The sequence below is a fragment of the Vipera ursinii genome (genome assembly GCF_947247035.1).
Source record: "Vipera ursinii genome assembly, chromosome: 1".
Classification (NCBI taxonomy): Eukaryota; Metazoa; Chordata; class Lepidosauria; order Squamata; family Viperidae; genus Vipera; species Vipera ursinii.
Genome location: NC_139512.1, coordinates 79320654 through 79392742, shown reverse-complemented (window position 1 = coordinate 79392742; position 72089 = coordinate 79320654).

Sequence of the window (72089 nt, the reverse complement as noted above, 5' to 3'; positions counted from 1 at the left end):
GTTGCTGCCAGCATCCTAGGTATCAACCAGGTAAATTATTATTATTATTATTATTATTATTATTATTATTATTATTATTATTATTATTATTATTATTATTATTATTATTATTATTATTATTATTATGGCCCATCCAAGCAATTGACATGTGACAGTATTCTTATGAGATATACCTTTACATGCTGGCTTTTGGGTAACCATATTCTATCACCAGATGCTTTTTTTTTCAAAAGGGGCTTTGTGCTTTGTTGCTTCAAAAAATTAATAGATGAGGCAAGAGCAGGACTTCGGGTCAGAAGAGGTTTGAGGGCAAGGCAAGGTTTCAGTTGAAATTGTGTTAGATTGTCTACAAACTAGAAATATCCTTTCCATGGGAATAACCAGGTTTGTTCTTTGGTGACATCCATAGATGTGCGGTTTTCTGTTGAATTGTTTCATTTGAATGTTCAGTACTTTGAGATTTCAGCTAATTCTGTACTGAAACCTGTTTTGCAATTTTTCAATTTTTTTCTTTTCCTGCAAAAGAGGGGGGTTTTTTTCTGTCTCAAGATGCTTCAGATATTTTCTTTCCAATTTCTTTTGCTGTAGTCCAAATAAGAAGTAAGCAAGGCACAAATGCTTGTGAGTAGTGCACTTACACTCCAGGAAAGGTTGTACTGGGCACATAAGATTAAGATTTACAAAGTTCTTTGTAAAATGCCGTTTGCTTCTTGTGTAGAAGTTGTAAGTCAAGAACCCCAAGATTATAGACTAATTTAGAATAGAGTTGGAAGGGACCTTGGCGGTCTTCTAGTCCAAGCCCTTGCTCAAGCAGGAGAAAGTGGCTATCCAGTGTTTTCTTAAAAACCTCCAGTGATGAAGCACCTACAATTTCTGAAGGCAAGTTGTTTTGTATTTGTGTTATACTACAGATCCAGAAGTTTGCTCCTATTCTGTACTATGGGGGTATTTTGACAAGTACACTTGTTTCCTTTCATGCCAGACTTTATTCTATTTTCTTACGCTAGCTGGATTTATAAAGGTTTTATCTTCCTGTTCTAGGATACTATTGGTATAGCAAATAAATTAGTTTTTTAACGTTTACAGATCTTTGGTAAATTATTTATGGTGAGGATTTAGTGTAAGACTAAGGTTTTTAAAGGAATAATTATTGTTTACCTTAAGGAAATATATCTTCAATTTCTCTAATTGTTACATAAGTCACACTTCATAGGCTTTTAAGTTGAAATCAATGGTAAGTCATAATAAAAAAGATAACAGTATTAACATAATGTAACACTATCACATAAGGCTTGAAAACAAAACAAAACTCATTGAACTGTCCAGAATGCCATGAGCTACTGCAAGGAGGGTGAGTGAAGAAGGATAAGCTATTAAATGAAAAAGACATGGATTCCACAATGAGCTTCATAATCGTAACTTCAATTTTTAATAGAATAATGGCATTAAAGGGAGTGCAATGGCTCAGCAGTTAAAGATGCTGAGCTTGTCAGCTGGAAAGCTGACAGCTCAGATTCGAGACCCAAGTGCTGCATGATGGGGTGAGCTCCTGTTATTTGCCCCAGCTCCTTCCAACCTAGCAGTTTGAAAGCCTGAAAATGTGAGAAGATAAATAGGTACCACTTTGGTAAGTTCTGTGCACCCCAGTGTATGGCCATGCTGGCCACACTACCATGGAAATGTCTTCAGACAAGACTGATTCCTCAACAAGGAAATGTGGATAGAGTCAGACATGACTGGACAGAAGAAACACTTACCTTTATCATTACCATTAAAATATATCTCATTGATGCTCTCCTTTAGTTTATTTATTTATTTATTTATTTTATTACATTTATATACCGCCCTTTCCCTGAGGACTCAGGGCGGTTTACAGGGAGTTAAAAATCACCATACAAAAGTTAAAACCCAATTTAAAAAATATTAAATCAACCCTGTACTATTAAAAACCCCAATTAAAATGAATGTCTCCTCAGCCTGGGCCCGAGAGCTCAAAGAGCCAGGTCTTCAGGCCCCGGCGGAATGATCGGAGGTCGGGAGCAGTCCTCAGCTCCACCGGCAGCTGGTTCCAGAGGGCAGGCGCCCCCACTGAGAAGGCCCTATCCCTGGGTGTCACCCGCCGGCAATCTCTTACCGGCGGGACCCTGAGCAGACCCTCCCTGTGGGAGCGCACTGGGCGAAGGGCGTTTGATGCCGGCAGCAGGTGTTCCCTCAAATACCCCGGACCCAGGCCATGTAGGGCTTTATAGGTGATAACCAGCACCTTGAATTTCACCCGGAGGGCAACCGGAAGCCAATGCAGCTCGCGGAGTAGAGGTGTTACATGGGAGTATCGGGAGACCCCCATTACAACTCGCGCGGCCGCATTCTGCACCAGTTGAAGCCTCCGAGTGGTCTTCAAGGGCAGCCCCATGTAGAGAGCGTTACAGTAGTCCAAACGGGAGGTCACAAGCGCATGAGTAACTGTGCGTAGGGAGTCTCGGTCCAGATAGGGACGCAACTGGCGCACCAGGCGAACCTGTGCAAAAGCCCCCCTGGTCACGGCTCCTATGTGATCTTCAAAATTGAGCCGTGAATCCAGGAGGATGCCCAAGTTGCGAGCCCTATCAACGGGAGGTAACACCTCAGCCCCATCGTTAGAGGTGGAATAACTTGGTTAACCCGAGATGCCGATATGCACAGCCACTCAGTCTTGGCGGGATTGAGACGAAGCCTGTTTCTCCCCATCCAGACCTGAACCGCCTCCAGGCACCGGAACATCACGGAGAGGGCATCACTGGGTTGGTTCGGGGTGGAAAGAAAAAGTTGGGTATCATCAGCGTACTGGTGATACCCCACCCCGAAGCCACGAATGATCTCGCCCAGCGGCTTCATATAGATGTTGAACAGGAGAGGCGAGAGAACCGACCCCTGAGGGACTCCACAAATGAGAGACCTCGGGGCGGATCTCTGCCCTCCTGTCAACACCGACTGCGAGCGGCCCTGGAGGTAGGAGGAAAACCACCGTAAAATGGTGCCTCCCACTCCCAACCCCCTGAGACGCCGCAGCAGGATACCATGGTCGATGGTATCGAAAGCTGCTGAGAGATCTAATAGGACCAGGACAGAGGAGCAACCCCTGTCCCTTGCCCTCCAGAGATCATTCACCAGCACGACCAATGCCGTCTCCGTGCTGTGTCCGGGCCTGAAACCCGATTGGTACGGGTCCAGATAATCAGTTTCCTCCAGGAACAGAGGGAGCTGATGCGCCACCACACTCTCAACAACCTTCGCCAAAAAGCGAAGGTTGGAGACTGGACGGTAGTTGTCTAAAGCAGCCGGGTCCAAAGCAGGCTTCTTGAGAAGGGGTCTCACCACCGCCTCCTTCAAGGCGGCAGGGAAGACACCCTCCTTCAAAGAAGCAGTTATTACTGCATGGAACCAGCCTCGTGTTCCCTCCCGAGCCGCATAAGCTAGCCAGGAGGGGCACGGATCCAACAAACAGGTGGTGGTGCTCAGTCTCCCCATGATCCTGTCCACATCATCAGGGGAAACAGGGTCGAACTCAGTCCAGATAAAGTGCTCAAGTTTCCTAAGAAAAGATTATAAATTGTGTCTCAAAGGTGCTTTTCAAAAGGCAACTTTATTTATTTATTTATTTATTTATTTATTTATTTATTTATTTATTTAAGATTTTTTGCTTTTAATCCAAGAAGTTTCTTCAGTTTTCAATGAAAACTGAAGAAACTTCTTGGATGAGAAGCAAAACATCTTCAAGGGGGGGGGGGGAAAACCAGAAAGTCCAGTTGCCTTTTCAAAAGCACCTTTAGGACAACCATGACCTGGATGATTGGAAATCTCTATAGATATTATGAATTGTGATTATTAGACTAAGCCGGTAAAACATCATTCCTATCCATTGCCAACGTATAATTTTGCATGGCCAACATCAACTGAAGAATTCCTAAACTGTGCTGTTTGATCTTTCTACTGTATGTGCTTTTAGGCTACATGTCATTCTATCTATCTCTCATCTAGATTAAACTATTTCCTAGTCACTAGAATTCTTCCACCTGATTTTGATTGTCTTTGTTTTCATTAATCAATCCATCCATCAATGTTATCTAATGACCAAAAGGCCCAAAAGAAAGTTAAAAATATAATCTAAACTTGGCATTCGATACAAATATTAACAAATGATATATAGCACACTTAGAACTAAAACTCATCAATTTGTTATTAAAAAATCTTGTCTTTATAGTCATTGTTTAAAATCTGGCTATTGGCAATATAATTTAGGGTTTTGATCAACAAGCAATTTTTTACATACTCAGAAGTATCTCTTCTGGACTTGGATTTTAAATAGGTGAGATGGCCTCCTGCTGAAGAGACTTATAAAATGCACAATACAATATTATTTTCACCTATCCTAACATACTTTTCCAGTGACTGAATGTTAAATTTCCCTAAAAAGAATATTCTAAAGTGAAAGCAACTATTTTCATTTTGATGTCACTTCAACCCAAAGTTTTGAATGGCTTTTCCAGGAGGTTTCCTGGAGATATCAGAAAGCAAAGGTCATAGGCCCCAACAAAACTTTCTGATATTGCTCCTCCAGGAACTATTTTAACATTTGCCTTTCCAAATAAATGATCTAGAAAAACTTCATTGAATGCCCATGTAACCATATAAGTATCATGTGATCACATGACTAGCCAAGGAGTCCTGTAAAAGATTATGTTTAAGTAACCTCCTACTACAGCTATGGAACAAAGATTCTTTCATTTATCCTCATAATATATATCCCTAGCAAGAGAAAAAGATAAAGATTTCCTCCAGATCATTACATCTTCTGGAATGGTGTGGGACTGAACATTAGATGTTGCAATGAATGTCTGATGTCTTCTTGCATTAGGAAGTGACTTTTCTACTTGTGCAATACATTATATTTTACAAATAAAAGGACATATCCCAGGATTTAAAAACATGTACACAAAATCATATTTTGACTCCCATTTGACAATAAAGTTGCACTTTCATGCTGCTAATGTGTACTAAGATAGCTCTCTCTTATTTGAATTGCTAGCATATTTAGCCTCAACAGGCACCATCCACTTTTCATCAATCGTCAAAAATAAAAAATTCTTGCTGGTTTGTTTTGTGATTCTAAACACTCTACCCCACTTTTCATTCCATTACAAAGATTTGTTTTAAAAGATTTTATTCCTTTGTACAATTTTCATACCTTTGCTGAGCAGACAGGCTGTAAAAAGTGTTGCACGTGGCACAATATTAAGAAAGTCAGAATCAGGAGAGAAACAGCAGACATGCTACACTCAAACTACAAAGACCAGTAACACACTTAATAATAATTTACTTTATTATTCCTACTTGGAATAAAGGGATGGCTAAGGCATTGGATCGGATTGTAATTGTGTCACTCAGGCCCTGCTCAACTCCCAGTTGAATTATTAAAATGTACTCTATATGGGGTAGCCCAGTGGTGGGATTCAAATATGTGAACAACTGGTTCTCTGTGTGGATGCCGCTTCCGGAAGTCCATTCTGGGCCTGGGCAACAAAAAAATAGCTACCAATTCTGCGGAACTGGTGCGAACTGGCTGAATCCCACCACTGGGGTAGCCCTTAAAGAGTATCCAGATTTTTGAGCTGGTGCAAAATGCTGCTTCATTATCTGTGGTTCTGGTAGAACCAGTACATCTGTGCTATATGAGTTCCATTGGTTACCAGTTTGTTCCAGGTCCAATTCAAAATGTAGTTTTTGCCCTTTAAAGCCCCACATGGCATGGGACTGGATTATTTGAGGGACTGCCTTTTGTGATTTTATCCCACCAAATCCAACAAAATGGGCATGCTATAGGTTCTGTTGTCTAGGAAGCTACATGTGGTAGATCCTGTTGTTGTGCCTGCATTGTACATTTTTCCCCCTCCAGAGATGTTGATATCCCCATCACTCCTGAGTTCAAAGAAAGACCTGGTTATGTCAGCAGGTGTGCAGACCTCAGGGAACAAGTGAACTCATGAGGTAGTTCTATTATTAACATCCTTCTGTCTATTATTTTCTTTTTCTGCTTTTACAGTTTCTAATGTTTTTTTAAAAAATAATTATTATATACCACTTTTAGGTAATAGTTGTTTTATATAGAATAGAATAGAATAGAATAGAATAGAATAGAATAGAATAGAATAGAATAGAATAGAATAGAATAGAATAGAATAGAATAGAATAGAATAGAATAGAATAGAATAGAATAGAATAGATGGCACTTGCCACCAGAAAATTAGCAAAAAGCTTTAAAAATATGTCAGATATATGTCAGAAATGTAAACATAAGTCAGGTACTTATTACCACATATGGTGGACATGTGTTAAAGCAAAAAGATATTGGACAAAAATACATACTTTGCTAGAAAAGATGTTGGGAAAACATGTTAATTTTAAACCTGAATTTTTTAATTAGGTATAATGCCAGAAAAGCTTGATAAACAAAGTATATATTTTATTTTACATGTAATAATAGTAACAAGAATTATATATGCACAATACTGGGAAAATGAAGAAATATCACCAGAGGAAGAAATAACTTTAAAAAATACTAGACTGCAGAAATGGACATACTTACTTTGAGGTTGAAAGAAAAAGAAGAAACAGAATACTTTAAAACTTGGGACTTATTTTATCAATGGCTGGAGAAAAGAATAAAGGATTAGGAATCCAATTTGTATTAGTGAATGATAAACTCAGACAACACATTTGTTGAACAAGTACTTTTGAACTGTGTGAAAAAATCAATAAAAACTTTTAAAAACAGAACAGAACAGAATAGAATAGAATACTTTATTGGCCAAGTGTGATTGGGCACGCAAGGAATTTGTCTTATATGATGATGATGTTATTCATTCATGTCCAACTAGCCATGAAGAACAACAACCAAAAATCAGAGAGTGGGCTCCCTACTATAACCAAGAAATGTAAAGGTATTGACAGACCATGAAAGAACAGCAGAGAAACAGGATAGCCTGTTTTACTTTTGAAGTTAAAAAAAAAGTGAAATTTCAGGCCATCTCTATTCAAACCTTCTCAATGCAGTTGGAAAAGTGTTTTCCATCTGCAATTATTGAGTCATGCAGAATACCTCTATTATCTGATATCTAAAAAACAAATCAACCTCTGCTTATGCGTATGGAAAAAATAATTGGGACTTCCTGCAACCTTCCCTTAAAATTATCTGGAAGATCTCCTGATTCTCCAGAGAAGACTTAGGAGGCCCTTAGTTGCAGGGAGCAGCATAATTTTATTCATTTGCAAGTACGCACAACACTACATAGAGGGTAATACTAGTTACAACAGAATTCCATTTGTTGATTATAATATAAGAAATAAGATAGATAAGATAATCTTTATTGTCATTTTTTTTACAGAGAGACAAGCTGTACCTACTGATTGTTTTGGAAGCGGCTATTCAACTTTTTATCTGTCTGAAAACCCAGGCCTCACACTCCTTCCCTTTTGTCAGCTTTCATAACAATAACATATTAATGAGCTTCAGTAAAGTTTTGCCTTCGTGGCATGTTGCCAGTGACTTTGTATGAGCTTCCAGTCTTTACCTTTATTTATTCCTCTCTCTTTTTCTTCCATACAAATAGCTTTGATATAAACAACAAAAGAGAAACTGCAGAATGCTGCTGCCAAGGAGAGTCATTTATCCAGGACCAGAGAGACTCATTTACCTGTCACTATGGGAACATTGTAAGGAAGGCCATCGGAAGAGGAGAACGCCTAGAGATTTAATTATCCTTGTGTAATACTCTCTGGACTATTTAATTGATGTGCTGCTATAGATGCATGGAGCAGAAGAAAAGAAGAACCTATAGGTTTAAAATGAATCCCCTTGGGTAGTGTTGAAGCTATTTTTGCATGCATCCATGCACAAATGTGTAATATGACAGCGAACAACTTTAAAGCAGCATATTATTTAAAGCTGACTGGGGAGAAAATAGGGGTTTCTTAATAGATCTTTACCACAGATCACTAAGATTTTGTGACTTCTAATTGTTTAACAATAGCAATAACTTTTCTTCCTCTACTCTACAAAATAAATAGGCTTCAGAAAAAGCATATTCAGAGAGGAATTGCTTTTCTTCTTCCACTAAAACAAATTCCTCAGCTGAAGTTCTCTAGCTTTAAGTCTAAATATATATCTGTATCACTTGGTACTTTGTTTCAGCTGGTGGTTCCCAGGATTGTGGCAGATACACAAATTCATGAGAATGGAGGGTCGTTTTCTGAGCTTGTGGGTTGGTTTCCAAATGTTTCGTTACCAGGCTAGGTAACATCTTCAGCGGAATTTAGAGAATGTCACTGTTGATATTCTTCTGCTTATAAGAGCTTTGTGTGGTCAGTAGGTCTTGTGATGGGGCATGTCAGGTGAGGGTCTAGTGATGGGTCTTGTGATGGGGAAGTCACATCAGGTCAGGCTCATTGGGAGGTGAAGTGATGGTTGGGGGAGTTGTGGCTGGTTAAAGGTTGGTGCTGTCACTGATTGGATGTGCAGCTGATTTGAATTCTAAGGCTTTGTAGGCTGGTTTTAGGTTGATGTGTCTGTTGATGGAATTGCTTCTGGAGTGCCAGGCATCCCTAAATACTACTGAAGATGTTACCTAGCTTGGTCATGAAATGTTCGGAAATTGACCCACAAGCTTGGAGAAGAAACCTCCACTGTCATCCTACATCCGAGCTACAGATATTCACCACTATTACAAACACAAATTCATTTCAGAAGTTTGTAGCCCACCAGCCTTTACTTAAACTATCTGGCATTTTTTCTGCTAATCCTTTTTGAATTGTCTCTTTGCAGTTAAATTAAATGTAGCACTGAGCCCCCTAATAATTTATTATAGAAGCCCTTCCCATAACACTGAAAATTAGAAGAAAAGTGAAATAAAAAATTACACTAAATAGATAAATATTGCATTGCACAGTATAGTTAAGACTGAATTAACTTACATTGTACCTCATTTTGTATTTTCATTACTGTTGAAAAGATTCCCTCTTTTTACCAAGTTTTCAGGACTTGTTATTAACTTATTAATATATGTTCTTTCGGGCATTTCCCTTGTATTTCTTTGGTATCATCTGCCAAAAGTCTGAGTGTCAAGGTTCCAGTTGAAAAGCCCAACGAAGTAAATTTCACCAGAGATATTGCAATCTCTAATGTAAGACTTTATTAGGCATAGCATGCCGGCATGGTAAAAAGAAATCCAGCTCTGGCAATATGGTGGGAAAAAGATAATTAAAAGAGTAAAACCTTCCCTCACCTCTTTGACAGTTCAGGTCACATTGTTCAATTAATCTTCCAACCGTTGTTATGAGAAGAAAGTCTCTGTTTGCCAAAACATCTCTTCAGTGACCTCAACTCTCACACTGATAGAAACCACCTATGCATTCCAGATCCTTTCCCCCCCTCCCCCACCCTCGAAGCTGTAGGCAAGCTAGAAGCAGCATGGCAATTCTAATGCAAGGGGTCTTCCTAGTTTGACACCAAGAAGCCTTTTTTTTAAAAAAAAAACTTTATATACTATATATCACAATGTGCTCTTCCTAAACCTGGGTATCTTCAGAGATGTTGTTAGAAAGTTACTGGGTTAACTCTATCCTGGCTCTCCCGACCAAGGCAGGTCAAGATCTAAAGGTGATGCTATAACTCTAATTAGCACAGCCTTGCAATTCAAAGGTGTTTCACTGCCTTTTTTTCAGCCATGGGTTGTGACTACCTTGCTCTCATCTGAGCAGGTGGACAGTTTGCTTTTTCACCTTTATATTCTTAATAAAAACGATCTGGTCAACAATATTTGGGAGAACATAGAAAATGTTATATTTAGTTGTTTGGACAAACATCCCACAATAATTATAGGTGGGGATTTAAATGCTAGCATGGGACCAAATGATCATATTCTATTTAACCAATTTAAGATCCATTACAAAGAGGCAATACTAGGAGAACCCTTGTATTCTGGAGAATTGAAAGACCTAAATGAAGCAGCACAAACAAAATCTGCAATCATCTTTTTTCTACTACATTTTCATGAAGTTGCCTCCATTTTTCAGCCCATCGGTGAAACAGTCTTAAGAGTTTTTACCTCTGTGGAAAAACAGTGATTTCTCCTTAAGCTGACAACATTCAAGAGTACCAGCAAAGTATGTAAACAGAGCATTACCCACTTTGACACAGGCAAAGTCAGGTGACTAACAGAAGATGGGATCAGAATGGTGCTTATTTGCCATTTCTGACAAAAGTGAGCATCTCTCCTCCTCTCTGGTCTTAGGTCAGCCTCCTCTGTTGTCATTCTGCTGTACCCAATCACAGCAGTCTATCAGTATCCCTTAAAAGCTCTAGACTGCTTAAGTGGCAGTACTTAACAAAGAGTAAGCTTTAACTCTATGGTCCTGGTAGCTTAACACAAACTGAAATAAAGCAAACGATGAAATGACAGGACCAACTCTCCTTACTTTCCAAGAGAGCAAGGAAGAATAAAGGAAGCTGGCTTTGGCTGCCTATATAAAGAAAGGAAAGGTAGGGGAGAAAAATCCTATGTAGAAATTCTGCATGGGACTCAGGTTCCTCAGCATAGCTCAACTCTGATTTTTTTTCTTTAACAAAAGGCAGTGTAGAAAGAAGAGCATAGGAAAGTGCCTTAAAAGGATTGACACTCCTGCAGCCAAACCGGATTTAGCCCTGCTGGAGTGCCATGATTAGTGGATATTTATTGTTTAATTCTCTTTTAAATTTTTGACTCTATGTTTTTTTAATTTTTATTGTTGTGAGCCACCCTGAGTCCTCAGGGAGAAGGGCGGCATATAAATTTAATAAAATGAAATGAAATTTAATAAAATGAAAATGAAATATTTTTTTCCTGCAAAAGGAGAAGGGCAATAGGGCCAACAGAATCACTTGGTTTATCATATACTGCATGTATAAAATCCAGACAGCGCCATTTGGCAGAGAGTTAGAACAGAGGCAATAGAGCAGGAGGGGAAGTAAAATTTCATGCTAGTTTAGTTTTCTGCTGGCTCAAGGATGAATGGAGAGAACTCCAACCCAGCCACAGGGGAAACTCCTAAGCATCCAAAGTATTCACATGGCACATATTTTCTCAGGGTAGCCTGGGCTGGTCTGCCTCCTCAGCTTTGGTCAAAGTCACGCACCACTCAAACCCAATGAGGAGGCTCAAAAGCATCAAAAATAAATGTAACCTACCTTTTGCTGTGGTTGCTTTTCAACATAAATAGATTTTTAAACATGAGAACTAGCAGGAATAACCAAAGGTTGTACAGCCTGATAATGAAGTTTCTGATCACACCACTGGGATCAGCAAAAGAGAACAAGCCTGCACGGTCCCTGCCTTCCCACTGAGCTGCACTCACAAAGTGTGTAATTAATTGTTACTGTTCATTTATTTATACAAATCAATGCATTTACAACTGAGTATCACCTGGTGACAATCTAAGAATAGAAGAAAGATGAGACAAAGTACAACTAGTAATACAAATAGTTTTTCCTTCCTGTTCTTTCAACTCTGTCACAAAGAAATACTGACTGCCATCTTAGATGAATCTGCCAATTCATAAACCTGGATGTTCCTAAGAAAGCACAGCAAAAGAATGAAATCAATAACTGGCAATTTAACTTGTCATCTTTAAATAGATACACTTACTTAATCCCTGTTAGCTAGAACTGCAATACAAACATAACACATTTTCTATCGTGAAAAAACCTTGCTTACTTTCACTGATATTCACTCTTTATCAGATGCACATTATATTGATTTTAATGTCATCCCCAGACCAACTTGATAGACTCAATCTCTTCCTGTCACTTTTTTTCATGGCACCCCAAGAACATGGGAGGGGGTGGAGGTAGTTTAAGAATGTATGAAGAGAGATACTTGGGATGCTTGTAAGGTGATCCTGGAGAGGGCAAGATGTGGTACTGATAGATTTGGACAGGCATACATCTGTATGGGAATGGAAAATAGAAGGTATATGAAAACTAAATGAAGACTTACATACAGATTTCTGGGATGGAGCTGAGGAACCATCCAAAGCAAGAGAAAAGAGAGAAGATAGTAAAAGTGATAAGGAAAGGATAGAAGTTGAGAATCCAGTTTCCTTCATTTCTATAGCTACAGGAGATGAATTACCAGTGGAGTGGTCATCTTTACAGACTGGGTAAAGGAGTAGCTGGGAAGGAGAAGAAGGTTGGTGAAATAAGTGGCAAGGAAGACTTCCACGTTTAGCCAGGAGGTCTGGAAAATGTAGACCAGAAGACAGACTGGAGTTCGCAGTTAGCAGTTATAGGTTAGAAAGAGATCCATTGGACTAATTGAAGGGCATGTGTCTCTGTTGTCTGTTGTTGTGGCCAGAGCTTACCCAGGCCCCCGAGGCTGCACCCTAAGACTGCTTGGGAAACACATGTAGGCAACAGGTAGAGCAGGAGCCATCCACTAGTGTTAAAGCACAGTGCTAGGCTCCTTTGCAACCAAGGGTCCTAGAAACTATAATGTTTCTGAGAATAGAGATTGGATAGTAGGGATAAGTTAAGAAGGACATGTGAATGTAATAAGGTAACAACATCAATAATGATCCAAAATGGTATCCACTAGACCAGCTGCCCCCATCCTTTTGGGCACCAGAGATTGGTTCCATGGAAAAAGGTTTTTCTGCAGACTGGAGAGGATGTGGTTTTGCATGCTGCCTGCATCCAGTGAATGGAGCTTCGCTTGTTTGCGCAGCCTAGTTGCTGGCATGCCGTGGCCTGGTGCCAATCCACAAACCTGCACAATGTGGGATTATTGAATCTGAGACAATTTGGGAAGATCTGGAAAGCCTGAGGGGAACTATTAGGATATGAAGCAATGAATTCCCAGACTGATGAGCAGAGAAAGATTTAACAGGAGGCTTTGGGCTAGCTATTTCAGGAAAATGTGGTTAGCAATTTGACAGAGATCTCGACTTTTAGTCATTTGCCTCTCACTTGATTTCCTTGGCATCAAACTAATGTCACTGAATGTCAGGTCCATAACAATAAGAAGGCAAGCCCAAAGACATCAAATGGTAGGGTTGTAAGTGATTGCCTGAAGATCTATCCCATGAAAATGGTTAGTCCTTGTCCCCAGCCCTAAAAACAAAGAACAAAGGGAGACCCTCTGGTGGGCTATGCATTCTTATAAAGCAAGAGTTGCAATGGCAGGGAGAGAAATTATATAACGAAGATAAGTATCCGTACTTTCTAGCGGTCAAATTTGAATATGACCAGTTTGAGTTAATATTGGTAAATGTGTACATTCCTCCAAGCACATCCCAGCACTATAATTTGGAATATTGGATGGGCTTGGAAATTATCTTAGAAGATATATCTATACTGTACCCTCAGTCCATAGTGGTATTATTAGTGGTATTATTAGGAGATCTGAACGCTAGACTGGGTCCCTCTCTATATGAGCTTGCCCAGAAGAAGGGAAAACAGGGGAGTGCTTTGATAACCATCCTCAGTGGCTCTCGAGAGACTGTAAAAGTAATGCTGCTGGCCTGCTCCTAGTCTCCTTAATTTTTAAGGGTAATCTCCAAATTTTGGGAGGTAAGGACAAGAATTATACATACCCTTATACATACCACTCAGCCAATTCAAGTAGTGTACTGGATCTCTTTTGTGTTTCTAGAGATAAGGCTGACCTCTTCTCAGAGGTCACAGTACACCTTAGCGACAATAGCGACCATCAGCCTGTAAGTGTGACATTGCGAGGCCGCTCAGATTTAAGACCATATAACATGGCTGACAGATGGCTCACCAAAAAGGTAGAGATGACCCAAAATAAAAGGTTAATTTGGGCCAAAGTTGATACTAAGGCAATATTAGAATGCCTTAAAACAGAGAATGCTACTAAGTGGGCTAGAACAATACAGTCATCTACTACTGACTGGATGTCAGCCTTCAATGCATTCTCCAATCTTTGTAACATACTGAAAAAACACCTAACAGCTAAACCTACTACAAAAAGAGCCCAAGTGGGTAGACCTCGCTGGTTTAATCCTGATTGCCAGCGACAGAAAAAGAAATTGAAGGCAGCCATGAGGCTTGCCCAGAGGAATCCTACTGCCCATATACAAGCTAAGATGCTGCACACAAGAAAGGAATATAAAAAAAACCTATAACATTAAAGAAAAAATGTTTTGCCATTTCAATCTGGTCAGATCTTGAGTTGGCTGCCAGAAGTCATAATTCAGTATTATTTTGGCACTCTGTAGCAGGTATCCTGAAGGAATGGAGATTTGCATTTGACATACCAATCTCTGCTGCGGACTGGGAGAATTATTATCAGTGCTTGTTTGCCCCCACCGAACCGGTAAAGAAATTATTTTTAAACAGTGATTTGGTAAATCCTAGTACTCTCCCCCCTTGGCCACCAGTCTCAGAAAAGGAGATACAGTCCATCATTAAAAGCTTAAAGAGCAATAAAGCCCCAGGCGAGGATTTTTTACCAGCAGAATTATTTAAGAAATTTCCCAACTGGTGGGGCCCTGTATTAGCAGGTCTTTTTACACACATAAATAACACCTGCCATATACCAGATGGGTGGAAGATGGCAATAGTTGTCCCCATATATAAAAAAGGGAATAAAAAGGATCCTAGTAATTATAGGCCTATCAGCCTGATTGACATTGTAGCAAAAATATATGCTAGGTACCTTTTGAACAGAATTCAAATCTGGGTAGAGGAAAACAACATCCTCACAGAAGAACAAGCAGGATTTAGACAAAAACCTGCCCAGTACGTGCCCACAGAGAGGGCCTCCTCAGGGTGCCTCCGGTCAGGGAATGTCGACTGGTGGCCCCCAGGGGGAGGGCCTTCTCTGTGGGCGCTCCGGCATTATGGAACCAACTGCCGGTTGAGCTCCGGATGGCATCAGACCTCTGATCCTTCCGCCGCGGGCTGAAGACCCACTTATTTGAATTAGCTGGTCTGGCCTGATGGGGGAATGGGTTTTTAAATTGGTGTTTTTTAGTACTTTATTATTGTTGTTTTTTAACTGGGCACTGGTTTAATTTCCTTTTAACTTTTGTATCGTTATTTATATATGCCCTGTGAACCGCCCTGAGTCCCTAGGGAGAAGGGCGGTATAGAAATCAAATAAAACTAAACTAAACTAAACTAAAACAGATCTACTATTGATAACTGCTTTGTCTTGAACCATCTAATTGCCAAATATGCCTATAAGAGGAGACCCCTGTTTGTTGCTTTTATAGACCTTACAGCAGCATTTGATATGGTAAATAGAGACATACTATGGAGTAAATTGACATCTCTTAAAATAGAACCCAGACTCCTGGCCTTGATTAAAGCCCTTTACACAAGTACCTGTTTGAGGGTGCGGTATGGGGTTAATGGGGTCCTGACTAACAGGATTCACACAAATAAAGGGATAAGGCAAGGGTGTATCCTGGCCCCATTATTATTTAATTTATACATCAATAACTTGCCAGGGTTAATGAAGGATACCATGGTACACATGCCGATGATCCTAAACACTTACTGTAACAGCTTGCTTTATGCTGATGATATGATTTTATTATCATACTCACAAGTAGGATTACATAGGCTATTAAGAAGATTCAGCTCTTATTGCCAGGATAACTCCCTAATCATTAGCAAATCCAAATCGAAAATAATGGTGTTTGGAAGAAATCGTCAGAGACATAAGTGGCAATTAGATGGTGAACCAATTGAGCAGGTTAATACCTTTGTATATTTGGGAGTAACTTTTTCCAAGACTGGATCTTGGGCCTGCCATCATCAACGGAGTACATTTAGAGCAGACATGTCAAACACAAGGCCCGGGGGCCAGATCCGTCCCGTAAAGTGGTTTCATGTGGCCCACGAACCCATCCTGGAAACAGTGAGGGAACGGCCCCTGCTGCCTTGGCCCCGGCCCAAGCCGGCTGGGGACCAATGTACAATTTCGTGGTGGCCATCTATGCTGAAATACATTCAGTCTTAGCTCCACAAGGCCGTCTGGAAACAGCAAGGGACCGGCCCCTGCCGCATCAGCACTGCCCCCTGGGCGCATGCTAGGGAGGTATCACCCTTTGTGAGGAATGAAGAAATGCACCATTGCCTGGGAGTGGCCAGCACATGGCCCTGCCTACTTCAGGCAGGCTAGGGCCTGGGCAGTGTTGTGCTTCTCTTCAGATTCGTGCCACCTGGCTCAGCCTCTCGGCACTGTGTGGAGAGCGCCCCTCTGCCTGCCAAAATCAGGCAGGCTGGGAACTGGGCAGCATTACGCAGGTAACATCGACTCTCATGCTGTTCATGGCATCCCCTCCCCAAGAGCCCACCAAGCCAGATATGTGAAGTAGGCGAGGGCCATATGCTGGCCACTTCCAGGCAATGGTGCATTTCTTCATTCCTCACGAAGAATGACACTTCCCCAGCTGCGTTTCTTGCCTGTTTTTCTCCCTCCCTCATCTCAAATATTTTTCCACCACGGAAGGAAGGAAGGAAGGAAGGAAGGAAGGAAGGAAGGAAGGAAGGAAGGAGAGGGAAGGTGAAATGAAAGCCCTAATAAGCAGGCATATGCATAGAATGAAGGCTATTGCTAAGCACATTGATTTGTGCTTTAAATTGTAAGCCACCCTGAGTCTTCGGAGAAGGGCGGGATATAAATGGGATTAAAAAAAGAAAAGGTCTGAGGGAAGTCCTGCCTTAGACCTTCCCTGCTGCCCTTTCACCATCCCCTTGCCCCCTCCTCCTGGCCTATCTTGGGGGGTCTCCCATCCTATTGCTAAGGAAGCTTTGGATACAAAGCCAGTTCTCCTCACATGGAGAGGGAGTGGGCTTCCCTCTTGACTTTGCCCTCGTACCCATCATGAGCAACCTAGCTAAGGAGAGCAAGCACAGCAGCAGCAGCCTTGAGGAGGAGGTAAGTGCAGCTGGGCACCCCCCCTTGGGAAAGTGGGGCTGGGCTTAGTGCCGTGGGTGCTTGAGGGCTGGGCTGGGCATTTGACCTCTGTGCCACCATCCAGCCCCCACCACCACCACCCTGGCCTGAGAGGAACAGTGAGGCTCCTCCAGTGGACCATGCCTTGGAACTTGCCCTGGTCCTATCTCCTTCTTCCAGAGACCCTCAGATCTGTCCCACTCCTGCCCAGGCCCCCACAGGCACCCTTGACATGAACGATGTAGACCTGGCCATGCCCACCCAGTAGGCCGTGCCCACCCTGGCCACACCCACCCGGCCCCCCAAGGGCAACTGCAATGCTGATGTGGCCCTCAATGAAATTGAGTTTGACACCCGTGATTTAGAGCAAAAGCCCGTTTGAACTTATTGCTCAAACTAAAGAACCATAGTTACCCAGGGTCCCTAGCTCCATTACTCAAGGTTTATAAGGCTAAGGTTACGACAATGCTCTTGTATGGAGCAGAAATTTGGGGTCTTTATTCAACCACAGTTTTAGGACAAACACAGTCCCAGCATCTGAGATGTATTTTGGGTGTAGATCCAAGAACATCTGCTGCAGCAGTTAGAGCTGAATTGGGAATTCATACAATTCAGGCATTATCTAAAATTAGAGCTTATAACTACTGGTGCAAAGTTAATGAAATGGAGACTGATAGACTCCCCAAATTATGCCTACTAGAACAAATAAAACCACAATCACAAATCTCCTGCATCACCAAACTAACAAATTTTGTAAGAAGCTGTGGCCTTCCTGTTTCTTGCGTAACAGGAGAACAATCTAAAAAAAGAGTTGCCCAAAGAATTAAGTATATAGAAGCACAAACTGATATAGCTATCCTTAGTAAGGTGGGTAACTTGAAATGGCTGAGTAAATACAAATGTACTTTTCAAGTGGACAGTTATTTGAAGTTACAACTCCCAAAACATCTTAGGGAGATATTTACGAGAGCGAGATTCAAACAGCTTGATACAATGGTCAGATATGGGAGATTTCATGCTATACCGTACAATGAGCGTCTCTGCATTTGCGGAGCGGCAGAGGTAGAGGACCTGGCTCACATCCTATTTGACTGTTGTCTGTATAAGAGGGTGAGAGACAGGTATCTTGGTCTATATACCAAAACGAATGACCCATTGGGATCCCCATATCAAAATAACTTATCTTATGTCCGGTCAGAATTTGAAAATAACATTTAACGTAGCACAGTATTTAAACAAAATGATCCGGTTAAGATCTGCATATGTGGGACTGATTGGGGTAGATTGCAAGGGCAACTCTGAAATATAATGTTATCATATTTTATCTATATCTTAAATTTGTATTTTATTACTATTCATCTTAAATTGTATTTTATTTTAATTCCATTTTAAATTGTGTTTTATCAAATTCAATTTTGGATTGCTTTTATCAAGTTTTGGTGATGGTTTGTGGCTGGAACTTTGCACTTTGAACTTTGCACAAGGGCTAATCAATAAAGTTGTTGTTGTTGTTGGTTAGTCCTTGTCCTGAAGCAAGAAAGCTATGAGGATTTGCCCAAAGACAAATTTTGACTCACAAACTGGGAACAATCTGGATTCCAAAGCTACAACTGAAGATGAGAGGAAGCCATAGCAATGGGAAGTCTATGGCATATAAGGATCAATGAAGTTATTACTTTTGGAGGCATCAGTCAAAGGTCAGGAATCTAGAGACAAGGCAGATTTGCATACCCAAATATTTTTGGAGAACTAAAATGGCTTTATAAAGCAATGATAATAGTCTGAAATTTTTAGGTAGTGTGTTTTTATGGGATCAATTTTTAGAAAACTGCAACAAAAACAGATTAATCCACATACAATAAAATCTACTTATTCTTGAAAAGAAATATATAAAGGAAAAGAAATATATAAGGAAAAGATATACTTTATAGGAGGGCTTTTTTATAAGGGACAGAAAACATAAGCTATCTTCAGGAAGCTCCTTTAAGTTAATAGTATCAAGTAATTCAGGGACTTGTCTGAAAATCTGATGTAGGGGTTAGGTTTATCTATTGGAGAGTTTAAAGAGTTTTTCCTAAGTCAATAGAACTTTGGAATTCAATTTTATTTTTATTTATTTATCAAATTTATTGGCTGCCCACCTTACCACAGGGTAACTGTTTAATGGCTAATCATTATTAATTGAAAACAAATGCAACTGAAAGATTACAGACTGGGGAAACCTAATGTAAGCTGTGCCTCCACTGTTGTTAACCCATATACAGTATGTGCAAATAAACTCAAATATTCAACATTTACCTTTTTAAGTTTTCATTTCCAAAGGAAATCAGAATGGAGTAAGAATAGCAGCTGTCGTGTTTCTCACATTGAATTCCACTTGGACCACATTTCTGGCATTACAACCATAATAACTATCTATTGTAACCCTATACAAACTTGTAAATCACACTGAATGTAAGAATACCTACTTCAGAATAGATATTTACCATTGATTGAGTGAATGAATGAGAAAATGAGTGAGTGCTATCAAGTCATTGATTCTTAGCAGCCACATGGGCAGATTTTCTCCATTACTATCAGGCCCTAATCTGGCCCTTGAGATCTTTTAATGGCATCCATCACCACTGTAATTGAATCCATTTACCTGGCTATTGGTCATCCTCTTCACTTTCTTCCCAAGAAAGCTAAGTCTTCGCATAATGTGTTTGACAATTTGAACCTTGTCCTTTTTTCCTTGAGTGAGAACTCTGATTTCTTTTCATGATCCATTTGTTTGTTTCTTACTGTCCATTGTATTCTCATGAATCTTCTCCAACACCCAAATTCAAAGGCAACTCTGCCTATCCTGCTTCTTCAAAGCCCAACTTTTGCGTCCATAGACTTTTATTAGAAATACTGTTTCTTGCATGATTCTGATATTTGTAGATATAGACCCATTATACTATTTGAAGAGCTTTTCAAGGCCGCCTAGGGTGCTCTACCAAGTGCTAGTCTGTGGCATATTTTTTAGGGCTTGTTCCTTTATTATTGATGGTTGATCTTAAAAGCAGAAGCTTCATTGTCAATTCTAAGGGTGGTTCTTGTGCTTGTTGTCATTAAATTAGTTCCTCTCGTATTTCATTTTAGTCCCATTTTTTATTCTTCATCTTGACCTTTTTTCTTAGAGTTTGGAGATCATTTGTATTTTTGCCTACCAGAATAATGTCATCTGCATAGTGCAAGTTATTTATGTTTTTTCCTCCAGTTTTAAAACCACACTCATCTTCTTCCAATCCAGATTCCCTGAATATATTTTCAGCACATAGACTGAATAAATAAGGAGGGGGTATACAGCTTTTTGCACTGCTTTGTCAACTTAGAGCTGAAATTATTTATATCAACTAGAACCATTTATATCTTTGTGAAACAGTCACATTTTATAAAAAATGAAAAACAAAACATTTTGTTCCGTATGACAGTCCACTAAATGTTTCCTATATTTTGTTAAAACTTCAAATGTATAATTCAATTTAATGACATTTATTTATATTTGCTATTGGCTACATTTTATTCTTTTTACTTTAATTTTTTGTGTGTGTTTTTAAATAGTTCATTATACTCTTTTTTTCTTTTCTGTTTAGTCTTCATGACATTTATTGATATGATTTGCTGTCCTTAAGGTAGAGGTGAAATATTCAAGAGACTCTTAAACAGGAACTTTTTACATTCAACAGAGCTATTTTGCTTTTCCATTTTACAGTCTCGGCATTTTACATTCTTTCACATACTTGTCATGTTATTACTTGCTATGCAGAAGATAACTTAAAAAATATAGGGTCATTTTATTCCAAAATCTAAAAATAAACATTAGAGGAAACTTTTGGAGCTAGAATAAGGTAGTAATTGTGACATCAACATCCACAATTAAAAATTTATTCTGTGAAAATTAAACATGAACAAACAAGAATAGAATAGAATAGAATAGAATAGAATAGAATAGAATAGAATAGAATAGAATAGAATAGAATAGAATAGAATAGAATAGAATAGAATAGAATAGAATAGAATGCAATGCAATGCAATGCAATGCAATGCAATGCAATTTTTGCTTTTTGTTTTTTTTTAATGACCCTTTTAATGACCCTGTAATCCATCAGGGTGGAGTCGGGGCAACTGAATGGAGCTGAGTGTTTACTGGCTGGATGCCCTTCCTGATGCATACGTGGAGTTCACAGTTATTCATTGAACCCAGAGAGAGAAATATCTGCTGGTACCTAGGATTGAACTTGCAGCCTCCTGATTATGAGGCGAAAGCTCCACCTCTATGCACAATACAATACAATACATTCTCTTTATTCTTCTCATTCAGAGAAAAAGATAATTGCAATAATGTCAAAGAAATCAAGGCAGAGAAACCACAGAAGTATTTGGACTGAAATAGAAGTTGTTTTGGAATTTTGGAAGTGGATGAAAAGAACTGAGTAAGAATTCTTCATCGAAGTGAATGGAATTAAAAATAACATGATGACATGATTTGGGGTGAAACTGAAGTGAGGAAATAAGAAAGTCAGTGATATTTTAGCATGCAGAACTGAAATGAATGCTGTCAATATTAGTGTTCAAGAAAAAACGATGAAACGAACATCAGAAGTGTTTAAGAATATTAAGCTTCAAAAATACTTTGTATCAATAGAGCAACATTAATATCTTTATCTTTATCTTATCTTTATTAGACTTATATACCGCCCTTCTCCCGTAGGACTCAGGGCGGTTCACAAGGTTTTTAATGTTTTGCTTATGTATTTGGCTGTAAAACCTCTTTTGTGAAGACGGTTTTAAGAATGTCATTTGTAATGTCCTATACAAAGGTAAAAATAGGATAAGTGACTAAAAATACTACTGGGGGATTAGTTTAATTAATAGAAGAAAGGGTTTTGCAGAGTTTTGATAAAAAGAGTGGATTGATCAAAATCTGAAGTGTAGTGTGATTTATGATGGGTACATATGAACATATGAATGTCAGTTTATTATATCTGAGCTGTTTAAAGAAAATATACGATGAGGTGAATAGTACTGAATTATGGAATGCTACATGAGAATATGGACCTGAAGGTTAATTGCTAAATGTAGCAAGGGTAGTACAGGAAGGAAGCAAAGCATGAATGAACAAAAATTTAAATAATGAAGAACTGAAGAAGCTTCTTGGATGAGAAGCAAACCTAAAGAAAGAAAGAAAGAAAGAAAGAAAGAAAGAAAGAAAGAAAGAAAGAAAGAAAGAAAGAAAGAAAGAAAGAAAGAAAGAAAGACCAAGTGCCTTTTGAAAAGCATTTGGGGGACAATTTACAAATAATGGTTCAACATTGAACAGAGATTAAGATAAGAGCCTTGGTGGCACAGTGGGCTAATGCCTCCTTAAGTAACACCAGCTGCCTGCAATTAGTGCAGGTTCGCATCCCACCAGGCTCAAGGTTGACTCAGCCTTCCATCCTTCTGAGGTTGGTAAAATGAGGACACAGATTGTTGGGGGCAATTAAGCTGACTTTGTAATAATGCCGCTTGGGGGTGTGTGTGAAAGCCCTAATAAGCAGGCATATACATAGAATGAAGGCTACTGCTAAGCTTGTAAGCCGCCCTGAGTCTTCGGAGAAGGGCGGGATATAAATGGAATTAAAATAAAAAATAAAATAAATAAAAACATGAAATATCCCTTTGGTTTTTTAATTCAATCTATTGGGAATGCTTATGAAATCAGAGATCTGTTGGTTAGGAAACTGAATGTATATTAACTTTTGTATGGAGATAATGCCATGTTTTGGCTGAGAAGCTAAATAATTTGCAGCAAATCTGAGACTGTATGCTTGTAATGTAATATATGGATCTACAACTTATTGAAGAGCAAGATGATTGTATTTGATAATGAAGATGGGCTGAGCAACTATGTTATATATAAATGAACTAGGGGGAAATCTTAGAAGATGAATAGATACATTTGCTTCCCTTGGGAAAATATTTACTAAAAATGGAAAGTAGAGATTTTTTTAAAATATGCAAATGTTGCTAGAAAGATATTTTTTGTGATCTCTTGCAAGGAATGAACAAGGGGTAAACAGACAATCCAAATTATATGGAACTGATGAAACTCTTTAAAAAGACAGGTGAGGAATTTAAAAAAAACAAAATAGTATCTGAAGAAGTTTCTTGAATGATGAAAAGTATATGTACTTAATAGAAGCAAGAATGGTTTCTAAGGAAAATTAGTAATGTAGAGATATAGCGAATGGTGTCAATGTAAACTAGCTTTAGCTATGTTTCATTTTGTTTTTATATTTTTGTAATTTATATTCCAAATTCTTATTCCTTTTATTTGCTTTACATAACAATGCAAATATAAAAATATGAATAGCGTGATGCTTTTATATATTATCTATGCAAAGATCCTGGAAAATTTAGCTATAATGGAGCTGTCAACAGCTTCACAAGATTGCATTTTTAGCACTGCAACTGCTAAAATCCCTTACTGGGATTTCAAATTGTAGCCAAGGCTGTAAAATCCTAGCAAAAAATACATGGAAGTACTATGGCTTATGCCCACATGGCTATTTCTAACTCTATGCCTAGGAATGAATGTTTGCCTAGGGCAATATAACTTTCTATATGCAATGGCAATTCTAATATAAGAAATTGCTTGACAGTGAGATGGTGGCGCATAAATTTAATAACCAAATAAAAGTTTGATTTATACTTTAATAAAAACTTTCTAAATTTATCCATCCAAAACAATTACTTATCAATAGCCAAAATATATATATTCTTCCATTTTTATACTTTTCAAACTTTTGTCAAACTACATGCATAAACAAAAGCATACCTTGGAGAAAACAATGCAGAGTAATGCATTGAATTAAAGGCTATTGTTCAGCAAAATAAGAAAATATATGAGAAAAAGTATATACGTGTGTCTGTGTGTGTGTTTGTGTGTGTGTGTGTGTGTGTGTGTGTGTGGAGAGAGATAAAGCTGCATACATCTGCATATATAACTTTTAAAAACTGCAGCTAATATGGTAATAGAAATCACTATTTAAAAACAATTGAGGACTTTCATAGAAGATGCATAATGACCAACAGAATAAATGCTGTCTAAAAGCTTGATAGAGCATGTTGTACCAATAAATTCGTTGTACTGATTAACTGTGTAATCTCAGTTTAATTAGAAGCAATTATATTGTCCTTTACTGGTTGAAATGATTTTGGTCATGTTATTTAAAGGATTGTCACTGCTCACATAAATTTTCCCAGGCTCTGACATCAATACCTGGGAAAATTCTAGAAAATAAAATCAAGCTGGGGGTGTACAAGTACTTGGAAAAGAGCAAGGTGATTAGTAGGAACCAGGACAGATTTATTTTAAAAATAGATAATGTCAAACTATTTTTATAATAACAAAATAACTAGATTTCTAGATCAAGAGATTGGTCTGTGGAAGTAGTACACTTCAATAAGGCATTTGATAAGTTGATCATGGCCTCCTTCTTCATAAAATGGAACAATGTAGAGTAGATAGTTACCTATAAAATAAATTCACAGCTGGTTGAAAAAAAATACCCAACACATGGCCCTTAATGGAGGGAAGTATGCAGTGGGATAACTCAGAGCAAAAATATAGCAAGGCATGAAAAATAAGGAATAGAAGTTTCACGCAAGAATGTTGGGGGAAGGCCATTTTGCATCTTTATCTCAGATTCCTATAGATTTAAACAACCAGTGAATTACTTTATATTTTTGGGACACATGTCATAAATAGAGATACACTTCTCACAATGCAATAATGATTCGTATGAAATGGTTTTATACTGGAATGGCTCCCTTTTGAATGCATGTCATATATTACTTTTGTGCTGCGAGATTCATTGGTTTTTAGAGATGTTTACATTCTTTTACATTATATCCCAACAGTTTGGAAACCAGCAGAAGAATAATGGACATAGATGCTGTATAGTTTTATGATCCCCAAAACACTGTATTGCTAAGATGGAAGAACATCAATTCTTTGTCAAGTATAAAAATGATTTGAAGAAATAATCTATCTATATATATTTTTAACACTGTGTTATTGCTGGAAGTGCCATATAAACTTTGGACTGAGTATATTAGTTTACATGACTCTTTTTTTCAAACCAATATTTTCAATTGTGCCCAGAAACTAATAGAAAGGCAGTATAGGGCTCCCACCCCTTCATGGATTACTGCCTTGTCGTGGCGAAGGGGCTTGCGTAATTCAATGAAGCTATGAGCTATGCCGTGCAGGGCCACCCAAGACGGACAGGTCATAGCTGAGAGTTCTGACAAAACGTGATCCACTGGAGAAGGAAATGGCAACCCACTCCAGTATCTTTGCCATGAAAACCCTATGGACAGTACCAAAAGGCAAAACGATATGACGCTGGAAGATGAGCCCCTCAGGTCGGAAGGCGTCCAATATGCTACTGGGGAAGAGCAGAGGGCTAGTACTAGTAGCGCCAGAAAGAATGAAGCGACTGGGCCAAAGCCGAAAGGACGCTCAGCTGTGGATATGTCTGGTGGTGAAAGGAAAGTCCGATGCTGTAAAGAGTTTTTCTCCATAGGAACCTGGAATGTAAGATCCATGAATCAAGGAAAGCTGGACGTGGTCAAACAAGAGATGACAAGACTGAACATCGACATCTTAGGTATCAGCGAACTAAAATGGACAGGAATGGGTGAATTTAATTCAGATGACCATCAGGTATACTACTGCGGGCAAGAATCCCTCAGAAGAAATGGAGTAGCCTTCATAGTCAATAAAAGAGTAGGAAAATCAATACTGGGATACAATCCTCAAAATGACAGAATGATCTCAGTTCGAATCCAAGGCAAACCATTCAATATCACAGTAGTCCAAGTCTATGCCCCAACCACCAGTGCTGAAGAGGATGAAATTGACCGGTTCTATGAAGCCCTACAGCACCTTATAGAAGTAACACCAAAAAATGATGTCCTTATCATCATGGGGGATTGGAATGCTAAAGTAGGAAGCCAAAAGATAACTGGAATAACAGGCAAGTTTGGCCTTGGAGTACAAAATGAAGCAGGGCACAGGCTGATAGAATTTTGTCAAGAGAATACGATGGTCATAGCAAACACTCTTTTCCAACAACCCAAGAGACGGCTCTACACATGGACATCACCAGACGGTCAACACAGAAATCAGATTGACTATATGCTCTGCAGCCAAAGATGGAGAAGCTCTATACAGTCGGTAAAAACAAGACCAGGAGCTGACTGTGGCTCAGACCATGAGCTTCTCATTGCAAAGTTTAGGCTTAAACTGAAGAAAGTAGGGAAAAGCACTAGGCCACTCAGGTATGAATTAAATCATATCCCTGTTGAATATACAGTAGAGGTGACAAATAGATTTAAGGAATTAGATCTGATAGACAGAGTGCCTGAAGAACTATGGACAGAGGTTCGCGACATTGTACAACAGGTAGCAACCAAAACCATCCCAAAGAAAAAGAAATGCAAGAAAGCAAAATGGCTGTCTGAGGAAGCTTTGCAAATAGCTGAGGAAAGGAGGGAAGCGAAAGGCAAGGGAGAAAAACATAGATATGCCCAATTGAATGCAGAATTCCAGAGAATAGATAGAAGAGATAAGAATGCCTTCTTAAATGAACAGTGCAAAGAAATAGAAGAAAACAATAGAATAGGGAGGACCAGAGATCTTTTCAAGAAAATTGGAGAGATGAAGGGAACGTTTCATGCAAAAATGGGCATGATAAAGGACCAAAATGGCAGGGACCTAACAGAGGCAGAAGAGATTAAGAAGAGGTGGCAAAATTACACAGAACAACTATACAAGAATGAGCTTAATGTCCCAGATAATCACAATGAGGTGGTCACTGACCTCGAGCCAGACATCCTAGAATGTGAGGTGAAGTGGGCCTTAGAAAAGCTGAGCAACAACAAAGCTAGTGGAGGTGACAGTATTCCAGCTGAGCTATTCAAAATCTTAAAAGACAGTGCAGTAAAAGTGCTACACTCAATTTGCCAGCAAATTTGGAAAACTCAACAGTGGCCACAGGATTGGAAAAGATCAGTTTACATTCCAATTCCAAAGAAAGGCAGTGCCAAAGAATGTTCAAACTATCGCACCATTGCACTCATTTCTCATGCTAGTAAAGTCATGCTTAAAATCCTACAAGCTAGACTTCAGCAGTATGTGGATCGAGAACTACCAGAAGTACAGGCAGGATTTTGAAGAGGCAGAGGAACTAGAGATCAAATTGCCAACATACGCTGGATCATGGAGAAAGCTAGGGAGTTCCAGAAAAACATCTACTTCTGCTTCATTGACTATGCTAAAGCCTTTGATTGTGTGGATCATAACAAACTGTGGCAAGTTCTTAAAGAGATGGGAGTACCAGACCATCTTATTTGTCTCTTGAGAAACCTATATGCGGGTCAAGAAGCAACAGTGAGAACTGGACACGGAACCACTGATTGGTTCAAAATTGGGAAAGGAGTCCGGCAAGGCTGTATACTGTCGCCCTGCCTATTTAACTTATATGCAGAGCACATCATGAGAAAGGCAGGGCTAGATGAATCAAAAGTTGGAATTAAGATTGCCGGAAGAAATATCAACAACCTAAGATACGCAGATGATACCACTCTAATGGCAGAAAGTGAAGAAGAACTAAAGAGCCTCTTGTTGCGGGTGAAGAAGGAGAGTGCAAAACTTGGGTTGAAACTTAACATTAAGGAAACCAAGATCATGGCATCTGGCCCTCTCAATTCTTGGCAAATAGATGGGGAAGAAATGGAGGTAGTGACAGATTTTATTTTCTTGGGCTCCAAGATCACTGCAGATGGGGACTGTAGCCAAGAAATTAAAAGACGCTTGCTCCTGGGGAGGAAAGCCATGGCAAATCTAGACAGCACACTAAAAAGCAGAGACATCACCCTGTCAACAAAAGTGCGTATAGTCAAGGCTATGGTCTTCCCAGTTGCAATGTATGGCAGTGAAAGTTGGACCATAAGAAAGGCTGAGCGCCAAAGAATTGAGGCCTTTGAACTATGGTGCTGGAGAAGACTCCTGCGAGTCCCTTGGACTGCAAGGCGATCAAACCGGTCAGTCCTAGAGGAGATCAATCCTGACTGCTCTTTAGAAGGCCAGATCCTGAAGCTAAAACTCAAATACTCTGGCCACCTAATGAGAAGGAAGGACTCACTGGAGAAGAGCCTAATGCTGGGAAAGATCGAGGGCAATAGAAGAAGGGGACAACAGAGAATGAGGTGGCTGGATGGAGTCACTGAAGCAGTAGGTGTGAGCTTAAATGGACTCCAGAAGATGGTAGAAGACAGGAAGGCCTGGAGGAATGTTGTCCATAGGGTCGCGATGGGTCGGACACGACTTCGCAGCTAACAACAAATAGGGCTCCCAAACCATGTGTGAGTAATATGTGCCCACAACAAGCACTTGTGTACATTTTGAATGTCTTTTAAAGGCAGTTTTATGCAGCACATGTTGCAGCACATGTTGGATGCATATTGGGTGGTGATGAAAGCCCAAATCATTCTAGTCAAGATTGTCTCAGCCCAAGTAAGATCACAACTGACATACCTGCTGAAGCTGAGCAAAGTCTCTCCTGGTCACAGCTTCCATCTGCTGATCCAGAGGAGTCATGAATCCAACTTTTTCTTTCTTCAGAGGTACTGCAACTCCATCCAGTGACAAAAGACAGGGAGGGTAGAGGAATTCAATTTATAACCTATAGTTCTGACTTGCTAAAGTTCAATGTAAGCCTGTATTCTCCATTCAACAACACTGAACAGCCCAAAGTTACAATATACAATTGAGTATTATGAGCATAGTGATGATACCAGATACCGATTCAGCAGATAATCTCTAACAGCTTCATGGAGATGTTAAATAACAGAAGTGAGAGAATTGATCCCTACCATGCTTCCAATGGGAGTAAGCAGCCTGCTAATCTCTCTTCCCAACTGCCACTGATTGTAACTGGATGCTGAGGAAGGAGTGGAACTCTTATAAGACACTACCTACAACCCTTAGTTCCTGAAGATGATCCAGAAGAAATACCATGAGTGATGACATCAAAGATCACCAAGGGGTCCCAAAAGTCTAAAAGAGGCACATTATCCCCATCCAAATCCTAACAGAGGGAATTAACTAGAGCAACCAACACTGTCTCAGCCCCATCCATGGGTCTAAACCTGGCTGATATGTGTTTAAATAAGGCACTTTGTATTAGTTCCAAAACTTCTCAGCAGCATTCACACATAACAAAGGGTTTGGAAACCAGATCTAATACCTCTGGATTCAGGGAGGGCTTATTAGGGAGGGAGTGAACCAACATTTCTTTAAGGGTTACCAGCATCAATTCATCTCACCATGACCATCCCAAAGAAGAAGGCTAGAGGATTAAAAGTACTTGACTATTCTGCTAAAGCTTGACTGACACACAAATTGCATGCTTCTATCTCTAAATTGAACAAACACAGAACAAAGAAAATCATGTGGCCGTCTCTGTTTTAGTCAGATCCTGAAACCTTCTATATGTCAGATACCTGAAGGAAGATATGACCCTATTTCTAAAATATCATGAAATACACCAAGAACTTCAAGGTTTCAAACATGATAGCTTTTAGCAGAGTTCAGTGTACTATAAATGAAACTTAAAGGACAATTATAAGTTAAGTTATATAAATTAAATTAATAATAATAATAATAATAATAATAATAATAATAATAATAATAATAATAATAATAATAATAATTTTTACCAGAAAAATTCAGTGTTCTCCAGAGAATCTCCAAAATAACTTTTTTGGAAACTCAAGTTTGATTCAGTTGCCAGAGATGATTTCCCCACAAAGATCACTTGTTTTATTTTATTAACAAGTGAGCAGAGTCTATTTTCATCACACATCGCTTTATTAAACTGTTTCTTCTACACTTATAGCTCATAACAGAACAATAGGCTTGACTTTGAAAGTGACCTATATTGTGTTCTTTAATGATCAGAATTCAGCAACTTGTGGGAAGGAAAAGTCAAACTGTTCACCATAATAACTATTGAAGCAAAAATAACCAACAAGGGGTGTTTGTGTGTGTGAACTAGTTAATTAATGCAAATATTAATTTGTATTAAATATGAATACAAATATTTATTTTAATCTTCATTTCTTCCCATCAATTTTACAAATCAGGTTTATAGATGTAGGATTTTATAGCTGTATAGGGGTTATTTTTTCCTGAGATTGTAAATTCTTCCCGGTATATACTATCTTTATTGCTTTCGTTAATTTCCAACATTTTACTGTGTTTGGACATTTTATTGTGTTTGGAGTTGTTTGTCTACTTGTTTTTACTTCATTAATTTTCAAATCCCAAATAAGTATATTGGAGGAACCAGGTTTGAAATCAGGCATGTTTTGAATTCCTCTGAAACAGATGCTGAAAAGGCCTCTAAATAGCCTGACACCCATAGACACACTGACACAATCATCTACAATGCTTCAATTTGCCCTCAATTCCTAAAATCAAGCATCTGAAATTCCACCTCCTGATCCCCACTCAACAGTTCCTCATAGTCAGCTTTTTTTTTCTTATCTTCTTGTGCAGCCTAGTTTAATGGTAGTATCTCTCTCTTGTAGGTGTGCACTTCCAAACTCAGAGTCCTGTGGCAGGGAGTGTATTCTCACATGATATTTTGCTAGTTGACAGACAAGTATGATAAGTCAGTGTGCTTAATTTGGCATACAAATAACTGGAATAGAGCACTACATATACTATGAAACTTCTCCTAGAGAGGAGTTTCAACATAGGCCTACCCAGGATTGATTGATTTACAGGAATAATCTAGGAAAACACAGCTGTTGCCTCTGGAAAAGATGAAGAACATAACATATTCTTCTATATTTACATTCCTTGTTCAATATGGCTACTTCTTGTTTTATTCCCTTCACAGTGGATATTTTCAGCCTATATTACACTGTGCGACTAGTTATTCTTGTAATTGGCTTTGTTCAATGAATCCTTTCAACTTCTACTCGTTTGTGTGATCACTGCCTTCAAACCCCCAAATCCCCTGCACAGTGTAGTTGTGGCAACACATCTTCTCTAATTTTATTTTGTTGTCTAACTATCACACACCAAAATTCATCTTTCCATCAAGATATCAAAATGCTTTGATATAACTCAATTATTTGATATGCAACATTTTTTTCGCAGTTAGTGCTCATGATCTTAGACCGAAGCAGAGGCAAGTATTTAGATTTCACTATCAGATTTGAAATACCTTTGCCCTGGACAGACACATACAAATTGACAAACTTGAAGAGATTATTTTCTGCTTCATCCTGCTAGGCAGGAGATAAGGGCTCCCTGCCCCTCACTAATAGGATCTGAAAACTATTCTATTTATCCAAACTCATATTTGGCTTTTCAATAGTAAGAAATTTGGCTGTATGGAAGAATGAAAACAGCTGAAAATGGCATATGTCTGTTAGCAGTAATTAAATCAAAATGCAAAGTTTCAGAGTTCTGTCTGCTCCTGTTAAATGTTCATGAACTGTAAAACCTCTGATTAAATTTTAAGCAAGGGGAAATGTGCCAGCTTTCTGATACAGAGAGGCTAATGAAGTACATGGTATGCAATTATGAAAGTATGCCAGCTTTCTGATACAGAGACACTAATGAAGTACAGGGTGTGCAATTAGGAAAGTGTGCAGTATGACGATGCTACAAGAAAAAAAAACTGTTGGGCCTAATACCAAGGACACAGCAAGACTGCACAGCAAGCAGTTAGGCAGTGTTGACTGCACTGCCTCTTACCAGCAAAAAGGGAATTATGTGGGACACAGCCACGTTTAACTCCAGCTATAGAGAAGCTCTACAAATCACAGCAGAAAGGGCTTAGATAAGGCTGCTGATTCTTTCCTGACAACATTCTGGAACTTAAGATAAGCTTTGCATGGTTTGGTACAGCACTTTCTCACACCTTTGGTGTGGCTTGGTTCCTCCCCTTTGTTTCCCTTGCCAGGAAAAGCAACTGCAGCCAGGGAAGAACAAAAGGGAAAGTGAATGTTGGATAGTTTGGACCATTTCCAGTGAAAACTGGCCTTTTCCATGAATAAATACAGCATAGGGTATCTGGGCCTAAAAGCTTTAAAAACATCTTTTTTACATCATGGTGACCAAAATTGGATGCAGTATTCCAAGTGTGGCCTTACCCAGGCATTGTAAGGTGGTATTAATACTTTAAGTGACCTTAGAATTGAAATATGGAAGAACCATCATTGTTCAGAACAATTCCTTTCATTATTCAAATATATACAGAGACTTTAGATGAGAGACAGGATACAATTCTATCTTGAGCTGTGTTTTTTTAATTCCATTTATATCCCACCCTTCTCCGAAGACTCAGGGCGGTTTACAATCTAAAGCACAATGTGCTTAGCAATAGCCTTCATTCTATGTATATGCCTGCTTATTAGGGCTTTCGCCCCCCCAAGTGGCATTTTTACAAAGTCAGCTTATTGCCCCCAACAATCTGGGTCCTCATTTTACCTACCTCGGAAGGGTGGAAGGCTGAGTCAACCTTGAGCCTGGTGGGACTCGAACCTGCACTAATTGCAGGCAGCTGGTGTTACTTAAGGAGGCATTAGCCCACTGCTCCACCAAGGCTTTTTGTTTTTGTTTTTTGTAAAAAGAACTGCACATGCAAGTTTTTAGTACTTTCCTTCTATAATCATACCTTCTAAGAAAAAAGGGAAAAAACAAATCCTTTAATATTTTTTTAAAAAAAATTAAATTGCCATAGGTTAACTTAAGTAATCTATCTTAAATTTTGCAATCAATAAACCTCATAAAGACATACCTTCCTGCCTGCCTGCCTTTTTTTTTCAATCTGCCATCCTTATGGCCAATTGCAACCTCATTGTCATCTCTGCCAGCAATCTCAATGCAAATATCTTCTCCTGCTACTAATAGCTTTAGGGAAAATGTAATCAAAGATGCACTGAGATTATTGCAGGTGAAGGACTTTAAGCTCTCTCACAATCAACAACCTTGATATAGCTGAGATTCTGGAGAGAAAGAATTTTTCTGTGTGAATTATTCCTGCATATGTGCATGTAACCCATGCATTTTTACTCACATACTGTATATGCCTCATTGCTACCTCATGCAGCTTAAAACTTTCCCCATTTGATACAGGCAGGATATAAACACAAGTAGAGATGCAATTTTTGATGTTTCATTGTTTTTAAAAAAATTTAACTGTTTTATAGTTTTAGGATTTAAGTTGCCCAGGGTCGTGTGGCTGGGCTAGGCTATAGAAACTGAAAAAAAAGAATACATTTATATTTTTAAACCAATTAGCAATACAGATTATAAGGCATAATAACAGTCATCAAAATTATTTTCATAAATTCTCAGCGTTGCAAAGGATTATTGGCAAATTATCATTCGCTCTGATTATTTCCAATATCTCAGTCAGAATAGAGCTGGAAGGGACCTTGGAGGTCTTTTAGTCCAACCCCCTGCTCAAGGAGGAGACCCTATACCATTTCATATTGGCGGCTGTATTAATGAGGCATCTTCCTCCTAGGATAAATGTTTCTAATATTTCCAAAAATCGGGATAAGTTCTGAAAAAGATCAAGCAAAATGGCTGTGGAGGCACTTGTAAACATGAGGGTTACAAATTATGCAGCTGCTGTATGGAATTTGTATGGTCTTATATGAATATTGAAATGCCTCTTTCAAATGTTTTGTAGAGGCTGTTTGTGTGTAGTCACTTTTTTACTACCAGCAACTGCCTGAACAAGTCCCTGCAACTTTCTTGGCAAAAATTTCAAAGTGTTTTTTTTATTGTCTCCTTCCCAGGGCTGAGGAAGAATTATTTGCTGGCTTCATGCCTAAGGTGGAACTAGAACTAGAACTCATAATATCTTGGTTTATGTAGAGCTTGCAATCAAGATTATTTTGTGGCCAAGACAATGGACAAGAGGAATATTTCACAATCTCCTGCATATAGGTTAACATCTAAGGTTATTTGAAAAAATCATTGAAATCATGCAAAGCTTGTAAAAACTTTAGCCAAATCACAAGCAGCATCACAAATTAAAATGACCCTCTTTGAAAGAGCAAACGAAATCAAATAGCTGTGAAATGCATGATAACTAACATTTTGAAGTTTATATGGCTTTCCTGTGTTTCCTAAGAACATGGAGAACGCTGGAGGGGCTTGGTGGTCTGGTAGGCTCTCTGACGACATGAGATGGAAGCCAATTAGCATCATCTTATTAAACGCTACCTCAAATTCTTTGGGGTAAAGAAAATGGCTGTTTCATTCACTTTCTCACCTCTCAGCTTCTTTCATCTGGTTGCAAGCTGAAACTTTGCTGCCTCTTGTGCTAAATAGAATGTTCCTGTCACAAAGTAAATTTCAAGGTTTCAAGGATTTGATTGAGAGAAACAGGGCAAAACAAGTACTTTTTCCCCCTTGTTATTCAAATTACTGGTTCAACATATAGAAGTAATTGTGTCATTTCCAGCTAAACTTTGCAAGTAAAGTTTAGTGCAACCTGATTGCTCTATATACCAATGCAAACAATTTCCATCCAGAAGACAAAGTTTCAAAAGTACAAATGAGATTTTTCTCCTTCCTCTCTAATAAACTTTAAGCATATTTAAGTGCATAGATTTTGATCTAAGCTTAACATATATGTGCACAGTTATAATTCTATCTACACACCCAGAATTAGGAAAGGATCTAGAGATTAATTCATTGACTACTTATTCAGCAGCCCATTTCACATATGTGACTCTAGGCAGCTTGCAACAAAAAGGACAAAACAGATAAAATACATAATATAGAAATAAAAACACAAAGCAGTTGAATTTCACAAAATGACCATCAACAAAGCCAAGTGATAGGCTCTATCACACACTCAGGGCTCTTGGCCCAGTTCCATAATCAGTTTACAGGGCTTCATAATAGGCCAGATTATACTAGGTTATAATAAATAATCTAATCTCAGAAAGAATGATGTTCCAAAGGGTGGGCACCACTGCAGAAAAGGTTCTCCTCTTGAGCCCCACCCGGTCAGTCCTAGAGGAGATCAACCATGACTGCTCTTTAGAAGGCCAGATCCTGAAGCTAAGACTCAAATACTTTGGCCACCTAATGAGAAGGAAGGACTCACTGGAGAAGAGCCTAATGCTGGGAAAGATTGAGGGCAATAGAAGAAGGGGACGACAGAGAATGAGGTGGCTGGATGGAGTCACTGAAGCAGTAGGCATGAGCCTAAATGAACTCCAGAAGATGGTAGAGGACAGGAAGGCCTGGAGGAACGTTGTCCATAGGGTCGCGATGGGTTGGACACGACTTTGCAGCTAACAACAACAACAACAAAGCATCTATAGGAAGCTTCTCCTGCTAGACCAGGTGGAACAAGTAGAAAAAAATGGGGAGAGGTAGGTCCATAAGTAACCTGATCCCAAGCCACAAGGGGCTGTAAAAGTGACTATTAGCATCTTGAATTGCACCCAGAAAAACACTGGAAGCAAATGCAGCTTGCTGAGAAGTGATGCCATATGAGCCAAATAACCAACACCATAAATGTCACCACATTCTACACCAGCTACACCTATAGAGAATGTTGCAACATCTAATTTGAGGTCATGAGGAAATGGGAACAATTTACACACAACCCAAGACTTTGCAAAGGCCCTCCTAGCCACAGCAATCACTTGCTCCTCAAGTGGGAGCCACATGTCCAGAGGACTCCAGGATTCTTTGAGGTAATGCCACCCCTTCCAAAACCAAAAATAGAGGAGTAATGGAATCAGGAGATCCAAAACCTCAGAGCTACTCTGTCTTTTTTAGATTAAGCCAAAGATTCATCCAGGTCACTGCAAAGTCCCAGAGTGGATACAGATGTCAGAATCCATTGATATCACATTCATAAATGTATGGTTAAAATATTGTGCCTACCGGGATTCTGCCATACTGGTAGAAGGAGGGGGGATTGTTTATTCAGTCTATCTGTAGCTGCTTTCAAAGAACCTTTGATCTAGGGGAACAAAGGGGGCAAAATGATCTGTCTGTTGGGGCTGTAGGAAGAAGGCATTCAACAAAGGAATGCAAGAAGTCCTATCTTCCCATGGAAGGACCTGACAACCAAATTGATGGGATCCTAACCAAATGGAGTTTTGAGGGGAGTGGGCTGAACCAAAAATGCTTATATAAGATTTGAAATGTGACTCGAGACCAGATCCTGTCTCATATCTCCACAACCAATTTGTCCTTAGTAAAAATTTTCCTTTTGGACAACTCGGCTCCAAGAGTCCTTATTTCCTAAGATGTGAATTGGGGTGGGTCCTGACAACAGAACTTCACTTGATGACATAAAGTCCCTCTGAGTTCCAGCCACAAAGAAGGCAAAATGGCCACCAGATAATAAAGGTGGTAGCCCCAGGAGCCAGCACAAACCCAATGCCTCTTGTGCCTGCTCTGCCACAACCAATTCACATCCATATTGGCATATCCTGTTTTACCCACCTGCAGATTTTCTAGTCTTCTGCCATTAGTCACATTTCCTTCAGTCCAGCAAAGATACAGCAATCTTCCTCTACCCAAAATGACATTAAGCATCCCATAATGTCTCTAATGCTACTGGCCTTCTTTCTGCTGCCATATTGCTCCATGCTAATCAATGTGAAAACTGCACAACAGTTGATTTATTTTTTTTCACTTGGCCGTCCCACCATCCAGCTACCATCATCAGCCTCAGGCAAACAATCTTCCATCTGGCAGCATGGAACAATAGGTAAATTATTAATAGGAAATTACCTCTTACTCTGATTCAGTCATATAAACTGGCAGGTTGCCTAGATCTAAAAGGTTTGATCCTCTTTTCTTCCCATCCATCATCTTCAACCTCACAGAAGGTCCTCTGCCCTGAATAGATTAAGCCCTTTGCTGGTCCTCTTACTCTTTAGCACTCTACTCCTGGATCTTGCTTCAAATGCCTGATAGGCTTACAAACTAATGAGCTTTAAGCAGTGCAAAAACCACTTAATCCATTTTATGATGACTAGCCACACTATCTGGATTAAAACCAAGAATCCTTCTAGAGCTTTCTAAGTCCACGTTAGCCATTTCATCTTTATCTTTATTAGACTTATATACCGCCCTTCTCCCGTAGCTGCGAACCACCATCTCCATTTCTAAACATCTTCCTAAATCCATGTATTTTCTTTGTCAAGACTTCTCCTTTGCTATTCCTTATCTACCAGTCTTTCTGTACTATGTTAACTATTTTGAATTGTTGGTGAGACTAATAGCAGTTACTAAGGCTATGGATGCCACTGTTTCTGTGCCAGCCTCACTCTGTGACCTGGTGATCTGTATTACTGTACTTCTGCTGCTTGAACATCACTGGTGAGCCATCACCAAATTCTGCCATGCATCAGGATTTTTTCCCCAAAGGACCCATACTTACAACTGATTCTCCTAACACCTCAAATAAATCCATAAGGCAAATCAATACAGCTAGGAAGAAATCAAACTTTGCTAATGTGCTTTGCACCAGTCTGCTGTCCTTCCCTATTATTATTATTATTATTATTATTATTATTATTATTATTATTATTATTATTATTATTTAATCCCATTTATATCCCACCCTTCTCCAAAGACTCAGGGCGGCTTACAATCTAAAGCACAAATCAATGTGCTTAGCAATAGCCTTCATTCTATGTATATGCCTGCTTATTAGGGCTTTCGCCTCCCCCCCCAAGCGGCATTATTACAATGTCAGCTTATTGCCCCCAACAATCTGGGTCCTCATTTTACCTACCTCAGAAGGATGGAAGGCTGAGTCAACCTTGAGCCTGGTGGGACTCGAACCTGCACTAATTGCAGGCAGCTGGTGTTACTTAAGGAGGCATTAGCCCACTGCTTTATTATTATTATTATTATTATTATTATTATTATTATTATTATTATTATTATTATTATTATTATTATTTTGTTAAGCTGAAGTAGAACTTCATCAGTATTGCTACATAATAGTCTATATCTGGATTATCTGCTGGGATATTTGTAGTCTGCTGTACTGTCCTTTTTTTCATCCCTGCTATCTCTCCCTGAAAAAAGAGCAGGGTGAATATTTCAAATTTTTTTGAAGATGTTCAGGTGAAACTTTGCCTTATTAATATTTATTTCTAAGGACTATATCACCCCAGCTCCATTCATGTTCTAGTTCTTCCCTAAAATGAGGCAGCTGCAGGTCTTTTCACACTTGTTTATTATTGTCCCAATATGATTCAAATTAAATTAGTTTTCCCTTGCATTTGTAATTGCTGATTTGAAACAAATCACACCCTCTTCAGAGCTTGAAACACTGAATTGACTCAGATCATGGTTGGTTTGCACAGGCCTACAAAGCAGTTCTTGAAAGTTGGTGAGCTGATAGAGTATGCATGGATCCAAAAATATCCATTCTATAAGCATGATTTTTCCACTCAAGGGTAAATCCAATTTGATGCAAACTGTAAATAATATCATGTATAAGGATTTCCAAACTAGCTTTTTTATTGAACATATTGTATGCCTGACTATTAAATTTAAAAAATGTGGGGTTTAACAGATGACTGTAAATTCCTCCCTTCATCATGTTATTACTCATCTTGGGAAACAATTGTGTTTTCCAAGTAAAACCCTTTTGTTATTTATCATGATGTTTTCCTTTGCCAAGAGTGTGATTTTTTTTTTTTACTTTTCATCTATAATGGGTACCTGTCTCAATTGTGGTTGTGGAAATTTGCTAAGAATTTGACAAGGTACTTGCATAATTGAATCACACACACTTTCCTAGCTCTTTTGCACTGTAGTGCTTTGGAGTAATAAATGGGTCCAGGATAACATATAGTCCAATCCTCTGTCAAATCTTCCGACACACTGTTTTTCTGAGTTGTTTCAGTTACTTAGAATGTGATGGCTTTCTGCTCTGCAGGCTTTCAGGCTTTTTCAGAAGAAAAGCCAATATGGTCTATGATTCAAAGGCCTTCAGCATTTTGTGATTACAGAATGAAATTTATTGTATTGACACATCTTCTGAACACATCTGAAACTCAGTTTCTAAAGCAACAATGTCAACATTGGAGAAAAATATCACATAACTATTTTGAAAATAAATCTGAAGTAAATCAAAACTCTTTCAAATATTTCTGCTTTACAGCTTTCTGAGACTGAATTTTATAGAGAAAGAAAATAATATTTATATAGTTTCTTTCAGCCCTGAAATTTTCAAGATAGATTATTGGGGTTCATCTGTCCAAGGTGATATTTTTTTAAAAAAACATATACACAGAAATAATACAACTGTTTGATAACTTGGAACCAATGGATTTACTGAAATTACTGGGGTATTTTAATGCAGTAATATTCAAAAACTAAATATGCTTACAAATCAAAAGACTGTAAGAGGAAGAGAACTTTGATTGCCATAGTCAATATTTGCTAAAGTACAGTCTGGAAATACAGTTATGGAAATATATCAATTATGCAATACAGTAATACTTAATGACAGTATCATGGACTGGCAATGTCATAACTAAGCAATGTGATTGTAAAGCAAAAAAATCATGAAACCACTGGGTGAGATCATCCAACAACATGGGATGACTTATTACCACAATCGGAACAAGAACCTTGGTTGTTGAGTAAAGTGGTCATTAAGCAAGATGTCACATTCACTCAACAACTGAGCGTTGACTAAGCAATCTCATAGTTCATTAGGCAGATGGAGTCCCAGGTAAGGAGCTCAGGGTGATTCAAGGATGGGGGATCCCTGGGGAGTGCTAGCACAGGCCACGTGTTGGTTGGAAGGTGCTGTAGTCTGGCATGAAGTGACAATCATCCATGGAAGCTTCATCACCCACACAGCCCACCAATGCATACAAAGCACCCAATTTACCTTCACCATTTTCCTCTAGCTAATTACAGCCCCACTCTACACAAACTGTACCTTCTTACTAAGGCCACCTAGTATCATTTTCCAAGTGAGCACCATTCTGGTCATCCTTCAGAAGCCTTTTCTTCCAAATCTCTCCACTTTGGGGTTAAAATCTTCCATGTTAAAATCCAATTTTCTAGGGCTGAAAATTCCCAGCCACATCCAGAGAGTCCTCTTTACAACCTTCACTGTTAGCTACCCCATTGACTTTGTGGGAAAACTGGTAGGAAAGAGTGCAAGTGGGCATCACATGATTGTGGGGCACTTGGTAACAGATTATAAGTGGGAATAGGTTGCCAAATACCCAAATCACAATCACATAACCATGAGGTCACTGCAATGGATGTAACTTCAGCCATGGGTCAGAAGTCCATTCAGTAGTATCATATTTTCAAATGGTCTCTGAATAAGTGTGTAAATATCCTGGCCACTCACATGCACATGTGATGGTGGTTTAGTGGTTTTATTAATATTCCCAAGCAATTCCCTTCACCAAAACCCCAGAACTGTCCCAGTTGAGTCCAGCCAAAAGCAAACCAATGCTAGTCCACAGAGCAATGGCCAATGACTCCACAAGGTACATGAAAATTCCCCAAACAAGGTAAGTCCACCAGGCAAATTAAATCCACAATAGGATTCACAAGGCAAGAAGACGTCAGAGTCCACAAAGCACAATCCAAAGTCAAGGCACTGTGTCAGTCTGAAGCAAGGCAGTAATCATGATGACCTTGAAACACACAGCTAGGAAATGAACACATTGTCTCCAGCATTATATCCATCTGTCTGCTGAACTAAATAACCAGCTTTTGGTGCAGCCCATCAAGAGGGATGAGGCTGCCACCTTGCAAGTAGTTGGGTTGACCTTCACTGCTCTTGCCTTTTCTCTGCCCCATGTGTTCTTAGATCATGTGGAAAAGGCAGTTCCTCTTCTTCATCACTGATCAGCTGCAGTGGCATGCTTTCCCCACCCAAAGCCTCAGAACTGTCTTTCTGCTGCCGTGTCTCATCCTAATCACTCTCAGCCAGCTGCTCATTTGGTCACTTTCCCATCAACTGCTCCATCTAGCTTGGATTCACAGAGCCATCAACCATCTCCCTTCCTGACATGTCTGGGACTGGCTCATCCTCCTCAGAACTAACCTCCAGAGAGGTATCTGTGGAAGCGTCCAGGGGAGTCATCACAAATGGTCATTAACTGAAAACCACCTGTAGAGGATTCCAAAAATAATAACTAGGATTTTGCAATTTTGCCTAGAACAAATTGATAACCACTATCAAATTCAGGGAAATATTAGCTTCATGATATACAAATGTCAAGACACAGATCTGGAAAAGAGGTTGATTAATGTGTAGAAGAAACCTTTGGAAGGTTACAGTGCAGGCCCTTAATCTACACATATTCTTTGAATGGTTATAGCTAAAAAGCTATTAGGCATGAATTCTCAATAGCACCAAATGTAACATGGCACTAACAAGATAAATTAATGTGTTAATATCAGGAATGCAAGCCTGGGTCCAAAGAATTGACAAATAGCAGCGGGAATTATTGCAAATAACAGTTAAGCTAAAAAAAAGGCCCAGCTTTCTTAAACCCCATTGTTTAATCTAAAAAACTCTATTCCCCAGCTGGGAACTGTGAATACAGAAGGACCTCTACTTAGCTATTGTGATGATTGGATGTGGAAGGCACTTTCTGAAGTAGTTCTCTTCGTTCCTCGGTGGATGGATCATTGACGGTTGGGAAGATCAATCCCTTGGACCTTCTATTATGGCTGCCATGAGGCTCAGTGTCGTTGCTGCTCTAACATAAAGTTTCTGGTTAATGTCATCTACCAGCACAGATTCAAATATCATTACAATTGAATGTATACAATTTTGTATCTTGATTGTGAGCTATACAGGAGAGGGATTCAAAGTCCTCCTGCTACAGAATAAGACTGGTAGAATCTAGCTGTAGATCAGGGGTATCAAACTCAATTTCATTGAGGGCCGCATCAGCATTGCGGTTGCCCTCAGGGGGCCGGGTGGGTATGGCCTGGGTGGGCGTGGCATACTGGGTGGGTGTGGCTAGAGTGCATATGGCCTGCTGGGTGGGCGTGGCCAGCTCTGCATCATTCGCATCAAGGGTGCCTATGGGGGCCTGGGCAGGAGTGGGACAGATCTGAGGGTCTCTGGCAGAAGGAGGGTCTCTGGGCCAGGGCCAAGGCAGTGGGGGCCGTTCCCTCACTGTTTCCAGGATGGCTTCGCGGGCCACATGAAACCACTTCGCGGGCCGGATATGGCCCCCGGGCCTTGTGTTTGACATGTCTGCTGTAGATAAACAGGCTTAGTTCCAGTCTAACATTTCTCTCTTTAATTCTCGATAATATTGTGCTTTCCCAGGAAGAATTAGAGTTCATTTTCCTTTCTTTTTTTCCCCTTTTCTTTAATTCTTTTTACTTGCTATTTCCATTTCTTTATTAAAAGTATTGAATCATCCCCATTATTTTCAATGATATGTAAACAAGGAAACATTTTAGGAAGTTGTGCAAAAGTCTGTATACATCTATGCAGACTTCTAATATACTTTATTTTTTTAGCAAGAAGGAAATGTAATGTTGTATAAAGAATATTTTGTGCAATGCAAAGCAGAAACCGTCTTTAGACTAGTCTGAGACAAAATAAACACCACAGTGAAAGACCATAATAGTTGCGATATTCGAGAAAAAATATGGCTCTGTTTTATTAGGGCAACTATATTCTCAGATTACCTGTATATGCACTAAAGTAATTAGTTGAGTCCTGATCTGGTAAAGTTGAGGTAGTCCTCAACTTACAGCAGTTCATTTAGTGACCATTCCAAGTTATAATGGCACTGAAAAAAGTGACTTATGACCATTTTTCACACTTATGACCATTGCAGCATCCCCATAGTCATGAGATCAAAATTCAAATCCTCATCAACAAATCATATTTATGAGGTTGCAGTGTCCTGGGATTATGTGAGCACCTTTTGCAATCTTCTGTCAACCAAAGTCAATGGGGAAGCCATATTCACTTAACAACCATGTTACTAACTTAACAATTGCAGTGATTGACTTAACAACTGTTGCAAGAAAGGTAATAAAATCAGGCAAAGCTCATTTAACAAACGTCTCTCTTAGCAATTGAAATTTTGGGCTCAATTGTTGCCACAAGTCAAGAATGACCCGTACTTTTAGGTATAGGTGAAAAAATCTATTTTCTATTCTATTACATTAAAAATTTAAATCAAACCAATCTAGGGCTTTTTAAGATTCTAAAAGCTCCTTGGTGGAAAAAAATGTTCATTTGGATATCCCCGTTTTCTTCTTATTGCAGCCTATGTCACTGCAGTTTTCTTCTGCTGCCAGTTTTTGCCTTGAAATCAATGACAGAGAATTAATTACTGAGGGAAAATCTGACATGACTTCTAACATGTTATTTTGACTGATTAGTTTTACTGACTTGAAATATATATATATATATTCATCTAATTATTTCAAGTGCTGAATAATTACCCTCTCCTGGTGTGGGTTTAGTATACTTGTCCCATTATCCTCTGAACATAAAAAGGCCTCGAACTCACAAGTTTACAATTTGTCATGAATTGTTATTGTTTAACATTTTAAGATATTCTTGGAAATGCATTTCCCCAACTCTCTGGTGAGATTGCAGCACGTTCTACACCTCAAAATTCTTCTTTTAGTATGTGGGTAACGCTCTGGTTGTGCTTGATTTGTGGCCTATGGAGGAACAGAGGAAAACCATTTTTTCTTCTGCAGTCACATAGCAGAACTAAAAGCAGAGATGCCATATGGCAATTCTGTATTCATTTGCCTCAGTCTTTTCCATCACCAGGTGTAAGACGTTGAGCAAAAAGTATATCATTGTAATATGTGACTTTGCTAAATGACTAAGCCTGAGCTGATCATCTGTGCACAAACTGACTGGGTGACAAGTGCTGAAAGCAGTGGAAAAGCCATCCTCACATAGTGCGCCATCTGCTACCATTCAGTGGGGAGACGAAAAGCTGAAAGATTTCCCTTATTTGTGACTACCTAACTTGAGCTTCTGCTTTAATAGCACAGTAGAATAGAGAAAGTTTGGATTATAAAATTCTAGTGCAAATGCACATCATGACATTACTTTTGCTTCCATAATTGTCACTTGGGTAACTTTATTTTCTTGACACATTGTAGTTGTTCTTTGTTGCTATTTGCTGGAGCCTACTATCTGGTATTTCTAATTCTCAAACATCTCCAGCACCATCTTGCCATGGTTGGGAGTTCAAACAGCATCTCACATCTTGATAATAATCCAGTATCCAAATTGATGATCAAGTCAACATTTTGGAGTATGGATTCCACCTTACCTAGGCAGATTATGGCTCAAAAGTTCACCAAATAAATTCTCTGAAATTAAACTTCTGGAAATGTTGTTCTGTAATACAATGTTCCCCTACTCAAGGATCTCAGTGGAATAAGTAAATTAAAATATGTTGTAGCAAATATATAAGTATGGTGACAAAATTAGATCATTTTATACATTATTATTTTCATAAGTTGTACCAACAGGAATTGGTGTGTAACACCCTGTTCCAGCAGTATTTTTCTAACCCAGAGTAAGGTCATATAATAACTTGCTGGTTTTCCACAAATGTATATAGAGATTTCATATATTATCTTCAAGTTATCATGCCCTAGTCAATACACTACTGTAGTATGACTCAGGATTTGTGCTAATGCTCTTGTTCTTGCCACCCTAAAATGTGAATGTTTTAAGTATTGACAGGCTACAATAGGTGCTTGGTTAACTATCTCCAGTTTCTTGAAATCATCCCTTCCTTCTGGAAGAACCTCACTCTCTTTTAGTAGCAGAAGGGTGTCTCGCTGAAAGTGGGATGCCTAGTCTCCTGATCCAGGAACAGGCACAACTGGCATTCAAGATTAGTCATTTAAAGGCTCTCCTATCTGTGACTTCCATATGCTCTTTGAGCAAGATCAATAAGCCCAGGTTGCACATTAACTGCGTCTGGAGGAGTGCAACCCCATCCCAAGTTATCAATGGAACCACTCCAGAATCAGTGGGGGGGGGCTCAAAACCAAAAGACACTCAGTCTTGCTAGGGTTGATTTGCAATTTGTTGTAAATCAGAACCTTCCAGAAGCTCACAGACTCCAGGGCCTAGATCAGCATCTCTCTGCATCACTTTTACAGCCCAGTCCAGAGATGTACAACTGAGCAGTATCAGCATACCAGTAATATCTCACCCCATATTAACAAGTGATACACTAGCTTCATGTAGATGTTGAATAGCAATGGAGAAAGAATTAAACCCCTGTAGCAAGGGTTTAGATTTAGACCACTCAGTGGGTTAGGACACTGAGCTTGTCGATCAGAAGGTCGGCAGTTTGGCAGGTCGAATCCCGAGTGCCGCGTAACAGAGTGAGCGCCTGTTACTCGTCCCAGCTTCTGCCAACCTAGCAGTTCGAAAGCACGTAAAAAATGCAAGTAGAAAAATAGGGACCACTAAGGTGGGAAGGTAACAGCGTTCCGTGTGCCTTTGGCATCTAGTCATGCCGGCCACATGACCATGGAGACGTCCTTGGACAAGCGCTGGCTCTTCAGCTTTGAAACGGAGATGAGCACCGGCCCCTAGAGTTGGAAATGAGTAACACACATGTGCGGGGGAACCTTTACCTTTACCTAACAAAACCAACTGAAACTGATCTCAGGAGGAGAATCACTTCAAAACTAACTTCTGCTTCAAGGCATGTGGTGCAACAAGCTAGCACCTCTTTTCTAAGTGGGGTGAAGGCTGTCCACTTTCTGCTTATTGCTGCAACTAAGTAAACTGGTTCCAGGAGATTTGCTTCTCACCTTTCCAGAATTAACTGCCTTCTGGTCTGAACAATTTGAGACTGGGATGCCTAGTCTCACTAGAGGAAAGGAGTAAGGGCCATCAAATGAGAAAGCAAGAAGCATTGAGAAAAAGTTTTTTATTATTATGAAAGGGTTCTTCAAACTTCATGCTTTAGCATGATCCTTTTATCAGCATCACAGGGTAATGTGAATGCTAATCGAGAACAACTTCCAAGAGATGCATTGACAAACTTTGCTGCTCAATATTTACTAATGGAATACTTCAAGAATAATCTCTATCTCTGGGTGTGTCTCTGTCTCTCTCTCTCTCCCCCCCATGTGTGTGTGTGTGTGTGCGCGCGCGCATGTGTGTGTGTGACAGAGAGAGAGAGAAAGAGAGAGAGAGTTCATTTACAAGTAAATTTAGGCTAAGTGAATTGGAAAATTGTCACTTTTTTTCAAATGAAATTAAAAAAATCCACTTTTCTTTTAGCAAGGTCTATAGAAGATAAAATATGCTGGATTTGGAAATTGTATTCTGATGATACCTTAAAGCAAAAAAAAAATGGAACTAGAGCTCTTTGCACTGATGGGAAGAACCGAAAAATGGACCAAATCAGACAGGGAGAAACATCAGACATGAGCTAACATGAAATGATCCCATTAACGACTGTTTTTGGGATAGATTTGATTAAAATTGCCTTGACTTCAATAAGTGTTCAGCTTAGAAGAATATTAGCCTTTCTCAGGCTTTTAATTAATGAGGAAAGAAGTGATCCCAAGGGACCAAAAAGTCATTACAGAATTAATTCTCGGGAGCTAGAAACACACATCAGCTCTTTCTGTGAAGGGATGGATCAATGAGTGCTGAATATTGCCAAATATGGAACTTATTTTTCTAAATTGAACTGAAAAGAAAACAGAGGAATTGTACATGAAATCTGACAGCAGAGTAGTCACTTGCACAAAACTTTTATATGCCAGTCCTCCTCTTTTTATGCTCTACCTAATGGAAGTCATACAACAGGGGAGTTTTTGGTCAAATTCACAGACAGCCTGTTCAAAGGTTCTTTTCAAGCCTATCTAGGAAATTCATAAGAAGCTAGATTAATTCAAAAGGAATGATTGGTAAAATTTAAATCTTTCTACTTGTTCAAACCAATTTATCACAGGGGTAAGCAATCTCTCTGAAAGTAGCTCAATTATAAATAGACCTCAAAATTATGTTCAACCTTTGCTTTTGCTTTTATTCACTGCTCAAGCAGTTAACTCATTCCTAATGCACTTTCTGAAAATTGGTTGACCCCTAATATATATAATATTCCTTGATCACACCTATGGGCAGTCTGTTTCTTCCTAATTCTTGGGTCTTCTCCAACATGGCCCTGGGAGTTTGAGGATTCTATGCAGATTCTTAACTGTTTCTAGCAATGCCCCCTTCTGGACAGTGCTCTGATGTTGTACCTGGGATCTGTTGGAGGCACTCTTTCGGCTTAGGAGTCATAACCCCAACTGCTCCTACTGGTACCACCATTGGGACCTCTTTGACCTTTATTTTCTACATTGTCTTTAGTTCCTTGTTCAGGTCTTATTTTTCCAGCTTCTCATTTTCCTTTTTCCTGATGTTGCTGTCATTTGACTCCACGGCATCTATCACCACCACTATCTTCTGCTCATTGTCTACAACCACAGTTTCTGCTTGATTAGTGAGTACCTGTTTGGATCCGGAAGTCCCAAAGAATCTTAGTCCTGTTCCACAGCTTACTGTGGAATCTCCCATTTGGATTTGGGAGCACTGTGCAGATGTTCCTATATAAAATGCCAATTCTTTAATTGTGCTGGTAACATATACTTTCCCTGCCTACATATTATACTCTGCCACTATGTGCTGGCCTGTCTCTGGGGACTCTATGTGTAGTCTGCATGATAGATCTCTGCTTCTGTGCATTTGGTGCTTAGTGCCCATTCTTGTGCTGCTATGGTCAGTATCTAGTGCTTTTAATTCAGACATTTCCTGCCACTGGTAGGATTTCCCAATATCAGCCACCTCAGCTATCTGCTGATAGTACATACCATGAGGGTGATATGGGCTAGTACATGAGCACGGCTCAGAAAAACACTGGGAACAACACAATTGCTGATAGATGAAGACTCAAGATCTAGACAGACCAATCTGAGCACAGCCTGGATTGACTACAGGAAAGCCTATGATTCAAAGCCCCATACAAGGATTTGTGATTACCTGGCACTAAACAAAGTCAACAGGACACTAAGGACTTTTCTCAAGAACTGAATGGTACTGTGGAAGTCAACTCAAGTCAGCTCACACAAGTAGCCATCAAGTGTGATAAATGCCAAGGTGATGCACTATCCACACTGTTGTTTTGTATAGGCTTGAAACCCCTCACCCAACTAATCACAAGGACTGGCTATGGATACAGTTTACTACCAGCTACCTCTTGTACATGTATGACATCAAGCTATATGCTAAGAATGAACAAGCCATCAATATACTGATCAATCTGACATGGATCTATAGTAAGGGCAGCAGGATGTCATTCAGACTGGAGAACTGTGACTAGATAATAGTCCAAAGAGAGAAGGTAGTTAAAACTGATGCAGTGGAATTACCAGCAGGCTATACAGTAGACATGCAGACAGGCTACAAGTAGCTTGGTATTCCATTGTCAAATAGCAACCACAAAGAGGAGGCCAAGAAAGCAGCAAAATCTAGATACTACTAAAGGATAAGAGCCAGTTCATTGGGAAGGACAAGATCCATACTTTCTGTAGCAGGTTCTTTGCAGGCAATAAGCGAGATGGAAGATTGCAAACAGGAACATGCTTTATTGAGGCAAACAGGAACAGAACTGAAACAGTGGCTGCTGCACAGCTACTTATATGGTTGGCTACTAGGCAGTGGCCAACAGGTTTAAAGGAACCCATTCCTGCCCCAAATCAACCAATGATCTTCTTGGAGACAGCAAGTCTGGCTTAGTCATTTACTGTTACACAGACACACCATTGAGCAACCTTTAAGTAGCATTCAAACAGACACGTGAATCAGTACAAGTAAAAATCCCAATACATTACCCCCTCCCCCCTAGAATGTACACACATTATTTAATAACATAATCATGAAGATATTTTGGTGGTCTACGTGACCGTTCAGAAAGCCTGGGTGTTCCGGGCAACTCCTGGTCTACCAACTTGCCTGCCGGGCTGGGTAGACCAGGACTCTTGGGTTCACATGAGTCAAATTGACTCAAGTCTCTTTGGCTGGCCATTCCTGGTCGGCCCAAACCAAAGTCCAATGTGGTAGCTGGGTCCAATGTGGTAGTTCGGGTTGTCCTTCCCCATCTAGAGACCCAAGTTGCACTCCTGGACTGTGTTCATCTACGGCCATATTGAGGCAAAAAATCCCAATATATTACACATACCATCAATATGTATGCTCTGTGAATCATCAGACATCTTACTGGTATAGTGAACTGGCCAACAGAAGACATGGAAGCAACCAATATGAAGACCCAGAAGATCTTCATAATATACAGTATAGAGATTACCATCCCAAGTCCAACTGTACTTCAATTGGAAAGAGAACAGGTGGGGTCTGACAAGTGTCAAAGCCACTGTCCTACATGAAGCCTAGAGCATTCAGGAGTATATCAGTAAGAAGGCACCCCAAAATGAGCTGCTGGGATGGCTAGCAGCAAGACATTGGAGGAAGATTAAGCAAAAGAAATGCCATGGTAACACCCTGCATGTCAATAAGCATCTGAGTGGCAGGTACTGGGGAATCCTACCAGTTGCTAGAAAGGGCTTAAATAAAAGGTCACAAATTGTATCAAAAGGTCACAAATTGTAATTCAGTACAGTCATTAAAGCAGCAATACCTGTATGAGAAAATCAACCTGAGAACTACAATATGTAGTCTGAAAAGGTTGCTAGAGTGTTAAATGGATAGGATATGGAACTCTGGGTAGGAAATCCTGCTATTATTCACATTTGATTACTTCTGAAAAATTCCTTCTTAGCAAGCATGGCATATTAAAATACACATGCTAGAGAGTCTTTCATAGTTAAAGAATATGCACACCACATGGCACTTTATAGAAAAAACCATTTTGCACTGTATATCTCAATCTTTATATCTGAAAATTCTTGAAATAAATTTTCTGCTTTAGCAGAATATTTTTGTGCTGTAGCTTGTATGGACTGTTAGCTACATAAGATGCTTGTAACAGAAAAGTGAAGTATAAATACTTAGACATCTATGAAGTCAAAACTGGAAGTTAAGTAATACTTTATATGGCTGTTCAAGTACTCTCATCTTCAAGAGGATAATGTTCAAGTAATACCAACAGTGTGAATTTTTTAAAAAAAAAACTCAATTGATTTGAACAGACTTAACCATATAAGTATGACTCGTATATTATATACAAGTCATATAAAAATTAATATATGGAATGAATCAATATATTGAATGAATACAAATAAAATAAGGGAATTGTTGTAGGAATACAGAAGAAGCAGCAGGATAATTATGGAAGGAAACAGGAAACTAACTACATTTGGAAAAGTAATTCTTGATTCCAAAGAGGGGAAGTCTGAGAAGGCTCAAAATAAGTAGGTATACATTGAGCAAGATAATTATTTTCATAGTCTTTCAAGTTTATTGGCAGGTCCTAGAAGGTTCACAAACTCAAGAGACATAAAGTACTTGAATTTATGTAAAAATCATTATTGCTAGTAGGGTAATGTATTGGAACGCACAACTGTGACTTAAAGTGTTTTTGGATCCAATCTGGGTCAGTCACCAGGACCAAAGGTTTGGTCTTCTGAGCTTTTGGACTCATGCCAAAGAGAAGTTCCCTGAAGATGGGCTCCAGCACAAGTCCAAAAGTTTGGAAGACAAAACCTTTGCTCCCGATGACCAATCCAGATTGGATCCTGCAACATTATCCTGGGACATATACATTCCCTTTATTTGTAAAGTTTTTTAATAATAAAAATAGAAGTGAGAAAGAAGTGATATCATTATGTGAATTTAATACAGACCACCCGGACAGGCAGAAGATAGAAATTAGGTATTTTTGGGTCAGATGACACATGCATAATGACAATGAGATATTTCAACTACTGTGGCACCTGCTGGAAATCTAACTCTACCAAAAATCAGAGGTGCAAGAAAGTCTTGCCCTCTTTTGTTTATAACTTCCTTAGTCAGAAGGTGAAAAAAAAACTAGTTTGTCACAAACAAGACATTTTCTCACAGTAAGAGCTTCATCCAGTGAAATCAATTGCCTCAGCAAGTAATACATTTCCATTCATGGGGAATCTTCAAACAGAATGTGGATAGACATCCGTCCTATAAATGCTCAGCAAACCAAGGGCGGATTTTACTAGATGACTATGAAACAGTCCGAAAGTTCAAATGAATGTGCACATGTTTAAGAAAAGCTGGGTATGATTGTTGTGACCAGCCAGGATTGCTTTTGCTGCAATGGGCATCTCTATAAATTTGATAATTCAATAAATAATTGACTTTAGGAGTGATGACAAATTCAGTTCTAATTTCATTTCTAAGGTTTGGTTCTATCAGAAACCTCTCTGTGTTTTGTCAAAACTCAATACAAAGTTTAAAGTTTTAAAGGTTAGATACAGTGACTGGACAAATTGTTTAGATTCTTATATCTTAGGTTTTGAATGAAGTTAATCTCCAATGCATATTAATGACAAATATGCTTCAGTTAACCTCTTAAATACAGACCTTTTTTCTTCTTTGAATTTTAGATTCCTGACCAGATGCAGCATTAAAAGTTTATCAATAAAACCTGTTCAGGAAAACAGAACTCATATATTTTATATGTGAGTGTGACTGTGTGTGTTTGTTATAGGCAGAAACTCTGGACTCAATTTGCACTTAAGTTGTGTAAACTGTTATTTAACTTTATAAGTACTTATTTCTAATCCAAATAGAACATTAGTCATTATTTTACACTTTCAAATTACAATTGAACACATATTTGCTATATTCAGTAGAACACCTATTATATATCTCAAAAAAGGGAAAAATAAAAATGCCAACTATTACTATAAATTACTCTGTCTTTTGACAGTCACTATTTTCTGATGTTCCCTAATATACACATCCATATGCACATAAATATAGGGAAGTAGTTTAAACTGAGCTGGAAGGAACTTCTTCAAAAATAAATTGAAATGAAGCCAATACTAAAGTGTTATTTACAGCATAAAAGCTTCAATTCCTCTTCTTTCAGGTAGAAAAAATTCAATTATTACATACCAAATCACTGGGCATTTGAGAGAAAATTACTTTGAGTTGATGTCAGTTTAAACATCTTTATTAATTTCTATCAATTTTACACACCTATTAGCTTCTCTGACTAAGTAAGATGGCAAGATTCATCTTCCAGTTCCAGTATTTTCCTTCTCATCCATGCTCCATTTCTATTTACATAGAAAGGGATGTACAGTATATTTGTTTCCATGCATATATACATGCATGTATACACCACTTTTATTATTTTTTTAAAATAACTTAAGACAGCCAACATACTTAATACTCCTTTATCCTCTTACTTTCCAAATCACAACATTCCTGTGAGGGGGTCTAGGACAACTTGCCACAGCCAACTCACAGAGGCCAACTCACCATGGCCAACTTACAGCCATCAAAATCACTGCAGTAACTTGCCACAGGACAACTTAACGTGAGATAACTGTACTCTAATTCCATTCATCTCTTAAAATTATTAATAATATTATTATGAATAATAATAGTTATTTCACATTTAGTTGTCCTATGACAAGTTGACCCTTGATGAGTTGGCCACTGTGAGTTGGCCCATGTCAAATTGGCTGTGGTGAGTTGGCCATGGTGAGTTGTCCCATCCTGACTGTGAGATGTGTTGGGGTGAGAGAGAGACTGGCCCAAAGGCATTAAAAACATATAAGGAACAGTTGCTGGAATTGGGTATGTCTAGTTTAATGAAGAGAAGGACGAGGGGGGACATGATAGCAGTGTTCCAATATCTCAGGGGCTGCCACAAAGAAGAGGGAGTCAAGCTATTCTCCAAAGCACCTGAAAGCAGGACAAGAAGCAACAATTGGAAATTAATCAAGGAGAGAAGCAACCTAGAACTAAGGAGAAACTTCCTGACAGAACAATTAACCAGTGGAACAACCTGCCTCCAGAAGCTGTGAATGTTCCAACACTGGAAGTTTTTAAGAAGAGACTGGACAGCCATTTGTCTGAAATGGTATAAGGTTTCCTTCCTGAGCAGGGGTTTGGACCAGATGACCTCCAAGGTCCCTTCCAATATTATTATTATTATTATTATTATTATTATTATTATTATTATTATTATTATTATTATTATTATTATTATTATTATTATTATTATTATTATTATTATTATTGCTGCTGCTCAGGAAAAGGAAGTTTTGCTACAACGTGGTTTCTTGCTTCAGTAATAAGTTTCATCAAAGCCTGACACTCCACAAGCAATTCCATCAACAGACACATTGACCTACAACCAGCCTATGAACCCCTCAGAATCCAAATCAACCGCACAGCCAACCAGAGACAGCACCGATCCTCAACCGACCCGTGCAAGCCCGCCCCCCAACCAGCATTTCACCTCCCAATGACACTCATCTGATGTGGCCTCCCCATCATAAGACCCATCACAAGACTCCCACTGATGACTCTCAGCTGGCCTATCACTATTACAAGACCCTCACTTGAAACATCCACACCTGACTCATCACAAGACCCATTACAAGAACCTCACTTGACACACCCACACCTGACCCATCACAAGACCTACTGACCACACAAACCCCTTATATATAAATAGAAGAACACTGAAACTACATTCCCTAAACCCCACTGAAGATGTTGCCTAGCCTGGTAATGAAATGTTCAGAAATCGACCCACCAGCTTGGAGAATGAATCTTCACCATCATGATATGTTTTATTTTTATTTTAATGTAGTTTATATTCTGTTTGTTTATTAATTATTTATATTTATATGGCTGCCTGTCTCAAATTCCGGACTCTGGGCAGTGAACATTGTTAAAAGTAAACATAAAAGCATAACAATAAACCAACACACACAGAAACAGCAGTCAGGATTTTTTAAAAAATGATAATATGTAGTTGTTATACTTGAATAATTAATCCTTTCCTGGGATTACGCTGTTATAGTCTGAGTTCATATTCTGTCAGAATGGGAACAGAAGCTTCAAGTTTCTATATATGAATTTTAATTAGAATATTTTGCTTCATAATTATCCCATTCACAATCTATTATAAAAGTAATTATGAAAACAGTTAAAAACAGGAACCAATTTGGCAGTTATTCTTGATCCTATAAATGAATTACTTTTTTCTTGCTAACAGGATTCCTGCTATATGTTTTTAAAAATGTATTTTAAAAATTGGCTAGATCATCCTCTCTTTGTCCATTATATCACTATCACTTCTCATAAACAGCATTGCTTATAGTATGTTCATCTAGAGCAGGACTAGAGAACTTCTTACGTGAAGAACAAATTGGACTTGAACTCCTCACACTATGAACTTCTTTGCATTGGCTGTTTCCTTTTTTTTCTTTCTTTCTTTCTTTCTTTCTTTCTTTCTTTCTTTCTTTCTTTCTTTCTTTCTTTCTTTCTTTCTTTCTTTCTTTCTTTCTTTCTTTTCCTTTTGAACCATGCCCCTTTCCAGACCCACCGCTGCTTTTTTTCATGCAATTCTGTTCTCCAGGCATGAAACAGTTAAAGGAGACTCTGACAAATATTGATGGATACAAATGCCATTTTCTTTTTTCTCTGACTCCGACAGATTTGAAGAATGTAGTAAGAACTTCAAAATTTAGCTAAAAGATATTTTCCACATATCTTCAAGAGTTTTGCTTGTCTGTGATATAATTTTTTGATTGCAACTAGATCGTGGAATAGAAACAGTTGTACTTTGTTCACCATTTCAAAAGTCACTATCTGTCCTGAAAAGCACTGGGGCAAGTAAATTTCATGACTAATTTTGTCTATGAAACCTGCACTAAAGACCTAGTTCCTCAAAACCACAATAATATTATAGGCTAATCTGAAAGCTTGGTCTTTTAGGTTATATTATATTATAATCCTGAAAGATCTGTTACATTACCCAGAAGGTGATTGCTTCATCACTTGCTCAAAATATGAATATTTTAAAAATATTTTAAAACTCCAATGGTTATGTAAGTTGATTGCCTCTTGGGTATGACAGACTTACAGATCTGAGACTTATGCTCCATTTACATTTGGATATTATCACTAATGAACACATTACAGTCTACATTGTCATCTTTTATTGCTTACACATTGCTCCTTGTAAAAATTAATCATGATTTCTCTCATCAGTTACAGATGCCACCCAGCAAAGACAAAATGTGGCAGCATGAACTTTAAAGAGGATGTTAAATTTCTGTCATTGAAAAATATTTATAAAAAGAGGATGACGCATGATTAGTGACATTTTTGCAGAGAAGCTAAAACAGAATTACAGTCATGTAGTCTGAGCACCATATTCAGTCCCCTTTTTTTCTCTAGTAATTCATGTATTGCACCACCAGTAGCAGCATCTCCACCAGCAATCAGCACCCAGATCAGCATAGATTAACTCCAAGGTTAACATCAAACCAACAATCAAATAAACAATACCCCAATCAAGAAACTGCCAAAGAGCCAACAGTAAACATCCCAAGATCAGAATCTCTAAGACGACCTCCACCAACACTGCCAGGGCAAGCCAGCAGAATATAAACTGACAGCAAATTGCACTCTTCACTAGCACTGATGTTGTTACCTAGTTTGGCTAATGAAACATCTGCAAGAAAACAAGCAAGCTCAGAAAGGACCCCTCATGTCACCCTGAACTACAAATATTCTCCTTTATTAGTAGTCCTCTATTGCTTCTTAATATTATATATAGCCAGTTTATTTTAAGTTTCTGAGGCCTACACTTATATCCTAAAGAAATGTAAATTACAATGTAAGTGAATAACATCTTGTTTTACTGTATGTGCATTATCCTTATTGCACAAAGAACCTTGGCTTAGATATAAATCATCAGAAAGAAAAAAATATAAGCTATCATTTCTCAAAGCTATAGCAAATCAGATTAACTGTCCTATTAAAGTGATTTAAATTGGACAAATATTAAATCAGGAACCCTGACTAAATAACTTGCCCAGTTCAAAAAAGTTAGCATTTGCTTTGACTGATACAAATGTGCCAAAGAATGACATAGTTTCTGCCAAAAAACAAAGAGAAATTTGTGATGCTCTTTAAATAGTATCCTATGGATCTCACTTAATGCAGCAAGTTCAATGATGTTTGTTGGAATAACTCAAAGATTCACTTGAATTACCAATTCACTTTTATTACTCTTCCTAAGCTTGTAAGCCAAACAAAGGGGTATAATTTCCACTTACTGGTCCAATGTTTGTCATCCTCCTTTACATCATCATAACTAAAATAGTCACATGATAATATGTTGTTCTTAGAAGTTGGCTTGAATAATTATCAGTATAGAATTTGTGCACATTTTAGTTTTGGGAAGATGAAGAATAGTTTCCAACCATACATTGTATTGCAGGGCCTATCCTGATTCCACTCCAACTTACTATGTATATAACTGTGAGTTGGATGTGATTTTAACATTGCAACTGAAAGGAGCAGCAGGCTAACTCTGAGGGAAGGGGCAAGACATAGTAGACTATTGTCTACCAACATCTCAGACTCATTCTTTAACACAGGTTACTCAAAATGGCCAACTAAGTCCACTTAACTCTTCCATATTAATTAATGGAAATGCATCTCCATTTCCAAAAGCTGCCACTTTGCTGCCAAGCTTGCTCTCTGCACCAATTATGAGGTAAGAAAACAAATCATTGATTTACATATGAACATTTGCATGGCACAAGTTTTAATAAACTGTTTTTCTGATTATAGTTTTCATGAAGTAATAGTTCCAGTTACCCTTTACTATATAGAATGTATAGAAAATACATTCCTTTTCCTTATCTCTTGTCAGGCAGCCTAAATAGAGAACAAGAGAAAAGGTATCTTTTTTATGGACTACTAGAAAACTGAAGTCAAATATATAAGGCACTAAATTCCCTGGTGTCACAAAGTCTCTCTGTGTCTAATAGGTAGTCAGGCCTTCCCTAAGATCAGGATACAAACCATTTTGTAGGCCAATAAATCAATCTGAAAGTCTAACACAATAGGGCAATGAAAATTTTCAAAGCAGTGCTTCCATATTGCAGATGTTGTTTCTATCTCCAAATCCTTTGTTGTTTCTTTCAGATGAGCATCTTTCTCACAACACACCTCATCCAAACAGATTCCCAAACAGAAGGAGGCACCTGCTTCAAAGTAATGGTTCAAATTAACCAGGTATCTTTGAACAACTGCATATACAGTAGCTTAATTCATAGATTGAGTGGTTTATCTGGTGTATCTGAGAGTGTTATAATTTCACTTCTATTTGTGGGGAATGTTGAAAAAGATTGAGTGGTGTGATTGGCTGCCAGCTCATATTGGTGTCAAAAGAGACTATAAGATTAAACAACTTAGGAACCACTCTTGCTAATCAGGGTCCTTTTGGAATAGCATGGTTCATATTACATTGGACTTCATTCACTTCACTCTCACATTCTTTAATGTGGCCACAAACTTTAATTTTGCTCTTTCTTCTGCTGATGGAGTGCTGCATTCCTGGGAAGACCCAAGGAGTTCAGCTCAGTTCTCAGCACTCTAGATATGGTCTCAAGGCTGACCAATCTGGTACACAATTTTGGGTCAAACCTTAATTTTAAATTCTGAATTGGCCATCTCAATAATAAATGACAGGCTGAAATATAAGAGTGGCTTCTATATTCACTATTTTGTTAACATCCCTTTCTCTGCTTTTCTGTGGCTTATCTATGTCCACATTATATTTCACTATGGCAGCCTCTTTTGGCTCCCTTTGCTAAATCATACAATAGTCTTAAGAAATCATAAACTTTACTCAATCAAAACCTACCAGTGATGAAGACAGCCTTCCAAAGTGGGACCAGGCTTCCCAACCAGTTATACCCACGCCATAAAAGCCAATGATTGAGATGCACTAATGGTTAAGCAATGGACATCAGTGTTGTGCACAATCTAACACCAGAAAAGCAATTGGAAAAGAGGATACTTATATCTTAAGCAGACTGTGAAAGTTTAAGTAGTATTAACAGCTTTCTGCATTGGTTTAGCACAATCTAGATTCTTTGCAGAAAATCCTAGAGATTACTACATTATCCTATCCTCCTTCATTACGTCACTGCTTTAAAACAGGCATGGAAGTTGTTTTTAAAATTCTTGAAAATTTCCAACTGAAATTTGATGAAGTAGGTGTCTGAAAATGAGTCTTTCTTATTTATTTATTGATTGATTGATTGATGGGATTTATATCCCGCCCTATCTCCCGAAGGACTCAGGGCGGCTAACAAAACATAAAATAAGTACAGAAATCAAGATAAAAATAAAATTGAAATCATCTGTGCAATAAATTAAAATTAAAGAATTAAAAAATAAATTAAAAATTCTAAATATAAATTAATTAAAATGCCTGTCAGTCCAGGTCAGCCTGGTGGAACAGGAGTGTTTTGAGGCCGCGGCAAAAGGATTGGAGGTTTTGGGCCATCCGAAGCTCAGGGGGGAGCTGATTCCATAGGGCTGGTGCTCCCACAGAGAAGGCCCTCCCCCTGGGGGTCGCCAGCCGACATTGCCTAGCTGACGGTACCCTGAGGAGGCCTTCTCTGTGTGAGCGTACTGGATGATGGGAATTTGTTCCCGGCAGCAGATGGTCCTGCAAGTATCCCGGGCCTAAGCCATGTAGGGCTTTAAAGGTAAGTACCAGCACCTTAAATCTCACCCGGAGGGCAACTGGTAGCCAATGCAGCTCACACAAGAGGGGTGTAATATGGGAGTATCGGGGTGCTCCCATCACACCCGTGCAGCTGCATTCTGCACCAGCTGAAGCCTCCGGGTGGTCTTCAAGGGCAGCCCCATGTAGAGAGCATTAGAGTAATCTATACGAGAGGTAACGAGTGCATGGGTGACTGTACGTAGGGCATCTCGGTCCAAAAAGGGGCGCAATTGGTATATAAGACGAATCTGTGCAAATGCCCCCCTAGCCACGACTCCAATATGATCTTCAAAACTGAGTTGTGAATCTAGGAGGACGCCCAGATTGCGTGCTCTATCAATGGGTGGTAACATCTCTCCTCCTATAGTCAGAGATGGAACCTCTTGGACTAAACGAGATGATGGTATGTACAGCCACTCAGTCTTGGCCGGGTTGAGTCGAAGCCTGTTTTCTCCCATCCAAATCTGTACCGCTTCCAGGCAACGGGACATTACATCGAGGGCATTACTGGGTTGGTTCGGGGTGGAGATGAATAGCTGGGTATCATCAGCATATTGATGATATTTCACCCCGAAGCCATGGATGATCTCTCCCAGCGGCTTCATATAGACGTTGAACAGGAGGGGCGAGAGCACCGATCCCTGAGGCACTCCACAACTAAGAGGCCTAGGGCTTGACCTCTGCCCTCCTGCCAACACCGTCTGCGAATGGTCCGAGAGGTAGGAGGAGAACCACCGCAGAACGGTGCCTCCCACTCCCAGCCCCTCAAGACGATGCAGTAAGATACCATGGTCGATGGTATCAAAAGCCGCTGATAGATCTAATAGCACCAGGACAGAGGAATAAACTCTATCTCGGGCCCGCCAGAGATCATTCACCAGTGCGACCAATGCCGTCTCCGTGCTGTGCCTGGGTCTGAAACCCGATTGGTACGGATCTAGATATTCAGCTTCCTCCAGGTTCAAAGGGAGCTGCCGTGCCACCACGCTCTCGACAACCTTCGCAAGGAAGCGAAGGTTGGAGACAGGACGGAAGTTGTTTAAAACAGCTGGGTCCAATGCCGGTTTCTTGAGGAGGGGCCTTACCACCGCCTCTTTCAAGGCGGCAGGGAAGTACCCTTCACTCAGTGAGGCATTGATAACTGCTAGGAGCCAGCCTCGTGTAACCTCCCGAGATGCATAGACTAGCCAGGAGGGACACGGGTCCAACAAACATGTGGCGGCACTTAGTTTCCCCATGATCTTGTCCACTTCATCCGGAGTCACAGGATCGAACTCTTCCCAAATGTACTTGGCCAAATTCATCATTTTCCTCTCGTTAGATACTGCCCAGTCAGAGTCCAGACCAGCCCGAATCTGAGCAATTTTGTCCACCAGATATTTACTAAATTCCTCAGCCTGTCCATGTAGGGGGTCCTCTCCTGTCTCTTGACTTAAAAGGGAGCGGACCACTCTAAATAGGGCGGCAGGGCAGTTATCTGCGGACGCAATGAGGGTGGTGAAGTAGGCGTGCTTTGCCACCCTCATTGCCACAAGATAGGATCTAGAAAAGGATCTTAACTGTGTTCGGTCAGACTCAGACCGACTGGTTCTCCAAATGCTCTCTAGGCCCCTTCTCTGGCGTTTCATCTCCCGCAGGTCCTTGGAGAACCAAGGAGGGAGTCGGGACTTGCGCCGGGTCAGAGGCCGCAAAGGCTATTTTATGCTATTTTCATCCTATTTTGCCAAAAAAATGGCAACTATGGGTGTTTTAATGCTTTCCCCCTGTAGTTTATTGATATTTTAATGATATATCATTACACTCTTAAATAATTGCATCATTTGTACAATGATGTCATGATGTGTTTGTCATCATTTTTCTAACATCAGGTTTGTTAAGACCCTTATCGAAAAACATAAAGTAAAGACAAATTTCCAGCACTGGATTATTTCCAAATGACAACTTCAGACCCCAGGCTTTAAGTCACTGCTGTGACCAAGCTGAATTGCATTTGGTCAGTTCAGAATGCTACTTTGTTGCAGACCAAAAGTGATTTCTGTGTAGCTTATTACACCCAAGGTGTATTTCTATGTTTCTGCACCTCCCAGCTTCTGTTCTAGAGCTACCAATGTTCTCAGAGATTTGGAAGGTATTTAGAAGATCTCTCATCAAAATCTGAGGTTGCAGATCCACTGATAGCAGGTGTCAATTTTACCCTACTTACCCTGCTGGGCTCTACTCAGCCCTACTCCTACAGCAAAAAAAATTGATGCATTTCCTGTCTTATTCTCATCCTCTAAGGATGAGTCTTCTGTGAAGACTATGAATATTTATTGGGTATAAAATTACACATGTATACATAAACACATATCTCCTCAAAATAGCTTTGCAGACAGATGTTTAATTATGGTTCATGAAGCTGTTTTGTGAATGTTGAAATGACTTTTGCCATTTAGTCTCTTATAATTCTCTGTTGAGGCATTTTCAGTTTTATGAAGTGATGGTATATTATGAGCATACAGCAAGTACTTTTAATGAAAGACTCTCCAAAGATAAAAGATACTGAATACACAGGAAATGCCAACGGTTTTCAGGTGCATTTTCAATATATGTATACTTAAAGAATCATTTCTGAATTGGGCAGCTTTACAAATCCAAGAAATATACAAAATAAATAGAAAAAAATGATAGTTGAAATGAACAATTAGCTCTAACATCCATCTTGTCATCAGAGATATTAAATTTTCTCCTTAAAGAAGGTAAATGTAATAACGTAAGGTTGTGCAGATGTTTGATAAATGTGGGCTGTGTAAAGGATATTGTCTTGTCACATACATGAACAAATCAATGATGTCTGGTTCTATATCTCTTCTGATCTTAGTATAAGACTAATTTCTAAAAATAATATACTAATGGACTTGCTAGCAGATGTTTGTAATCCACTTTGCTGTTCTGGAAATGCATCACATTTCAATATATGTTAATAAATATGACTTGGTCTTGCCATCCAGTTGTTCCATATTGTATAGATATTGTCAATTAAATTTGTTAATGTAAGTATCACAAAAATTGGAATGTATCTCTTAATGAAGAACTTTCCATTTATTATGCTTGCATTTTTCCAATTCAGTTGTTACATAGTTTTACAAGCGTACTAGTCACCAGGTTTCAGAAGTTGGGTTAATTAATTATGTGTGCTGTTAACCTTTGAATTGGCTCTTTAACGTTGTACTGAAGGACTAGACAATATAATTCCATAAGGTCAACATTTAATTTGCTGCTTTAAAATTAAGCTGTATTATTTTTAAGCATTAACATACATTATAATTTGTTGCAATGCATTTATTTGTGAATTTTTCTTACTTTTTCTCTTGTATTGAAGCAATAAAAAAATTGCAAACAGTTGAAACAATGCAGTTATGTCGATCTGTCTGTTTAATGTTCACTTATCCATGAAGGAAGGATGAGAATTTTTTCCAGTTCAGCTTACTTGAAAGTCAGTGTTCATAAGTTCTTTGGGGACCACTTTTTTCCTCTCTTCCTGTTGGCAGTACTTTCATTCTCAACATATCAAACCAATATTTCTCTATTAGCAGGAATACCTAACTATTTCTCTTGCAAGAAGCAAATCAGACAATTGATCCACTCTGAAGACTATCCTACTGTCAACAGCAAAATGAAAACCTTTCGCTTGCAGCAAGTTTCACATATTAAAATGATATACCATATAAGAGTTAACATTTATTTTTCAAATACTGTATACAGAGCAGCTCTTGTCTAGTATAATAGACTAATACATTTAACTAATCTGAAATTGCTTAGACTTTGTGCAAAATTTCTCAACATTTCTTCTTCACTTCCTTATGACAATCCTACAAGCTGTCTGCATCTCCAGGCTTGCCAAGTACAGCAGGCTGCCAGAGCCCCTTGTATATATATATTTGCAAGAGAGATATCCTGCCACCATTTGCATGATTTATAAATACTAAACTCTCTGCCTGAACATACAATCTGAACCTAAGGCAGTACTTAAATAAGGACAGACTCTTTTCCCCCAGTTTTCCATTACTCTACTTAATATAAAAGTGTACACCCAGCAGTCTAGCACATGGCTGAGCACATGGCATCACTCCTCGGGCTAACCAAACAGTAGGGATATGAAAAGTGTCCCATGAATTGACTGTTCCATGCATGAAACAGCTGGGCTCAGGTAACATATGCACACTGATGGAAGAATATAAGGCCTGGGCACAGGCGTTGAAGGGCAAAATTGCTCAGAAAAAGGACAAAACAATTGGCAGCAATTAAGGAAAAAAGAAAGGAGGGGGGGAAGTACTGTAAGGATTGGGGAGAGGGAACAGATGGGTCAGCAAGTCACATGTGAATTCAAGTGTAGCAGAAATATCCTAGGAAGACTACTGAGTGGGTTGGCACACAAGCCTCATAGAAAAGGAAAGGAGGTTGGGTTGAATCAAATCAGTCTTGTCTTACTTTCCTTGCAAGAACTTTCCAGCATTTGGCTCAGACAAAAACTGGAGTAAACAAGATGTTTCAGATTTGAGGTTTTATAAGTTTTGCTGTAGAATTTTTTATAATGTTAAAAAGATACAAAACAATGTCAATGAAGAGCGAGAAAATAGAAAAGGGAAAGGGAAAGCGATAGAGCAATACTTAAAATAGAAAAAGAACACAGACATTTAAAACTGCTTCAATATTGTATAACATGGTTCCCTTCTCCTCATATTCTGCCCTTAAAGGTAAAGATTCCCCCACACATGTGTGCTAGTCGTTTCCAACTCTAGGGGCCAGTGCTCATCTCCGTTTCAAAGCCGAAGAGCCAGTGCTTGTCCGAGGACGTCTCCGTGGTCATGTGGCCGGAATGACTAGATGCCAAAGGCGCATGGAACACTGTTACCTTCCCACCGTAGTGGTCCCTATTTTTCTACTTTCATTTTTACGTGCTTTCGAACTGCTAGGTTGGCAGAAGCTGGGATAAGTAACAGGTGCTCACTCTGCTATGCGGCACTCGGGATTCAACCTGCCAAACTGCCGACCTTCCAATCAACAAGCTCAGCATCCTAACCCACTGAGCCACACATCAATAAGGTTCTTAAACTGCCCTTATTAATCTGTAAATCCAGAAATCATCACTTTATCATTATTCATTTCCAGTAAAAAGTCCATAAGGTCCCCAAAATACTATTTTATAAAAATAGCAGTTGTTCCCTCCCTAATCAAATAAGTCAGTTTATCCATTTCTATAAATTCAGCCATCTTCACTGTCCATTCCTTCCTTGTGGGTATTTAATTATTCTTCCATCCTTACACTTTGTGAAAATAATAAACTTACTGCAATTATATATAGATTATCTATGTCATTTCTAATCAACCATCCATAAGTCTTAAGAGAAACAATTCTGGTTTCATCTGGATGTTAATTTTTAAAATTCTCTGCATCATTCCATGTATATACTGTATGTCCAATATTTTTTTCACTTTTTGACAAGTCCACCATGCATGGTAAAGTCACTTCATGCTTTTCACATTTCCAACAATGATTTAAAGTATCCTTGTACAGTTTAGATGATTTTTCTACTAACATATATAATCATGAAGATATTTTAGGTTTTAATTTCACTAGCCCTGGACCAGTTCAAAATTATTCAACCGACCATTCAAATTGCAATGTATTTTGGTAATTTTTGGTCTCAGCATGTCTAGACCTGCCCTTTGTTTAGAGCAGTGTCTCTCAATTTTGGTCATTTGAAGATGTCTGGACTTCAACTCCAAAATTCCTCAGTCAGCAGAAGCCCACACATCTTCACATGGCCAAAGCTGAGAAACACTGGTTTAGATAAATGGTTTAGCAAATTGGGGAGGAGATCTCTCACATTTACTAATGCAGGTATGATATTACAGCCTCTTTGTCATCTTCAGAATAATTTTTCCAATCTCTACTAAAGATTTGCCTCTAGCATTTCTAGACTCATCCCATGTAATATCCAGAAATAATAACTTCATAAAAGCTTGGTCTAAAATGATGCTCTCAAGGTGAAAGGGTTTCCTTTGTAATGCCCTTATCAATCATTCAGACTTCTCTGTTGTGTTCTCCTTTTTGTTAATAAAGGGGAAATACCTGTTGTCTATAGCATGGTAGGATTCACTGAAGGGAAGAGAATCAACTACAGTGAACAAGGAACATTTTAAAAAAAGAAGAAAGCTTGTACCTAAAGCAGAAACTGGAAAAATGGAAAGAAGTTATTTTTTAATACATATGAAACCAAGAGCCTTTTATATGACTGAATTGCTATTGAAGTCTGGTTTGATGTGATTACAAGGAGCCATTGTTTCATGAATGAATTTTAATCCTTTTGGCACAGCAAGAGAGGGTATAAATTTGTGAGCTAATTGGCATGCAGATCATTCAACTGCGTAGGTTCTGATTTGAAAGATTCAGAACCTATTAATTTAATAGGGCTATTAATTTAATTTCTTTTTAAACTTTTGTATCATTGTATTTTATTGTTGTTAGCCGCCCTGAGTCCTAAGTCCTTCGGGAGATAGGGTGGCATATAAGTCCCAATAATTAATTAATTAATTAATTAATTAATTAATTAATTAATACATAAATAAATACATAAATAAATACATAAATACATAAATACATAAATACATAAATACATAAATACATAAATACATAAATAAATACATAAATACATAAATACATAAATACATAAATAAGAGAACTACTAATTCTCTAAGTAATTATTTGTAACAATGGGATCAAATCCCTAGGTTTAAATCTGTTTCTCTAGGGGGGGGGGAATGGCAACTTCTCTAAGCTTTTATAACCAATCATCTCTTTTTTTTGTATATGCTAGTAAAAAAATGCATATTACACTAGTTGACAGATCTTGAACACCAGTTATACTTTGTAGACATTTAGAATAGCTTTGCCTAGGGCAGGGGTCGGCAACCTCGGCTCTTTTATGACTCGTGGACTTCAACTCCCAGAATTCCTGAGCCAGGAATTGAAGTCCACGAGTCATAAAAGAGCCGAGGTTGCCGACCCCTGGCCTAGGGAAAGGAAGAACATTTAAAAATGTTTAAAATTCATGCAGATTTTTAGACCTGAACTTTTCTTACGAGGTATAATACCAGAAAAATCTGATAAACAAAGTGTATATTTAACATTGCATATACTAACAGCAGCGTGGATTGTGTTTGCTTAGCATTGGAAGAACGAAGAAACACCACTAGATTGAAGAGATAATCAAGAAGATACTGAACTGTGCTGAAATGGACAGACTTACCTTGAGGATCAAGATACAGAATATTTTCAGACATGGAACTTATTTTATCAATATTTGGAAAAAAAGGGGTAGAGACTAAAACTATAACTTATATTATTAAGCAAACAAATTAACCCAGGAAACACAACGTTTATTAAGCACTAATCAAATGTAGTAATAGAAAATTAATAGAAAAAAATGAAAAAAATAAATAAAACTGTTTAAAATTGTCAACAGAAATTGTTGGGTGTCTTCTCTGAATTTCTACAGAGGAAGAAGAGTCTTTCCAGAAATCTGAAAAAAAACAAAAGCCAGGACTGATGGGAAAAATCCCTTCGTGATGAATTCTCTTGAGATTGAGATTAAACTACAGTGTAGTAAAGCCTGCTGAATAAATGATTGTACAATGAAAGAAAATGCTTTTATACAACTGCATCCTGAGAGAAATATGTGAATGCAAAAATACCATCCCCTACCCATGACAATTTCTGTGAAAATTTCTTCTGAAGAGACACCATTATTTTTTTGTACAGACATTGTCCCTGATTATAGACATTTATGCAATTTTCAGATCTGGTTAGTAGATCTTCAGTCTGATATGATAGTTAATGAACAGGGATGAAAGTTAAATCATTAAACACATATGTGTTGAAAGAAAAATCTTCATCAGGGTCCAGTACAAGCTGAGAATAAATAACCTGGTGACTCCTTTAGAAAGAAGGTTGTAGTTTTTAATCTTTTTAATCCAAGCTTCCTAGCTCCAATCTTTCTGACAAGATTATCACATCTGCATTTCTGCAGACCTGGTTTATGTTTGGGGCAGAGAGACTGGTGGGAGGGGGGGTTAGTTTCTGCTTTTAAGAAAATATATACTTTTGGAAAATATATACTGCCTTTTTAATATTTCCCAAAATATTTCTGTCATAGTTCCGATTAATGAGACAGTTCAAACAAAATTCAGGCATTTTTATCTAAAAAGTCTTAATAATGAAACGCAGCATCGGCACTCATGGATAGATGCCAGAATCTGAAATCTCCTCCCCTAAGTCATCGTATCATACACAATTCCCACCCTTATTTACACTTCATAAATCACATTATCCAATTAGTTTTACATGTGAAGTTTCACTTCCCTTTCTGTGCAGGCTATTTCTTATTTTCTCAAAATATCTGGTTGACATTTCCCTCCCTTCTGTGATTCAAAGCAAAATAGTTTAAAGAAAAGGCTGCCTCTTATATTGTCAGTGCAAAAACATGTCAATGTTTGCAGCATTGACAATTTCTTTCCCTGGATTCTTCCCACATATGTACCTATTCCATTCTAAACATTTGCAGAACTTTTCAAAAGCTTCAGATTTTCATTCTTTTTTTTTATTATTATTAAAAAGTTTTATAAAAGTTACAATACAAACCCCAATCCCCAAACCACCCCCCTCCCCCTCCCCCACTTTCCAGAACTGAATACAGGGTTACAAAAATAACAATCAAAATCTAAATAACATTAACCAACTATATATGTAACCAAGTTCCTAACGCACTTTAACTCCCCTTTAACATGAACACAAACAAGATAAAAATAAACATAAGAAGAAGAACATAAAAACAAAATAATATCCATATTATTAAACAATACTAATAATAAAAATAATAATAAAATATAATAAAAACTAATAAAAAATACCATAAAAACAAACTAATATTAATAATATCATTCTATAATTCATTCATAAACTAGATGAAACTTTTTAGTCCCATATTTGTTCTGAATATAATCTATCCATCTTCTCCAGACCGAAATGTATCTTTCTTGTGAATGATCCTTCAAATAAGCAGAAATCTTAGCCATTTCTGCCAAATTTGGCACCTTAAGTGACCAATCTTCTATAGTAGGCAAACTATCTTTCTTCCAACAGATTTTCATTCTTAAATTGTTCTTCTCAGCTCTGGAACTGTTTGGAATATTTAACAACTAACAATGGAGAAACTATATGGAAATCTACAGTGGCCTGCAGACGTTTTCATCAATCTTCTGAATTTTTTTCACTGAAACATTAATTGACTCTAATGAATTCAAGCAGCTCTTAATTAAGACTGACATACTAAATCAACTCAACTAACCTTTATAATCACATTCACAGTTCAATTAAAACTACAGCTAACAAGTTACCTTTAGGCATGCAAATCTAACAAAACTCACCAAGTTTTTCCCTATATTAAATTTATGTTGCTCGAAACTCGCAACAGATGTTATCTCTCAGATGGTCAGAAGGGCGGGGTGACAATTACTTGTATTCTGTTTGCTGTCTGTTCAAATTATACTAAACAAAAAGAATGAGAGGAAATGGGGAGGGAGAAGAAGAAGGAGGTGATGAGTTGGGGAAAGAAACCACTTCAGAGAGGAGGGCTAGTTCTACAAAGAAAAATAAAATGCAATGAACTGCCGGGTGCAGTTGCTCCCATTGGCTCTCCCTCCACAATGCATGACTTCTGTCTGTTGAAATCACAGAATTGTTGTAATGTAGTGGGTCCGATGCAAGGAAGAGACGCCAGCCAGAGTACGTGTTCAGCTCTTTATTGGGGGGTAGCATACTGAAGAACACGGGCTGCCTGGCCTCCTTATATACCTGGCCAGGTAGGCGGCTAGCCAATGGGGTTGGCCCTAGGTTTCCCGCCGAAACTGGGTTTCCCGCCAAAACCGTCCATGCCAACGCCCCCTGGTGGCTGCTGCTATGCAGAGGCTGTACCTGGATACATAACAATTATCATTGTAATAATAATAGCAACAAAAACAATGGGCAATTCTACCTTCTAGCAATCAAAATAAAATACCATTCAGAGTTAATGCGAAACCACGATTCAATTGCTGATTTATATGTATATGACTTCTGTATTATTTAAACTATCTTCTGCACTATGTATGGTTACTTGGCTTGTTCTATGTTCCAGCATAGAATAGTTTAACAGAACCTTAATTCCTCTGGCTTTAGAGATAATAGTAGTGATACAGTATACCTTTACATATAACTAGGTTCAATTCATCATATTTTTCATGGTCTGAATGTTGCAATGTATAAAAATATAAATTTAAATGGAATATATTGATTTTCAAAGCTGTTGTACAACCATTATAAATTATCCAGATAATTTCTCTTGAGTCACCCTAATGTTTTATGTATATATGTGTGTTCCTTGTGTCATGTAAGAGTCTGATTTGATCATTTATTTATTTGATATAAGTTTCTTAAAATGTTTTCAGTAATTATTTAAATATTTCTACCTTGATTGCTTTATGTGCCATCAAGTCAGTATTAACTCTTAGTAACTACATAAATTTACTCCAAGATGATTCATTCCCAAACTGGTCTTTCAGATCTTCCAGTGATGCCCCATTATCACCATAATTGAATCAATCCACTTTTCTTCTCTTTCCTTCCTCCTTTCCCAGCATTATAGACTTCTCTAGAGAACTAGATCTGATACAGAACACAGTGGTATGGACAGTTCTGGAGGCCCCCTGAGTGGCACATGTGACACTACTATTACGTGAGCCAAACTGGCTGCCAGTTTCCTTCCTTCCTTCATCACCTTTAAAGCCCTTTATGGCATGGCTCCAAGTATCTGAGAAACTGCCTTACCCTGCTGGGACTAACCCACCCAAATCTTTCCAGTAGAAATGGCCTATAGATCTCATCAGCCAAAGAATTTTGGCTGGTAGGATCTAGGAGAAGACTGTTTCTGCTGTGGACCCGACTCTCTGGAATATTCTCCCATCAGATATAAGATCTGCCCTCATACTCCTGGCATTCTGGAAGAGCCTAAAATTTTGACTCTACCACTTGGTCTGGGGCCCCAACAAGGACCTGCTATATTGGGAGTGGCTGATGGAGTAGAGAGGATTCTCACCCCGAGGCTGCCTATCATCTTGGTTCTTAATCTTTTTATTCTAATTTAATTTTTTAGTACTTTTTAACTTTTTATTATATTGTAAGCCACTGAGTGCCTTGGTGAGATAGAAATTAAATAAATAAATAAATAAATAAATAAATAAATAAATATACAGTTCTGAATTTTGTGGGTACAGATATATCCCAGTATCAGAATATCTTTTCCAAGGCTTTCATTGCTACTCTATAAATGTGTGCTGCAGGCTCCTTCATTAAAGGGCAGAAGCTGTCCACCACTTTAGTATCTTCAAATAAGCAGGGGATCGTGGTCCAAGATGAAAAACTTGTTTTTGACAGGGAGAAGTGTGAATCTGGTATTACACACCAGTCATGCAAGAACAGAAAGGCATCCAAAAAGAGAAGCCACCTTCTGGTTGGTGATTCAATTATAAGGGATGTAAATTTAGGAAAGGACACAGAGGTTTTGAAAGAGGTCAGGTGTCTTCCAGTTGCTACTGCCAGTAGGGACAAGAAGCGTATTTCTAAAATAATCAAGAATGCCAGCAAAGACTGTGATGTGGAGGCTATTGTACATCTTGGCACTAACGATCTGTCCCAAAAAGATGTACTATCTGTGCAGAATGATTTCCAGAGCTTGGGGCAGGAACTTAGCAGAATAGGCTGTAGGCTTACTTTTTCAGAGGTTTTACCAGTGTATAAGGAGCAAAATGGAAATGGCCAGTGTATAGCAGAATTTAATATGTGGCTAAAGGAGTGGTGTAAAGGAGAAGGCTTTGGTTATATTAGTCACGATGTCTGTAGCTAGTTCAATGAAAAAATGTATAAAAGAGATGGTCTGCATCCATCCATGAAAGGGACTGAGTTACTTGGCAATAAAACCACAGCTTTTTTGGAGGAACATTTAAACTAAATAATGGGGATAGTGACTTAATTGATACAGAACATCACTGTCCCCGGCAATCTAAGAAAGTAGGGGAAGCCAGGCACCACACAAGTTATGCAGCAAGTAAACACAGGGTCAGTCACAAAGGACTTAAATGTCTATACACTAATGCACAGAGTATGAACAGTAAGCAGGGTGAACTAGAAATTCAGGTACATGAGGGCAGATATGATATTGTTGCCATTACAGAAACATGGTGGGACGAAACCTACAAATGGAACACACAGCTAGAGGGATTTAAACTATTTAAAAGAAACAGACTAAACAAAAGAGGAGATGGAGTTGCTCTATATATAAGAAATAGCTTTATCTCTACAGAAATAGAGCACAACAATGACGAAAACTGTAAACTTGAATGCATTTGGGTCAATATAAAAGGGGGGGAAAGACATTGCCATAGGTGTATACTATAGGCCGCCCAACCAAGCAGAGGAAATAGATGAACTTTTTGCTAGTCAGCTAACTAAGGTATGTAAGAAGCACATCACGATAGTAATGGGGGACTTTAATTACCCTGATATCAACTGGGAGACAAACTCTGCACCAAGTGGAAGATCAAACAGATTCCTGTCAAACCTAGCAGACAACTTTCCCTCCCAAAAAGTAGAGAAGGGAACTAGGGGATTAGCCATATTGGATTTAATTCTCACAAACAGAGATGAAATGATAGAAGGTGTCGAAGCCACAGGAACCTTGGGGGGAAGTGATCATGCAATATTGGAATTCAACATTCTGGAGGCACAAGCAATAGAACACAGCCAAACTAGAGTCTTGGACTTTAAAAGAGCTAATTTCAGTAAACTTAGAGAGACCATGGGAAGAATTCCATGGATGAGAATCCTAAAGGGGAAAACAACTCAAGAAGCTTGGGAAATTTTGAAAAGTGAGATAATAAAAGCCCAGTCTAGCACAATACCAACAAAGAAGAAAAATAACAGCTCTCAAAAGAAACCAGCATGGCTCCATAAAGAACTCTCTGATAAATTGAAAGATAAAAAGGACAAGTATAAGAATTGGAAAGAGGGGCACATAACTAATATCAGCAAATAGCCCGTGCCTGCAAAAATGAAGTGAGGAAAGCTAAGGCTCAAAATGA